The 72,089-nt window shown below is 31.8% G+C and overlaps 2 protein-coding genes across 3 annotated transcripts; one reads left to right on the plus strand and one right to left on the minus strand.

Annotated features, from left to right (window-relative positions):
- Positions 1-9,939: 9,939 nt before the first annotated feature.
- Positions 9,940-18,525, minus strand: LOC133171901 (uncharacterized). The gene is made up of 7 exons (XM_061306696.1): positions 18,372-18,525; positions 17,039-17,225; positions 14,412-15,640; positions 13,989-14,126; positions 13,592-13,690; positions 11,250-11,341; positions 9,940-10,449 (listed from the first exon to the last, which is right to left on the minus strand). Exons 1-7 carry the CDS (start codon positions 18,523-18,525, stop codon positions 10,186-10,188), a joined length of 2,163 nt encoding a protein of 720 aa, XP_061162680.1. The 3' UTR covers positions 9,940-10,185.
- A 2,686-nt stretch (positions 18,526-21,211) lies between these two features.
- Positions 21,212-40,807, plus strand: LOC133205600 (nonsense-mediated mRNA decay factor SMG8-like). Of its 2 annotated transcripts, XM_061341436.1 has the most exons (23): positions 21,212-21,292; positions 21,620-21,740; positions 21,907-21,942; positions 22,201-22,323; positions 23,902-23,985; positions 24,118-24,185; positions 24,291-24,459; positions 26,032-26,120; positions 26,337-26,470; positions 27,723-27,740; positions 29,463-29,665; positions 30,267-30,406; positions 30,515-30,602; positions 33,215-33,370; positions 33,879-34,019; positions 34,958-35,180; positions 35,591-36,007; positions 36,310-36,468; positions 36,695-36,832; positions 38,238-38,359; positions 38,455-38,516; positions 40,068-40,247; positions 40,612-40,807. In XM_061341436.1, exons 1-23 carry the CDS (start codon positions 21,225-21,227, stop codon positions 40,727-40,729), a joined length of 3,057 nt encoding a protein of 1,018 aa, XP_061197420.1. In that variant the 5' UTR covers positions 21,212-21,224; the 3' UTR covers positions 40,730-40,807. The 2 variants fall into 2 exon arrangements, with proteins under 2 accessions (XP_061197420.1, XP_061197421.1); XM_061341437.1 differs by lacking the exon at positions 27,723-27,740.
- The last annotated feature ends 31,282 nt before the right edge of the window (positions 40,808-72,089 follow it).

Raw genomic sequence — 72,089 nt, forward strand, 5'->3', positions numbered from 1 at the left:
AATGGTTGTATACAGAGTTGAAAACTCGTACGTTTTTATGTTATTTTGGTAAAATTTTGTGATTTTAAATTTTTCCAAAAGTACCTTGCAATTTTTTAGTATCCACATCTGATTTACACAACTTCTCAAAAATATTGTTGCACAATACTCCTGAAGTTTCTCCTTCACTGATGTTTATATTTTAGTGAGGAGTAAAGAAAGAGGTTTGGAAGAACTTTTACTGGTACCCGCTAATCGTTAAATATCGTTAAATAAAATGCGAACTTGTGAATTGCGCGGCGTTATATATAGATACTGGAGAACATGAAGAGAACGCAGCGACCCTTTACACAAAAAAAATCTTACGACTAAGAGAAAAATTTTCCCAGTCTCTAACAAGTATGTCAGCTATAGTAGGTCACCAAAAATCGTATATTTTCATTGCATTAGACTAGATGGTAAGTAATATTTTAGAAAAAAAAAATAAAAATCTTTCTTGAACAAAAAAATTACAGAGGTGGCAAATTTTTATCTTAGTCGTAAGTATTTTTGTGAAAAGGATAAGTTGCAACACAATAAACACATTCAAGTTAAGGACCCTCTATACACCAATGAAAAATGTTTTTGGGCTCTGAGAAAATTGTAACATATAAAGATATAAATAAGAAGTTTATCTATTTAATTTTCAGCATAGGGTACCTGCCATTTATCCCCAGGATAAATACTCAAAGACAATGAATTGTTGGTGAACTGAAGTCACTGTTGCTTACTTAAATTGCAAAAATACATGCAAATAAGGCGTTCCATTAATTCAACTAGACCAAATGAAATGTTTAGAATGTTTGAATTGATTACAAATTGAATGATAAATTTAGATTTCAATTTATTCCATTTTATATCTAAGGGCAGATTACTCTAACTGCATAAAAATTCCACGGAATTGGAACTCTTTAGTGTGCAGTGTATAGAGGGTTCTTAAATATCTTGTTTTATACAAGTAGAAGAAACATACAAGTATGATATCAAGCGGGTCAAAATAAGAGTAAATTTTGAAGTACCCATACCAGAAAAGCAAAATTTACAACATCAAAAGTGCAAAAAAAAGTCAGCTCAATTATATACGCAAAAATTACTGATATAACTTTAAAATGAAACTGAGACACTACTCTCTCTCTCCCAACTCTCTCTCCATTCGCTCTCCCCTTCTCCATACTCGCTCTCTCTCCACTCGCTCTCTCTCTCCTCACTGTCTCTCCACTCGCTTTCACTCCAAACTCGTTTCTCTCTCCCCACTCACTCATTCACTCACTCTCCCCTCTCACTCATTCACTCACTCTCCCCTCTCACTCACTCTCTCCCTCCCCACTCACTCTCTCTCCCCACTCACTCACTCTCTCATTCTCTCTGCCTCCCTCCCCACTCTCTCCCTCTCTCTCTATTTATTTCTTGTCTGTCTCAGTAACACTTTGGCCTTGTAAAATAAATTATATATATATATGCCTGATACATATATGTTTCATAGTTTTTACAATAAAAAATAACGGGTAAAATACTTTTTCTATAACAAAGAGAAAATTTTTATCGTTATTTTAAAATAAATTATAAAATGTTTATTCTTGATCTTTTTACTTTAAAATGGATATAGCAGAAATGTTTATTTATACAAAAAATGAATGCAATCTAAAATTATATGGGCGATAACTTCACACAACAGAAAATACTGCTTCCCACTTCACAATTAGATCATTGCATTATTTGTTTGCGTATTTAATGAAAAGGGATTTTATATGGTTGAAGAACAATTCTTATATGTTTACTAACATGCAAGGAATATGATGTGTCAGCTTGAAATCCCAGTTGGATATTATTTATTTTTGTTGTACCGTTATGAAAAGCATCTAAATTATCCACATGCTGAGAGGAGGTATATGAATTATTCTCTATTTGATCAAGTGTGTAATATATATATATATATATATATATATATATATATATATATATATATATATATATATATATATATGGGTTTGACATTCACTTTCCGTTTCCCTTGCATGCATTCAGTTTACTTATATTTCATATTTTTATAATTTTTGTCCAGTTCAGATATCGTGTCGTTGCGTTGAATGTTAACCAAAATGCATTTACATCATGACTCCCTCGTTGTTCTACGCATTACCCGGTATGTCATATTTTCTCATTATATATGAATGTTCGTTTGCTTTATTCAAATGCGTACTGTTAATAAAACCTACATGTAACCTTTACTACTAACCATAGCTTTTGAATGGATAGTGTGAAATGATTTACCGTTGGGCCATCAGTGTAATTTGAGTAAATGTTCACCTTATAACAGGCCTTAGCCATGCCTCTGGGAGAATTACAATCATTCCATTAAGCACTAGAGCCATTCAATAAAAAGAGAGACCAATGCAAAATGTGTGATTAAAAATAGTTACAACGTTGCCTCTGTCGCGCATACCGCCCTCCTCAAGTCATGTAACGTTATAAAGAGATAAAATTTGTAAATCTTAATGAATTTAAAACAACCTGCATTACAATGCACATATGCATTATGTAAATAAAATCCTTGTAAGAGGATTTTCGGTGAAAGGAAAAGATTTCTTTTCACTTTTATCCTAAAGACCTTTTTATATTTTTAAACCTCTAGTAAACTTAGAGTGGGTTACAACTCCGTAACCCCTTCAAAACTTGCCACTATAGATATTAAGGTAGTATGGGATACCTCTACGTTATGACGTATTTCCGTTTGAAGTATTGTTTTGATTTGCATGAGTGCTTATTATCGGGTCAAAATTTGTAGATACACCGTTGAAAAGAACACTCTGAAGCCTATTTCAATGCAAGTTCTCACAAGTCGGCATTTTTAGTAAAAACAGACAAAAAAATCGCAAGTATATAAATTTACTTATAATTGTACAACGGACATTTAAAAAAGCAAACCCCTGTAAAAGGTAGTTTCAACATTGCTGCTTTTGAACACTTTTAAGCAAAAGCTGTATTTCAATTGTTTGAGTAACTGTACAGCACCTTGTGTGCGGTGAGGCATGGATAAGTGCGATTACTTCACATTGTGCTGAATTATCACCAATCAATTATCACGTTAACCAGAGCTGGACTTTTTTGTTATTTAATTCAAGAAGTAACTGTTTGGTCACAAATCAGCTAGCTGTTGTATATAGTCCCAAAACGTTCAGATGAATGCAATTGCTCTGAACAAGACACGTCCTGGAAAGCGATTGTCCATGCATTGTTTTCAAAACTGCTCAAAGTTGAAAACTACAAAGTGCGATTTTTTTATGGTTGGGAAAAAATGCTCATCATTTCTAAGATAGCACCCAGGTTTTTTCAACCCTTGGAAAATAAAGAAGGATAACTCTTCCGCTCGGATCTTTTAATTCAAAAAATTTTAAATGCATTTTATATTTTCCATTTATATATATATTTTCAATTTGTTTATTTCACTTTGCTAACATATTAAGATACATTCTTATTGTAGACTTTCATGAAATGTTATCCGTCTGTTTTCAAGAAATAAAGTTTTCCCAGTTTTTTACGCTTATTTTTTGTTGAAAGTTAAAAAAATACTCAGACATATTTCTTGTCATTTTTGTTTTTATAAATACTTTATATTAGCAAACGCCTGTCTATAATATTAAGCTTATGAAAAAAGAATTATGCAAGAAAAAAAATCTTTTTTGTATTTCTCATTAAAATAATAAAAAAATTATTAAAATTACACTTTAATATACTGAAAGGTGGGGGTATTTCAAATCCTTCTAATTTGGGTACATAAATATGTAGGAGAAGTTTCGTTTGGTATCCCATACCACCTTAAGCTTAATTACGATTCTCGCATGGTACTTGATTCTAACACAATGTGTTACAATACTTTTTTTGTACAGTTCTATAATTTTTGCACACGCAACTTCAAATGTGCTAATATTGCCAATTATATTCAGGAGAAAATTATGCAAATTAGACTGAGAAGCTTTTTTCATAATGCAACATTCTGGGTCTTTTTTATTGGTAATTTTTTTTTACATGTAACAAAAAAGGGGAAAGACGATACTACCTTGTATAAACTTGGTATACCAAACACCTCTTTTTTTAAGCAATCAATTTTTTATGTAATAAAAGACTGTTGACACTAACAAAAGACATTGGCAAAGATTTTGAGCTAATCACTCTTTGTGCCCCTGATATCGAAGGTCAGAGGCATCTTGATTTAGTTCTGTGTTATTTTAATTTTTCACAAATGTAATCTTCCCTATATTTTTATGAGAAGAAGTTTGAGACTTTATTCATAGAAAATCAAAGATATTTATTTGAGATCGAATTTTCTCATCAATCTTCCATTTTTCACGCAAATTTATTTGGGTAGGGTTCCAAAACGTCAACCTTTCTTATAACTTCTAAAGAAAAAAGGAAGACTATATTTTTTATTTGTTGCACATTATTTACCCAGAGTAAAACCAAAGAGGAAGCTATACATTTTTTATTTATATGTGTCTTTCTTACACCGGCTAAGAAAATGATCTTGATTTTTTAATAATAATAACAACTGTGGAAACTTATTTTATTAAATGTGATAAAACAAATCAAAGAATGTACGACCATGTATTCTTGCTCTAATAGTGATAGAACATCATTATAGCCTTGTTAGGCTTTCCTTTATTAATGGGGATAAAACATCTTGTATTATTAATGTATAGTATAACCTTTTAATTTTGTCAGTTAAACTTTAAAGCTTTTAGAAATGAAAACTTCATATCATAAGGCTGTGTGACTTAACCCCTGTGTATTTGCCTAACAAAAATTTTCCTACCAAAAACCATGCAGTTTTTTTTTTCCTGGTATCAAAAAATGACACAGGGTCATTATTCTACAGGGTCATTTTTCTACAATCCACATGGAGAAAAATGACCCTAAGGCCATAATTTCTTTAAAAAAAGTGGGTCATTTTTCTACATAGAATATTGACCAGGGGGACAAATTTCTACGTAGACAAATGATCCCCGGTCAATATTCTACGGGGGTCATTTTTCGTCGTTACACCGTACAGTTGCACATTCAGATAGGGTGAGTAATTCTCATGTACGAGGGCCGTTCAAAAATTACGCGGACTCTGCTATTAATTACTCTTACAGACGTCATATAGAATTGAAATTTCACAGGAACATGTTTCTTAAAGATTCCAATAAATTCTTGGTATTTTTTTTTCTATTTTCTTTATTATCTCATGAAATTATTGCTGTTTTGATACTGCTGATGGTGATGTACGGAGCACGGCAATAATGTTGAAAAACAAACATGCGGTATCAAACATTTTATTCATTTATTTTCCATATTTCACGATATTATTCAACAATTTCCCCTAAAATTTCTTTTTATTGTTCTATTATTAAGTATTTAGATTTCTGACGTAATATTTGAAGTACTAACAGAAATATTGTAATTTTTCTCTGATGTGACCCCTACGAAATCAACTGCAAAAGTGACATCTTGTGTATTGACGGAGTAGCGCAGTTTTATCAAATCATGAATCATGCTGGGAAAACGCTAACAGAGACCCAAAATAATCCTAATGAAACATGTAGAACACCAGCGGAATATCCGACACATCTCTACAAAATGTAAAAAAGAATTTTAGACTGTTAGACCTTAGTCAAAAAGCAATCCGGGAGGGATGGAAGAAGTTCATCGACAAAACACTGATCTGGGCTGTTAAGACTGTGATTGAGATCGACTGAGGTCAAGCTTTACTTCAGAAATATCTGCAGTTTTGGGGTTTAACACAAACTAGAATACACAATACTAGTTTTACAGTTTTTAAACTTGATCAGAAATGGTATATGGATGTTTATTCTGAATGGATAAGGTAAACCAATCTATACAGTATCAAATACTAAGGTAAAATTTTGAGAAAATGAAAGCTCCTATTTTTTAAAATGCCCGTGACGTTGAATGTTTTACTGCGCCATGACTTCATGATATGTCCTGTTAAATCACCTGAAATTGATACCAATTTACAATATTTTGATATGAAATTTTAATGACCATATATGTAAAGATTCTTTTATATTATTTGTGACTTTTTGCTTGATTATGTCGTCAAATATATTTTCTGTGCAACGAGTCCGCGTAATTTTTGGACGGCCCTCGTAGTGTTCATGTTCAGGTATCTTTACACGACGTTTTGACCATCGAGGTTAGTCGTCTACACTTCCGGTTCCATTGAATTTCCAGAGAAACCTTAGTAACGTTATTTGGTCTCTATTAAAAATCTACTTGTTGTAATTGTAATGCATTCAGAAAAGCTCTGTTGGTCTTTCGTGAGATACTTTTACAGTTTGTAAGTAAATTCGCAAATATAGTGAAAGAAAACAAGCCTCTTGTAAACTGCGCCTAGCTTGGACCATGCCAATTTCTCTTGCACTTCTTGTGCAGACATGCGACGCATTTTGCTCGATTTCTATTTTGTTTTTTTTATAAACAGCTAGAGGTACAGAACACGTGGAAACAAAAAAGTTTTGAAAAATACACCCGAAAAACATATCGAATTCGCACTTCATGCTTTTCAACAAAAACGGTCTCGGTAGAGTAATTACACATTCGATTACAATTTTTTTTTTTGGCCTTCACAGTTAAGCATTGTAAATAGCGGGCGATAATGGTTTTTTTTTTTTTTTTTTTTTTTTTTTGGTTTTGGTTTTGTTTTTTGTTTTTTGGTTTTTTTTATTTTGGTTTTGGTTGTTGTTGAACTTCCCTCTCGAGAATTTTTCACTCACATGAAGACGCCACCACTTGCCTGTGGAGCGCTACAAATATACCTGAGCAGCATATCAAGTTGACTCAAAATCTGACAGGTCTTTTTTTTTTTTTTTTTTTTAAATAACTTGATAGGGAGTACACGATTGATTTGGTTGAATGATCACTGTCCTCAGTGCATAAGACTTTAAAACCAAAATCTTTAAATACATTTTTCCCCATTCATTAATTAGAAATGCCCTCTTGAAGAATGTACATTTACAGTGTACGTTACGTGTTCTTTCGTAGTTTTGCATGTGGAAAGAATCGATGAACATTTGAGACTAGTCTAATTAAGGAAAAGCAGATAGAGGAATTATATTATCCACTTTTCCTCTTAAAATCGGATTTTTTGTGAATGATTTCCACTGAAATTGTGAGATTAGTTTCTAAAAAACCCATTTACAATTTTCCTTCAGGATATCTTTGACAAAGAAAGATAACTATAATGTATATATAGAGTTTCCGTAACTTTGTATATATATTTTGATTGACAAAAATACTTGACAGACAATTATATTTTCTTCTTAGCCAAAGTTATGGTAACAAATTTAAAATCACGATCTCATGGGAGAAAATAAATCATGTTACTTGACTTTATTGCAGATTGGCGACCTCGTAAGCCCTAACCATATATGGAGGCAAACAATACGTAAGCACGAGGAAACACACAGGAATTCATACAGGTATAGTACAAGTTAATTTGATGCAAAGCATCAAATCGGCCGCAAAAATATATTTCATTTTGAAAAAAATTCCACAAGAAAGAGTCCAAAGAAAAAATCCAAATAGAAAAAAGTATATGATACATTTTTACACTTGTTTTGCTTTGCTGTGTATTTTTTACATTAGTTTTCATTTTCAGTGATCAATTGTTAAATATTTTATTCAAATAAAAATAAATTCATTAATACGAAAATCGAACTGCAATAAAGGATAGGAATGTATTATCATCAAATTATCAGATCCAAGGACAAATACAACAAATATCTAAAATAATTGATTATGAATGTCTGAATGCTGACAAAAATGACACAAGCTTCACGTGCTGATACCCTGAATTTTTGTCACTTTATAATTCCGATCAGTGTTGTGATAGATATGTATGTGAAGCGCAGAAAAAAAAAATCATTGTGTCACTTGCAACTGCAGTGTAAATTCAAAACAAATTCCGTTCTTATTCCAATTTATTAATTATTATAGGCACTGCAATTCATATCCGGAAACTCAATACGTTTTCTTTTTATATCTTACGCACATCCATGTTAGGGAGCATTTCATGAAAGAACTTTTCGTAAAATCATTTAATAAATATCTGACGAGAAATGAAAAACAACTTGAAACATAATAACAAAATATTTAGACTTAGTTTTAAGCAATTTTTTCAGGCTTTTATTCTTAACTTTTATTTTTTTTATCAATAAGGAATTATTCCAACAAAGCAATAAAAAAATAACGTCTCATTTCCCCATGTGCATATTCAAACTCAACCACAAATAGATCGGCCGCTGCTGCGGCCGATAATGAGAGAAGGTTTCAAATCAGGCAGAAGCGTGTTCATCCATCACGTTTCACCTATTCATTGTTATACATTCGAAGATTTTCGATGCTAAATATTCATATGTCTGTGTACCAATCTGCATCTTAAATGCATTTATAACGACATACCACGTACTTGTTAAATTTAGTTATCATTTTCTTAAGAAAGTAATTTTAAACAAAAACCTCAGCCATATTTTTATTTGCACCACAGAGTCAAAAATATGCAAAATTACGACTATATCACTTAATGTAAATCGTGGGAATTTTTTTTTAAAAAGTGCTGTGTAGTTCTGCACTCAACCTTCATCCATCTGTGTTTTTCTGCCTTGATTTCTCTAAAGAAATAATTTGATTTCCCTTCCCCTTTTCCTTTAAGATGTAACTGGAAATATATCTTATTTCGATATATTGTTTCTCATGAGATTATATCTTTTCGTATTCCAATAAGTTTATAGATTATCACACCATTCTATTTTTCCTTATTTCAAAACGTTACTTCTCAGGCCACTCTATCTTCAGCTTATTCAAGAAGCTGAAAAACGTGACAGCTACAGATGAATGCACTACATCCGCTTGTGTTTCTAAAATACTACACATATGGTAAAAAGTGTTTGCTATTTCATTCTCTGTTGACATGCATCAAAACACGCACACGTTTTATGGTATTCATTTTTAAATTAAATATTTGAGCTTTGCTCAGAATTCAGAAATATTGGATCAAAGTTAACAAGGGCATGTCACGTCTGGGACATATCCCAATCGAGACATATTCTCTTACAAATTTGGTCATACTGCAATAAATACCACTACATGTAGTACTATATTCAGTACATCTCTTAAGTTAATTAACAACAACATGTGAAATGCTAATGCATGCGACGTTTTCTTTGGGCAGAACGCTCCCAAACAATTTGGTATATATTTAAAATTACCCTGATGGAAAAAAAATATCCTAATGAGGGTATTAAACCCCGACAAAGCCCGATAAAAAGATATTCTCAACATAAAAAAAATATTATGCCCACCTTAATCAACAATAATTTGCACTATTAGCAGGTTTGCACATAATCTTGTGAATTAGGTCACGTAAATGTAATCAGTGCAAAATGCTTGAAACCAATCAATACTGAATAAAGATGAAAGTAGTGAAGAAAACATTAGAAGTCATTTTATGATGTATGTGCGTGTCTATGAATGCCCTCACTTAGCTATAATTTATTTTCAAGGAGCATTCCATTCAACTTAGAATGGTCGATTTTTTTTATTTGTATGAAACCTGAATTATATATATATATATATATATATATATATATATATATATATATATATATATATATATATATATATATATATATATATATACGTTCCTTCACATACTTACAAACTTAATGCGAAAAAATAGTTATTATGTCCGTTATTTTGGCACAAAGATCATATTGCTTGGTTTGTTATTTATCACGACAATAGAAGAATTAGACTATGCATGACTTTATCTAATTAAACGGTGCTTGTTGACAAATATTCACTTTTGTGTTAAACTTTCAAGACAATTATTTTAAATGTCATAAATATCAAGGTCTTCCAACTTTCCCTCTCCCACAACATTGCAAGGATAAAAATGTATAATTTCTCATCAACATCCGAACCTGTATTACTGTTATCAGAAATAAAAGTCCTGGTCATTCAACAATGTGAAATCAACAACAAGAACATAAGACAACACAAAAGACAACAAAACTGTTGCTGGTTGTCCAAAACAGTTATACAGTTATCCAAGGTAAAAATTAATTTCCATAAACATTTGCACCAAATTGTTACTTTTTTCCTACAGAGTTAATCATTCCGGATATCTTTTACAGCTGTGGTTGCCGTCTGCTTTTCGTGTGGCATGTCTTTCTTACTTGGAATAATGATTTCCGGCATTTTGATAATAGGCATGGCCAAACCACGTTTGTAATGGTCAATGGGAGCTATTTCCCCTGGCATGTCCTCCGAAATATTGTCCACACAGAAATTGTATTCGTCGTCTTTTCCAGGGGCAGTTTGACCGTCCTCCACCATGCCTACCAACCAATACGCGGTCACGTCCCCTTTATTCTAAATAAAATAGAGACAACAGATCATTTCACTTTTTAATGATGTCCCTCTGTATCTTTAACACGATATAAAATACATCTTCTGCGCTGAATACCTCTTGAGGTTGCGGAAAGCAATGAAGAATCTTGATATCTCGCTTTGTTGGAGCATACATGTATGCTGTATTTGGAGTTGAAATGTAGTCTGTACATAATGATTATCAATTTTTGTCGAACGCCAAACGTTTTGTATGTGTGCCATTCTTATGTAGGAAGAGTTTGCGACCCCTTATAAAATTTTTAAGAATAACGTGCTCTCGAATGAAAGTTGATTTGTATCTTTCTTCACGCCAGGATGTACAGTTATAATTCTCAGTACTGGAAATATCCTATCTCTTTCTTATGCATATGTACAAGCTCTTTATTTTACGACACTTTATTTTACGGCTCTTTATGGCACATTTTGGCTTTACAATCACATGAAGCTCCATCTAATATTATAAACATTCATATGTAGCTAGATTTAAGAAATTCTAACTCCAAAGTGAGTAAATATGAATCATGATTTCGGATTCCTCTAAATATTTATTTGAATCAAGAATTCTTGAGATTATCAGAAAGAAACCTGGTTATGTCGGAATTTAATGATAAATTGTATCTTTAAATGTACTTTCCTGAACAGGTAAAACAAAATTATGGTCGTTAGAATCACAGAAACTGAGTCATTATTAGAATATGCCGAGGAAATTTAGGAATGTTTCACGATGAGGACAAAAAGCTTGATTTTACAAAAAAGGATCAAAATTAATATTCTTTGCTCACCATAGCGCTAATAGTCCCTCGTTTTTTCATAATGAATTTACCCGTTGACTCCAAAGCTTTACATGTTGATTGGGTGATATGAATCTTGTTTGCTGCAAAAGATCAAGGAAAATATGCATTATGACATTGTATTCAAATAGGGATAGAAGTCAACCAGCTTACCCGATACGTGGTGTTTCAACCTTAGTCACAAGTACAATACAGCTTGAAGACTGGATCACCCGCCACTACTGGCAGGAATTGCAAAGTGTGCATATCACACACTAGAAAATTCTTTTACGCACCGGTGGAGCTTGGAGGATAAACACTCCCACCTGAGAGAATTCGAAAGTACCATATGAGGCGCCGTTTTGGTATTTATTGCAATTTAGTGATATCACCTATTCGAGTATGTGATATAACCTATTCGAATAGGTGATATCACTTATTCGAATAGGTGATATCACTTATTTGAATATAGGTGATATCACCTATTGGAAATGAATAGGTGATATCACTTATTCGAATAGGTGATATCACCTATTCGTGCTGAATAGGTGATATCACCTATTCGAATAAGTGATATCACCTATTCGAATAGGTGATATCACCTATTTGCATTTCTTACAACAATAAATAATGAATGCTCCCTTCCTCAAGACTATCTAGATTTCCATTGGAATTAAGCAAATTCGGGCTGCCCCGTTTTCCCCTGTAACTGAGTCCGAGACATTTTAAATACCTTATGTTATCGACCCCTGTAAAGTTACATAAATTTTATAAATTATAAGCTGGGGTACAACAGAGTGGCAATATATACCTTTCTCTCTTTATTATGTAAAGTGGGGCATTTTCCGTATGGAACAGTTATTATGAGTTTTTCACGATTTTTCCTATAGTATACATTATAGATAAGTGTATGAAAATATAATTTGTGAGCAAAACAAACTACAAATTCTACTGGGGTGCTTAGAACTAAATGCGAAGCTGTAATCCATTGTCTCCAAGAACGGTAAGTTAAAAAAACGAAAGTGAAAGTAAATGAGAATTAAAGGCTAGAGTCTTGGGAGCAGTTGTTATTTCATAAATAAATTGAATGTGATATCACTATTTGAATAAGTGATATCACCTATTCAAAATGATTAAGTGATATCACCTATTCGAATAGGTGATATCACCTATTTGAATTGGTGATATCACCTATTTAATTTGAATAGGTGATATCACCTATTGGAATAAGTGATATCACCTATTCAAAAGGAATAAGTGATATCACCTATTCGAATAGGTGATATCACCTATTTGAATTGGTGATATCACCTATTTAATTTGAATAGGTGATATCACCTATTCGAATATGTGATATCACCTATTCAAATCAAATAGGTGATATCACTTATTCAGAAGCTGAATAGGTGATATCACTTATTCAGAAGCTGAATAGGTGATATCACTTATTCGAATAGGTGATATCACTTTTTGGCAGTAAATACCAAAACGGCGCCTCATAGTACCAAGATCTTGAGCTTATATTGGGGCAGATGTGCCTTATTTAAGGTTATATGCAACAAACCTTGCTGTTCTTGAGGAGAAGATTTTTTGTTATATATTCTCCGATAATATTTGACCCCCTATTGTGGTCCACCGTATCACCAGGGGCTAAGCTTTGTAAAATTTAAAATCTACACTTATTCAAAAAACTTAATCCATCTTTGTTCTTTGTTCTTCCTACAAGTCTGAAGCCAAGTCAACTGAGCTAGTTTTTTGTTGGATTAAGAGAAAATAACAGCAGTATTGAAAGTGAAAAAAATGTTATTTATTCAAGTAAACGACGTAAAACAAAAATACACATAGTTAGGGAGTCAGAAGAGACTAGTTCTAAAAACTGTCTTGTGAGTGTTATCTTCTCTGACCTAGGGGTTCTGGGAAAGGTTATTTTTGAAGAAATGTTAATATATATTTATGTAAAACTTTGATCCCTAATGTGACCCCACCCTTTCCACAGGGGCCATGATTTGAACAATTTATAATTTACACTTTGTCAGAAAGCTACAAGGTGAATTTTATCTTTTTGACCAAGTGGTTCTTGTGGAGAAGATTTTTAATGAACCCCACCCTATATCTAACTTTTTTGTGATCAACCCCTCCCTCTTTTGAAGGAAACATGGCCCTTCCACTGAAATTATGAATCCTGTTTACCCAAGGATATACTGTGCCAAGTTTGGTTGAAATTAGTACGGTTGTTCTTGAGAAGGAGTTAAATATGTGTAAGGTTTACAGACGGACGGACAGGGTGACAGACGACAACAGGTGTTCAGAAAAGCTCCTTGAGCTTCCAGCTCAGGTGAGCTATAAAAACTTACGGTGACAACTGGCCTTCATAATGTGAGCGATATCTAGTGTTTCCCCAAATACACCATATCTTGGCAAAATCGATCCAACGATACCAGCCATGCATGGTCCTATATTGAAAAACAAAGAATAATATTAAAGTGTTTACAATTCTTACGACTATGATAAAATATTAATTGGACCAATATAATATACAGAGGATATAACTCAATGATTTTTTGTCAGAATGTGTAGAATCAAAATATCTTTCTCAAACAAGTTGATTCATAAAATTCGGGTGACCTTTCAGGCCTATGGGCCTTCTGTGTTTTGTGAAGAGTTCATAGAGGGGTTTTTGAAAGTGACCATAATTCAAACTTAGTTTACTTGCTATCGGAAACACACCCGGAAACCTTTGCAGGCTTGTACCTGTATTAATTCCTATCCTTAGCTGTATCATCTTGTCATTACAGGTACTAAACCGTGTCTGGTTAATGACAGTCAAAAGATTCAGGGCAAACATGGCGATGTCACGGGCATGCATATCATTCTTCCTGTTGGGCAAACCTGAAATTAGAAATAACGACTTATAATTAAGGTAATTCTTATGCAGTCTGAAATTTTCAATATACTAGTAGGTGTTCTCCGACAAGCAAAATGATGTCAATTCGTGCATGATTACAAACTGGCAAACGAATCAACGATTCTTTTTTTGATCCCATTATTTATAAGATGAAATGAAAGGCATACAACATGTACGTACAGTTTATCGGCAGTTCCACATTGATATTTTAAAGTATGTTTTCAAATGAGTGAATCAAAAAAACATCCAAGATTATTAAAAAGAAATACCTGATGCTACCATATATGCGTCGTTAGTGGCATTGACTTTATAAATATCGTATGTATCGATAATGCTATCGATGATGTAGTAAAGCTCATTTAAAAGTTCCACAACATCACCAGCTTTAAATTCGTCCATGATGTTGTTGAATTTGAACACATCCGAGAAAAGAATGGTAGCCGATTTAAAATACTGTGCCTCTATGGTTTTGTTCTGTTTTAATTGCTCTGCGACAGGTTTTGGTACAAGTTGGTAGAGAAGAGAGTCTATGCGTCTTTTCTCACGAGTCAGTTCTCTGGTTTTGTCTACCAGTGTAAGAGCATATTTTTGGATGCTGCTGGTTAAGTTTTCTGTCGTCCAAATAACAAAAGGACACATAAGAATAACAATCACAAGAAATGCTGCGCTAATTGTTAGGTTACTCGTTACGTTCTCAACGACAGTGTCTAAGATGGCTAAAATTTCGGAGCCGAGATCCTGTTGGATATTCAGGAGAGCGTCCAGGTAAATGGTCATATTGTCAAACCAATGTCTAGCCTTGGCCAAATCAGCAAAGGCGCTGGCATTACTTCCCTCAACATGATGCTGAATGTCAAATCGAAACTGGTCAATGATTTCGGTAAGGTTGTTACCAACTTCCTGTACGGTGCTGGCATAAATCATGTCCACTCGCTCCGAGTAAAGTTTGGCAGTTTTGTAATATGCTCTAAAATTGTGAACTTTTGTATTATACATCTCAAAAAACGAATGAGATTCGAAACCTCCATTGGCATAAAACACGGTTCCAAGCGCTCTTTCCGTACCCACGTCTTCTTTAGCACTTGTCAATTTCTGGTAAGCCACAAGAGGTTTCCACACAACAGCGAACTCGGTTTCATTAATAGAATCGTACATCCATTTAATGACCACTTTAATGATGTCTGTATAAAAGTTAATTTCGTCTTGAATATTGAATCCGTCAGAAGGAGTCAAAGCTTGTCTTCTCCTGGCCAAATATTGAATCATGTTGGTTTTTGTTTCAAAGCGCAATCTGTCCAATTTGTCCAAATTCCCGGGCCAAACTTGCAGACGATTGATTGCTCGATCTGTTTCAATATATTCCGTAAGTAAGAACGTCTTTGTTTCCGGTTTTAAAGCACTAAGGTATAACACACTCATATCCCGTTCTTTCTGTAAATGATGTACAAGTTTTCCTAGCTCTACACTGAATTCTAAAGCTTTCCTCGTCTGGAATAAAAGAAATCACTTTGAAAAGTATTCCTTGGAGTTTACTGTAGAAAACATTTTTTAAATAAAGGTTTTTGAATGTTTTTATAAAATTTGGCAGAATATTCATATACCGGTATGTTGTATATCTTTGCGAATTTGATGATTTTACAAATAATCTTGCAGAGGAAGAAATTCTAAGTAGCAGTTAGAATCTTGAAATCAAGAGAAATGTGTGTTAATTAAAGTTAAATCCTTCTCCGAACCATGAGGTTCATAAGACCGGTGCTTATACCCAGTTTCCGTGGTGCTAAACGGTAGAGTCATCGACTCCCTCCTGGATGGGACACCAGTCCATCACATGTTAACCCCCAGCGTAAGCCGGTACCTATTGCAGCTGGATGGACTGGTACAATGCAGATAAGGTGTTCTGTTTAAGGATCATACCCATAGCGGGGCTTGAACCAGCGAGCGACCTTTGAGTTTCTGCCTAAACACCTAAGACCATGACCTGAGTAATGATGTGTGCTTAGGAAGATACTGAATATCCGAAAGGTGATCTAGACAAGTTTAGTCAGTTCGATTTTGTGATTCCATCATTTTGTATTTCTTTATTTACTGGGTGGAAGTAAATATTACACAATAATAATTCTCATTTTTTCTCCAAAAACCAGATATTCTCAATTTTTATATACATATATATAGTATTTTTATGGCAATATATGTGTCAAGATTAGTGATTTGGTTTGCAAATCAAACTAAGAATCATAAAGTTTTCGGACAAACGCTGGAAGGAGAAATACGACAGCTGTCAGCCTTCGGTCAGACAGCTTTTAAAATGTAGTACATGAGTATGTATAAAAATATATGTATAATAACATACTACTTGTAGTAGATCATCAAGGAAAACATCGATCGTATATCCATTCAGATATTTTTTCTTCTACATGTATTTTGTTATATTTACATTTCCAATGTTTTTGTCCGAGATAAAATTACAAACTGTAAAAATACTTTATTTCTATATAAATCTACTGGTTCATCGAGAGGCGCGGTTAAAAAAAAATCACGTGCGGGGCGGGACAAATAGAGACAGAAGCGGGACTATTAGCACGGGAATTTGCAGAATCAGGAGCATGTAAATATAAGGAATAACTGTCAGATTTTTGGGATTCATGACGATGATCAATCGATCGGCTTGCGTGATAATTTTATGCATAAACGCCTTCGGCGTTTATGCAAATTATCACGCAAGCCACTCGATTGATCACATCATGAATCCAAAAAATTAGACAGTTATTCCTTAAATAATTCATGTATGTACATGTATGTTGCCATCAAAAATACATGTTTTATGTACTTACTAAATAAGGAGACATAGTTTTCTATTCTTGTTTTTTTTTTTTTTTTTTTTTTTTTTTTTTTTTTTTTTTGGATATGGTTGTTGATGATCTCTTGACTTACCATTTCATTTTCGCTTCTGATTGTGATAGTATCAGACAACATATACACACTATAGGACCACACCCCTAACACAGGGAGGACGGTCAAACACAACATTTTCATCAGCTGAAGCTTTTTTCCAGAGTCCGTCAGCGGTTCATCCCGACACAGGCCTGATAAATACACGTAAGCAATTTATGTATGTCTATGGCATTCAGATTGAAAAAGGAATTACATGTTTATGTATCTGAATATCGTTAATACAAGACGTACATCACAGCATGTGTTCATCATTAATCTCTAGGTTACAACGTTGACTCATATGTATATTTCGAAAATTTTCTGCTTAGATTCCTTGTTCACTTAAAAATTGTCTGGAGACGGACTTTGACATGTGCGTATAAGGCCAAAATCAGTAACTGTCAGTTAATTTCAATACAGTGGAATTATATGAAATGTCAAAAATTCCTTTCATTGATATTACAAATTCGAGATTTTGAAAGAAAATAAAGAGATAAAAAAAAGTACAGACATTATTTTCTTCCTCAAAACATATTTTACATCAAAACATAAATTGTTTGATATCACAAATTGATGGGGTTTTTTTTCACAAAATGATGACATTTTTAATTGTTTCACGTTAAACAAACAAATATTTTATATGTTAAATTATTATTACACTGTACCAACGTTGTTTACATTTTATACATCACAATTTAATTTTTTTTCTATATCACAAAATAATAAAATCTGAAATATCAATTGATTTTTTCACCTTAAAAATAGCATTTTTTTGATATAAGAAAATCGGTCTATTTTTGCACCCCCCCCCCAAAAAAAATCAAAAAATTACAATCAACTTTATCTTCTCCTTCATTTTCCAGCTATATATCAGAAAAATTTTAATTTATAGTATTTTGTGCGGAAAATATTTTTTTTTAGGATTCTTGCCTGGCACAATATATTAATTTCTGACAAGGTCATGGGAGAACTTGTTACTTTAAAATTAATACTATTGTTGAATCTTTTTAGATCGATTTTCTGATTTAAACAAAAATCATTTTTGACATCTAAAATTCGAATGTCTTTTGCAAGAAAAAAGAAGGAATCTTTGTAATGGAGTCTGTGGTGTTAAAAAATGATTTTCTTATATTGGGAAAAAACATATGCACTGTAATGATTGTATTTTCTAATATAAAAAAAATCCAACTTTTATCATATCAGAAAACAATTTAACCATTTTAAATCTATAGATAATCAGAGTTTAAAACATTCAGAAATTAACTGGTAAAAATGCCTTTACAAAATTTATTTCACACCTCTTCCAATGGCAGATGGCAAAATAACATCTTGAACATCCGCGCTACTACATTCACTGGCCAAATCCCGCAGCGAAGGCATCCGCCTAAACAGTGCCTCTTTCTTCTCGGTCCGAGAGTCCTGCTTCTCCAATTTTACCTCCAAGTTGCTCATTTTCAATATCTTAAAAAATCTTTGAAATTTTAATTTTATTTACTTACTAGAACTCATGATTAATAAGAGAGAGAGAGAGAGAAAAGATGACTAAAGTTGTACTTGTATCTGGCATTTGAGCATCGTTGCATGCTCAGAGGCTATAAGACCATGTTGATCCCAAACTCAGGTGTATGGATACGAGGGATTTGGGGGCAACACAGGCTTAGCCCCTTTGGTTGCATGGATATGTTAAATGATTCAAAAATTCATTTCACATGATAGTAGAGTCGTTCACATATTTAAATTATATGAAGTACATTGTACATGTAAGCTCACCAAATACATGTATATTATATACTACATAAGTTGTTTTGATAGTACAACTCACTTTCTTTCAAAGTAAGATTTTTTTCGGATGACTTGCACATATTCTTTGTAAAATCGGATGACTTGCACATATTCTTTGTAAACTCGAGTTATAATTATTTCTGAAAATTGATTCCAAATTTGACTACGAATATTTCTTTTAATCCAAAAATGTCTTACCTTGTTTATTGTATGTATTCAGAAACTTTTATGTTTTGTAACTTAAAGAGCGAAACATTGATCTATAAATTACAGTAAAAGCCGCTAACAGTCAGATTAGCCAGTAATGGCTGTAAATGGGTAATTTTGGCCGAAGTTTGTAAATGTTACCATGACAACACGTGTTAATACATGTTCTCGTCCAAAAATTATTGTTATAGAATATACATCATTTCTGACGGTAAACGATGAATCTGCCTTAATTTTAATTCAAAGAGTAAATAACGAAGCAGATGGGCGAACAAGGCGAGCGAAGTGCCTATATAGTGCGACATACATGAAGGTGAAAATTAAATCTCAATTAAAACAAAATTTTCTTTGATATTTCATTTAATATTAGAGTATACTTTATGTAAAATCTCCACAATTTGCAAAAATTTCACAAAGATAGAAATTATTTGGCTATGAAATAGCATATACACACTAAAGAGGGCAAAAAGGATCATTTTCTCATACTAGTACTATAGCACAATTTTTCGATATGAGTGGGTCTTTGCTCCATTTATTTGCAAATTTATCCTCAAAGTTTGCGTGAAAAGATAATTTTTTGGTTAACTAAAAAATGGAGCAGAGACTCACTTTACCTTAAAAACACAACATTCGCATTTTTCCGAGAAATACTTGAAGTCCATTTAGTCAAGGGTCATATCACAAACATGATTTAAAGAGACATAACACAAACAAAATTTTGATGCCTGGATTGATATAGATTTTTTGACTGATTTTGATGAGAAATGACATATATAATAAATCCCTAAAATATAAAGAAATCGTAAGTTTTCTTTGGTGCTTAAATTTGCGACTTTGTTTTGTTATCTATGTAATTCTATACAAAATTTTGCATATATTTTTAACATTGTGACAAAATCTTACAGAGTTCTTCCACTTTTACTGGTAAATATTATTCAGGTTACTTATCTGAATATAAAGCTATGAAAAATATTGCTGATTTCTTAAAAGAAGTTTGTTTGTGTTATTTATCCTTAAATACCACTATTCATCAGGAGCTGTGTAGCTTAGTGGTCAGCGCATTAGTCTCACAGGGAAATGATACTCAGGATTTTTATTGCTATAAAATAGTATTCGAACCCCACGAATACCACATAATTTTTTAATAACAGAATAATTTTTGCAGAGAAAATTTTCCTCAGAAAAGTTTTGTTTATCATAATTTCATAAATTTCAATTATGATAACTTTACTCTAAACACTAAATTCACAAAATGAATATAATTTTTACATATCTGAAGCTGTAGGCATTCTGCACGCCTTCTTCACCCATCTCCTTGTTATTTGGTAACAAATGTAGGCACAGCGGAAGCAATTTCAGTTGGGGAGGGCAAATATTTTCAGTGGAGGGGGGGGGGATACCGAAAAATATAAAATTCTTTTGACAAGCAAAGAAACAAAAAAAAAAGATCCTTAAACGTTATATTATTGAGGGGCACAAGCAAATAGTATAGCTACAGCGTGTACATATACATGTATGTTTCTATAGTATTCTATATATCGGCACAATTATTGATTGGGAGGGACAAGACCCTCTCATGGCCCCGGTTCCTACGGCCATGAAATGCAAGTGTTATATGTCACATCCTGGCACAATCAGTTGTTTTTGAAAGAACTATTATATTAATTATTGTATGTTAACATATCGATAATTTTACATGTACGTGTCATCATGTTATTTTTGTTATCTTGTATGGTAACCTATATACATGAATATGATAGGCAGAAATAAACGTATATACTGTTTTTGTATATTATTTTTGTTTTTTACACTTAGCAACCATGCATATTGCATTGTTTAAGAAAGTGAGGGCAGTCGAAGAAATAAACATGCAGAAACAAAACACTGCAAAAAACGAATATAGGCCGCTACATGTATGAAAAACAGATGGGATAGAGGGTAACCACAAAAAAGGGTTAAGAAGAAAAGTAGTCACAATAGTGGTGGGGGTTAATTTCGACTGAGATTCGGCTAAGCTGGATATTTGGACTGACGATATCATTGTCACGATAGAATTGTCAGAAATGACTGCCAAATGAGATCGGGATCGTAGTCTATAAAATAGTTCGTTACCCCTCAGACCTTTTCACTGTAAATTAACGGAAATGACCAAGAAGTAACGAATGGTGGCAAAAATGTCAGCTTTCAGTTTCACAGACAAGTTTGTATTTCCACCCGATTTTGATGCATTGTAAGTGTTCTCTTATGTATTTTTAAATAAACACTGATTGGATTACCAATAAGTTTGTAACAGCTATGTAATAATAATTATCATACCTCTGTGTTTCTTTTTTTCAACAAAATCTAACGACATCACATAGGTCTCATAAATATACATAATAAAAACCATTTCAAAATCCAGTAGTGAAATATAACGTGTGCATTGATATTTATAGAGTTTGAAATAACCAATCTCGAAGAAGTAAATAAATTTGATTTCATTTAATGTAAATACTGCAGTCATAGTTTACTTTTTATTCTTGCTCAACCTATTGACAGTCGACTTCTTATTTCACAGGAGTGTACCAAATTCGGAAAGTAAGGTTTGTGTAATATCTGTCATTGGCAAGAGTGCGTACCATACTAATGCCTCCAAAGCATCAGCACTCAATCATATTTTGGACAGGGATGTTTTCAAGGTAACTGGGAGGAAATTATTTCAAATGATGAAGGTTTTTTTTTAGATTTAGAGAGAATTAGAGAGCTTTAGAGAGAGTACATGTAGTTTGCCAACAGCAACCTACATAGTATTAAAGTACAATACTTAACTTCTGTTTATTAATGATCAGAGAATTTCATTTTTAGTGTATCCCAAAAGAAGTAGATGATACTATTACTAAGGTACACTTTGAGGTTTCATATTTTTTTTCTAATACTGTATGTCCATTTTAGCCCCATTTTTTTTTTATTTTTGACTTGAACAATTAGAAACATATTATAAAATGCAAGCAATAATTGTTCTGCAATTTAATTTTAATTCATAGTTTTGGTTTTTATCAAAAAGCTTGAATATTGCAAAAAACATGCCTCATGATTTTACATAACTACACTGCCATAATATCACAACATTTACTGCATTCTTTCCTTACTTTTTTCTAGGGAGATGTGGAGTGTTTCTATGATGTAGAGAATCAGGTCATCTTTTTACATCTAAGGTCTCTAAATGATGTTTACAGAGTTGCTTCTCTTTGTCAGAGACTGGTTTCAGAAAAATCATCAAAAGTAAGTACTGCTGCCGAGCTGTCATTTCAATTTCTTGAATCGGATATTTATCACTGTTTATCATTCTAAAAATTTCTTTCTTTTATTAAACTAATTTTGAAAGCAAATTTAATTTCTTCTCTCTCCAAGAAGAAATTATGAATTTTACATAGTTTTTCTGAACTTGTAAAAGCTTTTTATGTCTTAATTCACATTCATCATACATGAGCATGTTAAAGGGTTTTTATCACATATCTAAATTTCTTAAAAATGAAACACTATTATATTCTTGAAACATATAATTATTGTTTAATTGTGAAATAATTTAAAAACGGGCGTAATTATGTGATAAAACACCCGTAATATAGGGTTTTCGATGTAAAGATCTCCACTAATTAGATAGGGGTCACGTGGTACTAGATTTTAACGTTAAATAAATAGACTTCATAGGTGTCAATGGCCGATTAGTACTCGTTAAGCTTATCATAAAAGAAAATAAATTGAATAGATTTTTACGTTCAATAAATAGACTACTCAATATATCCGGTTGAAATTTTGACATCAACCATGTTCCTTTGGTTAGGGACGGTCAATCTTTTATGTATGAACGTCTAGCAGAAAGAAATAACCAGAAAATATGGAGAGGTCACTGAAGACGAAGCCATTTACAACTTGGGACTTCGACTAAATTTAATGAATATTACTTAATAAGTTTAACTTTGTAAATATTTATAAATATGGGAATTTTAAATTCTCCTTCATTTTTAAAATTACTTATATATAAATAAATGCTGCATATTTTCTATCTGTTCCAGCACTGAATATCATGTCAGTACTAGAAATGACACTTCTTCAATGGTGCCATATGTCATTACGAAGTTCACAACATTCCTACTAAGCCTAGATTCTGTGCGACTTTTAAAAATTGCATGTTGGTCATTTACTTTTTTTTTTAAAAAAAGGTATCTTTTCCTTAAAATATTTCATACTACAATTCGTGATAGGGCATAAATGATTTTTCTGAATGGAGTTAAACGCCGTAGTGTTTGCAGAAAAAGGCTCCTGTTTCATCTCTCAACCAAGTCCAGGAAATGTAAAAAAAAATCTTCCTAAAACCTTTCTTTTGCACATTTGTGCATCCTAAAGCCACAAATTATACCTTACTAGCTTTCAACTATCCAATTATCACTTAATTATTTTCTAACAAATGAGCCCTTTTGTATACACAATAAGTACTTCGCTTGACCAGGATTGACACCTATGACGTCAGAGCAATGGCGCGTAACATCGGCAATCTAAATATGCATATTGAGAAATTCAAACTTTGAATTGCTGAAACATCAAAAATATTAATTTTCTAACAAAGAATTTTAAACATATGATTTAAATAACATGTAAGCTTTGTCATATCAAAAAAATTTGAGACGTGATAAAAACCCTTTAATGTCTACATGTATTTCATGTCTGACTTTGAATATATTAGTGTCTTCTTTTAAAATAATTAATAAATACATGTATTTAGTATTTTTTTTTCCATGGAAAATGTCTCTAAAATGGTTTTAATATAATATTACGTACTCTGAAATTTCTTTGTGACAGGATTTTTTCTTCCTGTGGCAGAAAGAAGAATTTAGAATAGCTAAAACACTCTTATGGATGTTTGGAGTTTCTCATCTATTATTGGTATGTTTTGTTCTAATGTCTTTGCACACACTACCATTTTCATAAATATTTTAAAATTCCACAAAGAAATTTAGCTTGTCTTATCTTATACAAAGAATTTGCAGTTTCATGGTAATTTTTAATATGTTTCAGTTATCTCATCCAGGAAGCACATTCGATGTTACTTTTGTGAGACTGTTTAGAACCCTAGACAGTATTAGGTAAAGGTTTTTTTTTAGCACCAGGGAAAGATGGATTTTTGCATGCTTAAGCTGTATTTTACATTCTTTGGTGGAAACAATGGAATTATATCATTAACATTTCAGGCTTAAGTTACAGCACAGTGTTTCTGATCAGCTCCATGGACTGCCAATCTCCAAAGACTGGTCCTACAATGGAAGACCATGTTCCCCCCGAGTACTGTTTATCTTTGAGTCCTGCTGTTTTGAATCCAGTACAGAGGACTCAGAATCTGGAACTAAAGGGAGATTATTGGTATTTATGTCCTTTATTCATGAATTTCACATTACTTTTTAAAATTATGAAATAATTGGGCATGAAATCAGGTAATACATGTACTATACATGTATAAATTTGATCTGATATGAATTTCTATATTATCTGTTACACAAAGAGTTATCAATTTTTTCCTCAACTTTTGAGCAATCTGAATTACATTTTCACTTTCTAAAGAGAGTTTTATTATGTTGTTGTTATCTTTGTCTGTCCATCACTCTTTCTTGTCATTTTTATAATTTTAGAGGTACAGTTGAACTTCGGTATCTCGAACACCGATATCTTGAATACCATTTATATGTCGAAGTGATTTGGAAGTCCCAACCACTTATTCTTTAAGTATTTTACCCTCGATATCTCGAATCATTGGATATCTCGAAGTTTTTCCTCGGTCCCATCGAGTTCAAGATAACGAGATTTGACTGTACTTAAAAATTTATTTAGTAGGGATTTAATCAATAAACCTGTATATTATGATTTTTTATTGCCCAATACACATTGTGATAGTCTAATTAGTATGTATTACTATGTAATAGTAAATTCTGGAAATAATTAATTTTTTGGTTCAAACCTTGAAATACATTTACCAGAATTGTAAAATATGTTGCAAAACGGTAAAACAATGACATCCTAACATTGAAACATGCTTTATTAATGTGTAAATAAAAATGAAAACAATGAAGTTATATTTTTCGCATTAAACATGTATTTGTTTAAAAAAAATTATGGAAATTCATTTGAAATCTAAGCAAAAATTGCTTGTAAAATGATATTATCTTGATATTTTTGGGAAAAAAAATCATGATTTATTATGAAACAAACGTTATGGCAATACCAATCCCTATCATTTAAGCATATGATTGGCATGGTCATGTAATACATGTACTACATGTAGATATGCAATAGGGTTTTGAAATTTAAGTCTTTGGCACCAGGGTCACTTTGAAGGGGTTTCATTTAAAAATTAAGCCTGCACAGTCACTGGAATTTCTTCTACATTACAAAAAATTGGAGAAAAAAAACTCTCTTGCATAATGATTAGCTATGGCCTGAAGCTGTGCAGTAAGATTTCCAAATATTTATATCTGTCTCGGAGCTTGCCTGCAATTAACGTTGAACAAACTTGTCTATACACGTACAATGTATATTGAATCAGGAATTGCATATTAGTAATAATGATTCAGATAATATATAAACATTTTCCAGATGAGTGACCAAATATTAATTTCTGAGAGAGATTCATTATATAAAACATGAAGAAATTATAGACCCTGATTGAGGGATACCATCAACTAAAATTGCAATTCCTTACACACTTATGACCAATGTTTTGGTACTTATGTTACTTATAACTGAAACATAAGGAAGTCTTGCATATCTAAAGTTGAATCTGAACTACATATGGAATCTTTCAAACCCCACATGGATCTAATAAAAGGAACTTTTTTTCCCTAAAATCAAATGGCCTTTCACTATATTCAAACAGCAGGGTAAGTACTGTTATTCCTGTCAGTAATTTCTATTTTAAAGTTATAATTATTACCATTTTAGAAAGGTTCCCCCATCAAAAAATTACAACATGCCATAGAAGACCAAATCTACAGAATACTGAGAAAATCTAGAGTTATTACAAATATCAGGTTAGAATAATTGTTGTTCTGAATAATTCTTAAATCTAAAGTATTTTACAGCTAAATCAAAACTGAAAATAATAAAATATTTATGTTATTTATTCATACAGCCAATTGGCTGGAATGATAAACTTTGAAAGTTAAAAAAAATTACTGATTTCAAATGTCATTAATATTTTTTCTTGAGTAAGTGTGCTCAATTCTCAAGCACATTTTTTTGTACAGCAACAACTCACTATTTGCTGTACCAGCCAATCAGGAGTTTGTGTATGTCCATACTGAAAGGTCAGAGGTTACAGACCCAGTGGCATACTATCTGGAACAGCTGCGTTTGAATAGCACAATCGTCAAGGATTCTGGTAAGATAAATATTACTACTGACATGATAATTAGTGTAAATGTGTATAAATTGTAACCTATTTTTTAAAAAAAATTTTAGATAGTTTTTGAATTGTGTGTCCTTTAAAAGTAAATTATTCCTATTATACAGTAAAACTTGTCTAATCCAAACACCACCTATTCCAAAGAAGTTGGCCGGATTAGACAACATTCCAGATTAGACAAGAATATTAGCAATTAAATTTATTGAAAGGCACTTAAAGATTACATCGTATTTGGCAAGGTTTCGGAATACACAACATCCAGATTAGACAAGTTTCACTGTACATGTACATATTTCTTTTTTACTTTAATTAACTTAATGCAAAACATTTCAGATACATTTGTATTTATTTCTTTTTGTAACATAAAATATGGTGAAAAGATTTCTCAAAGGTGTTAAACTGTTCTTTGAATATTTTTGTGTATATTGTACATATCCCAGTAAGTAATCAGAGCACTCACGGGGTCTCTCTTCAAATTACATTTGTAGCTAACTACTAGATGTCTAAGAGCATGATGTTACTTTTCAAGTTCATGCAGGCTTTTTATTTTAATTGTGTCATGTGGCATGCTAGACAGTTCTTAAAACATACCAAAGAAAACCTCACTGATACATTTAGTAGATTAGTATCCTTTATAAATTTACATGTATTTGAGTGATTGTCATATAATGTACAGGAAATAGAATAATACAGAATCTCACCCTCCTCTTAACACAAGATATAATGGTTCCCCAAATCTGGTAAATTCTCTGATATTTTGAACAATATGTTTAAGATCTACATGTACATCTTCATTAAAGTACATATCTAAAAATGGAATTTTTTGCTAAAGCATTCAGAATTTTTTTCAAAGAGCACAAAAGGGTTTATTTACAGTGCAGTATGTGTGATTTATTTTTTTTCAGTTTTCAGATTCATTCTTTTCAGATAAAAATGTTTGAGTGAGGCCAAAATAAGGAAAGAGTGTTTATTTTGATGAATACAGATTGTATTTCTATGGATCTTCATTTAAAGATTATTTACATTTTAGGAACTTTTTAGAGGCCATTTTATTTTAAATTAAAGGTTTGAAGCATCATTTACACCAGAATGTACTTTTGTACTTTAGATATATTAGAATGCCTACCAATGGGATTTAGACAAAGTTTTATTGCTAATAATTTGAGATCGGGATAATTAACAGACATTTTTGTATATATATTTAAGAAACATTTGTGGTACATTGCAGTTTTCTTACGAGAAACAGGTAATTCTTACACTCATGTAATTTGTTCTTTTAAGTTAAGCAATTAGATGCACTGTAAATTTTAAATAATTTTTTCTATTACATTGTGCATGTGCAGTATATCTTATTTATGTTGTTTGCATGGAAACAGATACATAATTTTTTTTTCAAGTCTCAAGTTAACTTCACTTTTTCATCAAAATTGATTCTTGTTTAAAAGTTTGTATTTGTAATTAACATGACAGAGGGACATTACATTAATTAGAAAATCAACTACTGGTGCAGGCTTTGCCAGTTGATTTGATATTTGGTATCTGGCAAATGTCAACATGCTCAGGAATTTTTTTTTTTTTTCAACTATAGTTAACCTTGCAGATCTTCTTTCACTAACATTAATCCATGTTCATTATATTCAACATTTCAACATGCTATGAAATTTAATTAAGATCATTTTTATGTACTATACTAGATATAATGTTCTATCGTTAAAATGATATTGTCCTACAAACCAGGTTTAATTGTGGTGAGGGCTTGTCCCAAGACACAGTTAGATTATTCTAAGTATATCATTACCCGAGCGTGTTTCTTATCTTTGCTCATTTCTTAACTTCAAGTCATGGGTAGAGAGATATGTCTCCCTAACCAGTAATTCATGATGTGTCATTATTTTTTGAAGATATGAAGTTCATCTGCTCCTTAGTGTTTCAGCTTTTGCATACCTATATTCAGTCGTCCAGAAAAGTAAATTTTCTAGAAATGTATGTGATCCATTATACACTTTCTGTTTCCTTCGTAATATGTAAGAATTTTAATGAGAGCACTTAAATCAATTGTGTAATTTGTAAGGTGGTGATATAAAATTTATAAAGTTGAATTCATGCTGTTGCAAATAGAGTTGCCAATTTTGCATGTATTTTCTCTGCCCAAGCAGCTGTAATTTAATTTGGTACTGCTTGGATGAGTCTGACTGTCAATAGCACAGCACATTGTAAACTTATAATTAGAAAGATGGAAATTTAGAATACATCCAATTGTAAATAGACTCACCTCATACCTCCATTGACTTTTCAAAAATGAAATACATATCTTGATGAACACAGCATTAGGAAAACAAGAGAAGGAAAATGTGTTAAAAAAAAATTACAATTGATATATAATTGTGAATCACTTGAAGAATAATTATGTTCTGTACATGTATCACATTCATATTGTGAAATGTATGGTATAAAAGTTGTAGTTTATTTGCAAATTTTATGTTGTTTTAAATGTATATTTTTTCACCAGGAGGCAAATTTGAAATAATATGAATTTATGTGTAGTTCTAATTGTGAATTTCAAGTGACCTGGTAGCCATGATTTAAAAAAAAAATGCACAATTGAACCTTTGATACAAGAGAAATAACTCTTCCATTTAAGCCAATGATTACCAGATAATTATTTAAACATCTAAGATTCATTTTTTTTGTTGATAGCTAGAAATCTTTTTTTCTTGATTCTTTCAACACCTATAGCTATACATGTATATATTATATACATGCCATTGTATCATATTATGTGTATGATAACTTTGGCAGCTTTTTTGCATTTCTTTTCATGAATGTTTGATAATTTTCATTTTGCCACCAATCTTGAACAATCTGCAGGTAACTTGTAGGTGTGAGTATATACCTTATAAATATTAATGAAATTTTATAAGTAATTTCTTACATTACCTACCAGTATCCTTTTTTTTTTTTATCTCAGATTCACCAAGGAGTCGTAGTTATCAAAGTAATAGAAAGGTCAATCAGGGTAATGGATCGTCAGGGTCAAGGTCATCATCCACAACTGCACATTCAAAAGGAGGCAACAGCTTCAAAGAGTTTCTATGGCAACACATTGAGATGGCCTTAGGGAGGGGTTTTGATGATAATGTTGGGAGAAATCCAGTTCCTTCTTTATTTGAGGTCTGTATGAATTTCCTTCATGAGGGATTTAGATTAAGGTAACTAAGTTGCACTACTAGTGGAGTGCCATGATTTGGTAGAAGAAATGGAATGTTTTGAAAGAAAAAATATGTTGGAAGATGAAAGTTGATTTTGGTTTTATGACACAGTGTCATGTGTTTTACTAGGTGACAGGTATTTTTACTTCTTAAGGACATACGCAACGTACCTTACCTACTGATAATTTTTCAAGATATTCTTAATTTAAGATTATAGTACCATCGGATGTTCGTAGACAAAAAATCAGCAGGCATTACCAGGGGTTTTGAAAAGATATCAATAAATGAAAATTCTTGTATAATTCAAAGAAAAATATACAAAAATTACTAAACATATATTCTAGATGTTTTGTTTATCCAGACTTATTCTAGAAGAAGTGTACAACAGCATATATAGACATTAAATGTAGCACTCGATTCCTTTAAGTATGGGAACTCTTCAACTCCAGGGAAAAAGACAATAAAGTTCAAACTACGTTGCGTATGTCCTTAACAAGATCTGTTCATTCAAGTAATTAAATTATTTCCAATTGAGACTACAGCTGCAGCTCTTTTTCTTTCAGACAGTAACAGCACAGACCTGGTTTATGGTGGCTGACAGGCTCTATCAATTCTATTTTGGAGATTCCATTGATGGAAAAGCCCAGGCTCATTTAAATACCCTTAAATCACTACTGGAGACAGATATAAGATTCTCTGAAAAGTAAGACATTTGTCTCATATTATACATGTACATGGAGGCTAAAGATATTACTATCTGTTTCTCACATTGTTAATTAAGAATTTTTATTATTTGTATAAAATTTTGTAGTCGCTGTAATAAAGTTCTACCCCTTGCTGAAGCTGCATACCAAGAAAGTCTACCAACCCACTATGTAACAAATTTCCATTTATCAAAGGTAAATTGATTCATGTACATAATGTACTTCGCTTCACCACCATTATGCACTACCAATATAGTATGTGATCTCAAAACAACTTTGTAGACATATACCATTTGAAGACATTCATATACTGAAGGATTTATGATATTACCCTGGGATCCAATTGACTTAAATGTATTCTCCCCATAGACCAAAAAACTAGATGGTTATTCATTATACAGTCAAAACTCAATATATCAAAGCCCATGGGTTTGAGAAAAAGAATCATATCAAATGAATTGAGATATCGAGGTTACAGGCCTGTAGGAAGCAATTTCAGTTTGGGGGGGGCACAGCCAAACATTTTTCAGTTGACAGTTGAGGGGGCACTACCAAATTTTTTTCTGACAAGCAAAAAAAAAAAAAAAAAAGTCAACTACCAAATATTCCTTGACAAGCAAAAAAAAAAAAAAAAAAAAAAAAAAAAAAAAAAAAAAAAAAAAAAAGGTCATTAGGCGGTTTTATTGAGAGGGCACAAGCTTATAGTATTTATGTATACTATAGTAATCTATATATCGGCAAAATTATTGGGGGGGCACAGCCCCCCCGTGCCCCCCCCCCCCCGGTTCCTACGGCCATGGGTTATTATACAGATAGGAAAAGTGTTGGGACTTTTAACTCACTTTGACATGTCCATGGTACTCAAGAGTTTAAGATGAAGTTCAAGTATTTTTACACTTTAGTATTCTAATTGAAAATGTTATATTTTATGAAAAGCATATATTTATTTTTCATATTTATTTAGTTTTGATGCATACACATGTACAAAACCACCTACTTCATATCATCACACAATTATTCATGTCAGTAAACAATTTACAATACCTAACTGACTTCAGAAATGACATTAAATCATTGTTGGTCTGTTGAAAAAAGGTCATTCTAATGCAACTGTTTTGTAAAACACATTTTGATTGACCAATGCACAAGTGTTAGAGGCAGTAAAACAATCATTAAGGTATGTCACTCGTGAAATTAATTATATCAAGGATTTTTTGAGAAGTATATTTTAGATAAGTACTCATTTAGGATGACTCAAAATCACAAAGAAAATTAGGGGTCAGTGTGCATCTTACTGAGCAACGGTACAATTAATTTGACCTTTTTGCACTTAAATTTTAATTCTTTGGTTAATCACTTTAATCTTTATCATACATGTATTTTATTAGATGTAATCATGGCAATATATAGAATCTTATTTTACCTAAAATAGTTTAAATAATATATATCATTGAACAAATCATGCAAATTATTGCGCATAAATCATTGTGTGACCTTTTTGCACTAAAAAAGTATCAAATTTAGGGTATTAAAAATCTAAATAGGCAATAAAATATTTTCTTGTATCAAACTTTTTATGACTTTAGTGCTGTTTGGTTTGAAGTACTGCATAGTTTAAAATAATGAAAGAAAAAGTTCGGGTCAGTGATGCAAATTTTGAGATATTGATCCAAATATGCGATTTTCGGGCAAAAAACTGTGTAAATTTTATCTTGACTTCTTTAGTATATTTTCATTTCTTGGCAAAGTCTGTTGAGTGAATTCTAAAATTTCTAAAAATATACATTGAAACCTATATCTAATATTTCTAGCATATAATAATGGAAAATATTCTCTGAGTAAAAATTTTTGGGGATAAAGTTCCAAGCTTGAAGATATTAATTATAACAAATGTGTAGATTTGAAGAATTTTCTTCTAAATATCCTTCCACCACAAAAAATAGTCTCCCATAAATCTTGTTTCTTTCTGACTTTGTGAGCAGTTTTTAAATTGAATATTGTATAATTTGCATTGTTTAATTCAAATATATGTTATAAAAACTGAATTGTAATGAATAGTTTTGAAGTCAAAGGTTCTGACCAAACTTTTCTTAAAAGCTGACGAGTGACATACCTTAAGGAGAGTGAAAGCTTTTGATTGTGACGTCACAATAAATCAATGTAAAAACACAAGGTTCCGTGACATATTTCATATAACAAAACTGAACAAAATAAGATGTAAACATCAAACAAAATCCATAAATTGCATTAGAATGAGAATAACTATCTTCTAATTTGGTATTTGCGACCGTTAATGCTGATTTTCTGCTTACGGGTCGCCGGTAAAACTCAGTTTGCGACCGTTAAATCATTATTAATGGTTGCAAAAACCAAATTAGAAGGTAGTTATTCCCTAATTTTATTACTTTGGATTAACATATATAGTGAATTTTGTAATATCGTATCATAAATAGTGAATTTTAACAAATGTTTCAAGAACAATATAAAGTGTGGCAATCAAATTTTTAGCCTCACACTTGCAACACAGATGTACTGTAAGTTACTTTTTGTTCTTGTGAACTTTATTTTTGTGTGATTATACACTAGACCATCTGCTCATGAAAATTTCATTCTTATGCATATTTTTATTATTTAAGATTATATACCACAAAAATAAAAATCTGTGAGAATTTTTTCTTGCTTAAGAATACCAAATTACTATCTCACAAAAATAAGGTATGACATTTGTGAAAATTTCCTGATCTACAGTGTGTACATGTATCTACACAATATTATTTAGATTGAAGTGTTTCATCTCTTGTTCTCAGTTAGCCCAGGCTCAGAGAGTATTCCACCAATTTGCCAGGGGACCAGCATGTGACAAGTATCTCAAACAACTGGAGCAGTCCTGTGAAAAGTTCTGGAGAAATGGCCGACAGCTGTGTGAGGAAATCAGTATCTTGTCTAACCACTGTGTCAATCCTGTAAGTAGTGGAGTTGTTCTCTTTTTGTTTTTATGTATAATGTAGATATATTTAAAAGAATTTGTACATGAAGGTCATGGGGCATTGACTTTTGAATATTTTTATATGTTTGATGCATTTTCAAACATTACATGTATATTTATAGATCCTAGTTTCGTCACTTACTTATTGAGATGTAATTTTGGAATTTTTTTTAACAAGATATGCTTCTTTGAAAATTTTAAAGGATATACATTGAAGATCTCTATTGAAATAAAAATCATAGTATTTGTTTCCCATATGTATATGTACTGCCTGGACTATAATTTTTCATTCATCTTTATCAGTATATTTTGTACTAAAATTTTAAAAAGTTTAAAGCAACAAATTCTTATTTCTAATGGTTTTCTTTGTCCCAGTAAATAAAAGTGAATATTAATTTTAACAATTTAAAATTCAGTGAATTTTACATCTTGTTTGACTATTAAAATCAAATCAGTGATGAATTGTATGGTGTATGAATTTATAGCTGCACAGACTTCCAGATGACCCAGAAACTGATGAAAATAGACATCTACCCATAATGACTCACTCTAGTCAGCTGAAGACAAAAGCTGCTTGTAACTGTGGCAGAAAGCAAGCAGACAAAGAGGACCCATTTGACCATAAGGTACTATAAAGTATATTTTGGTGATCAGGGTACACAGAATGTATACAATGTCATGCAGATAAACAAGTGATGAAATTTACATAGCAGTGTAAGAAATTCAATTCTTAAGTCTTTCAAGTATTACCAAATTGAACTTGGGTATTTTCAGCTGAAGAGTGGATTTTTGTTTATAAATGATAGTTCAAACAATTCTTTGTATATGTATCAAAGGTGACTTGTACAGGCACATGTAACATTACATGTACAAAAAAGACATATTGTGCAATTATATGTACAAGATTTATGAAAGAGCATCTTCAGCATTATTTTCATGTAAAAAAAAAATTGTAGTTGTACAGGTATGGTTACATATCATGTGAGTAAAATTCTTATTGTATAAATTTTCACAAGCTCAAGACCAGGCATCTTGACCAATTTTTGACAACTGTGACAGAATTTGTCAGTTATATTAGTTGCAAGATACAACTGTACTGAATCTAGTGCAATGTGGTGCAGAGCACATATATCAAATGAAATGAGATGAGATTCTTTTAAATGGAACATATTTATTTCCACTTCAGTATTTTATCATCTCTAATCAAATAATGTACCAGCCTTTAGGATATATCAATAGAATCGTGTTAATATGTACATGTACATACAGATGGTTATACATGTAGCGATCATGCTTATTATGAATTCACACCTATATTTCATTCCTCGTAATTTTTTGTGGCCTTATGTTTCAGCCAGAACCAAAAGGATACATTATGTTGATGATAAATTTTAAAGCATATTTTGAAGTGGTGTTTATTATGAATAAAAAAAATCCATCTCTAGCACCTTGCTATAAACATGCTTTACTTTACACAATCATGAAAAAGGGAAGATAAAACATCAGAAATAGTATGTGTGTAATTTGTTTAAGAATTGATGAATTACATTGTTCTAAATTGTAGTATGCCAATTTTGATTTCTTTGATGCCTTGGAAGCATCTTGTTGTGGAGAGCTGGAGCATATAGACTTACCCATATTTAAACCCAGCACATCTGATGCCAAGGCCAGCCTGGTTAAGCGGGCTCCCAGTCGAGAAGAAAAGAAAGAAAGTGTAATTCAAAAAGACACCCTCAAGCATGATATAGTCACTGGGATGGGTAGTCTTAGTCTGGCACTCAGTTTAGGTAAGAATTCTGTTCAACACAGTTGATTCCTCATGTTATGGTTGTAGAAAAAGTCAGAGTAGTGTTTTCATATGTAATTTTTATGAAAATTTCATGAAAAATAGATTTAGGGGAAATTCTAAAAAGGGTGTTCCTTAGACAATGTGGTTCTTGTGGATTAAGGGCAACTCATCCATTCTTCTGGATTAATGCTTTGTAGGGCACCACTGAGCAGTATAATACAGAATCAGATACCTCAGCATAAGCAGAGGATTAAGGTTTTGAGCAAATGACCTTGCTTTAGAGTTATCATGCACCTTCAGATTGTAAATGAGTAACTCATTGCATGTATCTCTTAGTGAACACTGTAGCTTAGTGAAGAACATTTTTATTCAAGGGACAAACAAGATTTTCAATTTATACTTTGACAGGTCAATCTGGTGGAAGTGAATTTCTCCCTCATCAGGATCATCACAGTGGAATAAGTACCACTGACCATTACACAAGTCACCAGAGTGACCAGGAGGGTGGGACAGATGAACATGAGGAAGGGTCAGGTGGAGCACACAGTGTGGATGTAGTGGAAGAAGAGGATGAGGATCATCTGGAAGATGCTGAACAGAGTCCTGATAAAGAGGAAGGAAGTGGAATAAGACAGGAAGTGGATGAATCTCAAAAGGAGGAAGAAGGGTCACCTAAACAGGAAGTGGATATCATGCCCAGCTCACCCAAGCAGGATCCAAGCTCCCAGAGGACGGAGCCAGAGATAACAATTAATTCTCAAAAAGCAGATTTAGAATCATCACAGAAAGAAGAAGTTCAATTAGGAAAATCCGTTCTTAAGAAAGGTTTGTCAATTATTTAAATGTCTGGTGTTATAACATGTCACTAACAATATGTTGTTTGTCCACCAAAAGAAAACAAAACTTGATTGATGAAGGGAATAAGAATGCAGATTAGATACTTATTAAGTAATGTCCAAGAAAAAAAGAATGTTAATTTATAAATGTTAATTTATAAATTGTTATAACTTTGTATTGAATAGGTGGAAGTGAAACTTTGATTAATATTTATTGTTTAGGGTTTATTGACCCTCTAATAAGAGAGATAACTCTCACTGGGATGAATAATATTTATTTTGTGTTAACAGTTGTAGAGCTCGACGAGGCAGGCACTATGAGGCAGCATTCCACCACAGAGTACCTGTATGGAATGATTCACTCAGATTCTCCCCCACATCTCCTCCCAATGTTTCCCTCCTGGAACATTTGTTGTCTGGGAAAATCCAGCATGTATAATCATAATTCAGGTATTGTAAGAAGGAATTCGAAGTAATAATTGTTGAGGATTTTGAAAGTGAGTTGTAGAATACAACAAGTGAATGAAGTGATAGGATTTTGACATTTTTATTGAGCATTTGATGAAAATCCAAATGTGACTCTTTGTTTTTAGAAGGTATTTTGTGTTAGGGTATCCTTGACCTGAAATTCCAATGTATTTTATCAGTTTTTGAAATCCAGACAATTGATTTTCAGGATTAGATTTGCCAGGATTTTTACATGGAAGTAATTTTCTATTACCATGGGATATTACGGTAAAGGCAGAAAAGGACAAGTGGCCATCAATAGGGGAAACAACGTCAAGGAAAGGAAAACAGAAAAAGAGCAATAAAGGTATTACTGTAATGTATGGATAAGCTGGTGCACTCACATCAGTACACCAGCAGGATTCGAAGCATTTAATAAGCATTTATGCACAATGAACTATAAGTCCATATTTTTTATTTATTAAAGAGCTAGCTTCACTTTATGCATAAAATGGCCCTGTAGATATACCAATTTATTGACTAACAGTTTATCTTCCATTTTAAATATCAAGGTAAAGTAGAGACTTAGTACTTTCATTTCCTATTAAAAATTTTCTTCTTAAAGCCAAGGTCTTGGAAAACAGGCTTCATGGAATTGCAATGTTCTTGAATTTTAAGGAAAACAAGTATATTAGGGTACTTTCACAGAAGAGAAATAATATGAGCGCACCCTCTGATCTAAAAAATAAAACATGTTTTGTAATCCTCAGAAATAGTTCTATCATTTGATAGTTGCATATTTTAGATCAGAGGTTGCGCTCTATATTAAATATCAAAAAATGGCTTTAAAAATTGGCTGTTTTTGTAGAATTTTTCAGGATATGAGGAAAATGACGCATTTCATGACGTCATAATGCATTGACTAGCCAGAAAATTACGTAATTTTTGATAGATACGCAGTCACCAAAGATCTAAATGATATTTAATGTATTGCCAACTAAAACCAAGCAATTTCAGTTTTTCTGAAATTCACAGGGCCAAAAAAGGCCCTAAGTGAACCTTGTTCTTTGATATACAGTGTACAGTGTACATGTATGTGTTCAATTGTGTGTATCACTTGTATGAATGGTTTTGAAATATAAATTGATAAGTATCAAAAAGTCCATTTGTACATATATATATATATATATATATATATATATATATATATATATATATGTATATATATATATTAATATTTCTTCACTTAGGGCAGTTATGTTAGTTTAAGAGTTGTTGTAAATGTGCTGTATAAATAAAAATTAATTTCGTTACAACGTGTATTGGTAACGATCCTCTAATAATACTAATGTCCAAATAACTGTATCTCACTTTCATTCTCATTGACTGTGTAGTGTAGGGTAGCGCCGCGAGAATTCCATCGGCATCAAAAGCAAGTTTTTTGACTTGCCTAGATAGCCGAGCGGTCTAGTGCACTGTTCCTGTACTGCTAGGAGACAGATTCCGTAGGTCGAGAGTTCAATCCCGGGCTGGGGCGGAAGTGGCTATCCTTGTAAAAGTGAATTTCTTTGTGCTTTCTGTATATATATATATATATATATATATATATATATATATATATATATATATATATATATATATATATATATTTATATATATATATATATATATATATATATATATATATATATATATATATATACATATGCACATGTACTATATTTCCTATGAATGTGAAATTTTAATAATCTGTCAATAGATTTATTTTGTAGAGGTTGGAGAAGTCAATTTGAGGATCTACCTAGGAGATGAATATGAGTGTCCTCGAGGACACCGTTTTTTCTGTAGCGGTCCCGAGAAGGTCATTAAGGTTTCCAGTTCCAGCACAGTCAAGGTCAGATGTGATGTCAGCATTCTCATTGGATGTTATAATTGCTATAGAAATATACAATAATATTTTTATAAGTGTTGTGAATTTTATTTTTGCAGGATAATGCCACCAAATTAGTCAGCTTGGATATGCCATTGTATTGTCCATGTCCTCAGTGCAGGTAAGCTTAGGTATATGGAAAAGGGAGTTTAAACTTTGATGTTAACATTTCTCTGGAACTCAGCTGTTGGAAATTGTTTTAGTAGGATGGAACAGTACTACTTTTTAAAACCATCAGCTGTGAAAGACTCATGTACCAAGAAGGTTTAATTTTTTGCTTAATTACGTTGACAAATAGAAAAATAAATATTCAATAGTAAACATCTGTGTAAAGGTTATTTGAGAGCTCTTTAACAGTGTGATTTTAAATATCCCCCTTGATATGTAATACTACTTGTTAAAATGTATTATCATGACATCAAGCTTTAGCTTGCGGAGCATCTAGTATTCATGCAGAAATAATTCCTTTTTACCTCAGCATTCAGTTATTTAGGCAATTTCCTCCGCTAGACTAAAACGTCCTTAACTTTTTCAATAAAACTTTGAAGAAATGCTTATTTCTTAAGATAAAAATTAAAATAATCTATATTTAATAAGAACTTCAAAAGAAAAAATATATTTTGAACTTCCATGATTTAAACTTACTGATGGATCTCAAATGAACTGATGACATATTTATGCTGTTTCCTTTTGTAAGAGCTAAGCTACCATTAATCTCAGCGAGATTCGCCCAGATAAAAATTTTGGACAGACGTCTCTTACGAGAGGCCAAAATTTTTAGTCTCGACGAAACTCGCTGAGATTAAGCTACCATATCATTTTTAAAAAAAAACTTATCTGATCCCATTGTTGAGTACAAGTTGTAAACTTAATACATTCAAGACATGAAGAAACAATGCTTATATATTGATTAATAGAGGCATTTTGATTGAATAATACTGAAATGAAGCCTTTTTAAGATCTTCAGTTCAGAGTTAAGATTTAACACCCTTGAACTTTGTTTACTTTCGGAGGTGTCAGGTAAATTCAGACCCTTTCAAATTCAGACTGGTGTATTCGGTTCCCCACTCCAAATGTTGATATTTTTGCCACAATGTATGCCACAATTTAATCTTATTTGTATATTCACAAGCTTAGACTTTAAGTAAATTTAAAAATTCTTTGGTGAGTTGCTTTTGAAGTCCTTCAGGCTTTTGATTGAAATAAACAAATGTGATATTTTATACACATATAGTTTGGTCAATCAATTATGACAGATTTGAAGACAATTGACAATGTCTTGTTTTCTCGCTCTTTATTCATATTGATTTGTTGTGGTGGTGAAATTTAATTTCTTTTTTTCAACTTCTTAAGAAAAAAAAATTCTCCTTACTCCAGTACAAAAGTTCATCACAGTTGCAGTCCTTTACAAAACAGCTTTGACCTTATTTCCTTTTATGCATTTATATAAAAAAGATAGACACCAACTCATTGATATTAATTGAATTTTTTTTTAACAAAACAGATAAACAAACAGCAAATTAATTATTCTTTTTAAAGACTTTGTCATTGAATTGACAGAACTATCTCTTATAAATGTCATATTTTTGATTTTGTAATTTTCATGAGAGTGGCTGCAGATTGTGTTCAGGGATGGTGTGGCAAAGCTTAAATAATTCCTGTATCTTTTCAGAAGCACAAAGGGATATGTAGCACAACTGATGAGGGTGTATGTATCCACTCCAGAGGGACCAGTAAGAGTAACAGTTGACCCCAATATTCAGCCCTCAGCCCCGCCTTGTCCAGTCTTCACTATGGGAACAGAAAACCCTGTAGAACTGCCTGCTGGAACTCTCTGGGTCGTAAGACTTCCGTATCCTTCATTTGATCAAGATATCTTTATTTGTCTGCAATTTAACATATGTGTATTGAACTTGCAGCTGACAATCTCCTTCTTGGCCTACTTTTCATAAGTTTGATAATTATTTCATTTAATTAAAATCAGTCTTATAATTAAAATAATACATTTAAAAACTCTTAGCCTGTAGGATAGCAAATCCTCATTAAAATGTATAAATAATTTTTATAAGTGTTATATAATTATTATTCTAATTATGTTATTCTAATTGCATAGAAAATGCCTGCTTAGTTGTGGGAGTGACAGTTAATGGTGTTAAGCTTAAAATCTAGGGTAATGTGTTGTGTTACATATTTAATGTTTTCCTTAATGACACCAGACATATTTACATGGGTGACCATGGACCCTATACCATACCAACAGACTCCCAGCACATGCAGTTCTGTCGAATGCTGAAGGGAGTTTTCAGCTTCAGAGACCTGAACAAAAGTCCATGAGTCATTCGTCTTGATTAGTGCTTGATGGATGTGTGCTGTATGACTGTTTCAGGGTGCAATAAATGTGTGTACAAATAATTGTGGTTGATGATTCATTTTTATCCTATAAAGTAATCTTTGATGATGCCTCATTCCAAAGTAGTTAGAACAGAAGTATTTAGATAAGAAACTGGGAAAGAATTTGTTTTTACTGTCACAACTGAGTTATTGCAGTATGGTAGTCTTGGTCTTTGTAAGCAGAAACAAATCTATTGTATCTATGGTGTAATTTATTTGCTTTAGTTTTTGGTATGCTTTCTGTTCTCCAACTTGACTGAATAACAAATCAACAACCTCGCAAAAATAAATGCAATTTTTATACCCCCTCTTCCCCACAAACGAAGTTTTGGAGGGGGGGATATTGGAATCAGCATGTTGTCTGTCCATCCATCTGTAGACGTGATTTTGTCCAGACCTTTTCTAGGAGATTATTTCATGGATTTGTATGAAAATTTGTACATTTCATTCTTCACTATATGAAGGTGTGCACCTGGTATTTTCATTATGATTTGATAATTTTTCGGCATTTTACAGGTGGTTTTTTTTCTTCATTTTTATTGACTAAGTCATTTTGAGTTCGTGTAGGTTTGAGACTTAGAATCTAGAACTGCCAGTTGGTACATCTTTATAAAAATGTGAATTGCAGCTTAAAACTACTCATTAAAACTCAAAAAATCACCAAAAATTAAAAAAAAAGTTTTTTGGTAGATAATCCATACAAATCTAAGAGTTAACAGTAACCTTATTTAAAAAAGTTGCATCAAGATAACACGGTTCTTTCTTCTTTTTTTTTTCATTATATAAAACTTTGTAACAAATTAAAACAAAAGCTTTGTTTTCAACAGAATGACGTATACATGCATTGTCTATTGAACTACATACTCATTACACAGCAGATAGTGTAAATCCATTTGTCCTTTGGGAGTAATGAGTGGACATGCATCCAGTTGAAGATTAATTAATGAGTTCAGAGTGGGAAGCTGTTAGAGCATCTCTAATCTAGCAGGTGTTTTCTATATCTTCTGGGAAATGGGCAGAAGAATTAAAGATCTCTGTTCTCTAACTCTCTTAACTGTTATTTATAGTCTAGCTGTCAAATTTAATTACATACATGTAGTTACTGGATGACCAGTCTTATTTTAAAAATGAATTTGGTATAAAGTTATCGATTAATTTGATATCGTATATGATATTTTTTTTATTCTTTTTCAACAAACAAATTGCAAAGTGTAACGTCTCACAAAGATGACAAATGCAATTTATTTTTTCAATCTAATAAAAACAATATAATTAAACAACAATAATTTAAAAATATAATTTATAATAAACAATAATTATAAATATAATAATTAATTAATTAATAAATGTAATTAAAAACAATGTAACAATAATTTCTATTATTGATCTCTTATTAGGCTTCTCCTTATTTAATCGTTACAAAAATATTATGATCAATTATACATGTAATATTTTGTGACTTGGCATCTTTTCTGGAAAACCCAGTGGGGGGTATTTGTCCATTATGGACAGTTCTAGTTCACACTTGAAAAGTTATAATGCAGATGAAATTTTACCTCAAGTGGACTGTTGTAAAATACAGACCAGGGATGTCTATGTATACATTCTGCATACTCTTTAGCTGAAATCTTGTTTCCAGGAAATTTTAGAACATTATTATGTATAACAGTGAAATGTATTATATCCATGTGCCAAAATTGATATGGCAGGAAATTTCCAAACATCCTTTTTGGGTTTTGTTTCCTGTTTGGATAAAGAAGATATCATTGTAGCAATGATCAATTATTTTAGCGATCAGCAGCCAAAACGTGACTTACTTTGGGCGTACATGTATATCGATTTTGGCTTAATCCTAACATGAACTCCTTAAAACTCAGACTTTTTTGGTCACATTTTTTCATATTCTTTTTGATCCAAAGCAAAGATAGAATAATTTTTATGCATCTAGATGTCTACTCGCAAATAAAAAAGTGTTTAGTTTTTCCGTAATTCTACTCACTAGGTGTTTTCCCACGACTTTTATTGACAGAAAAGGTCGAAATGTGACCCAACTGGCTCTTGTCAAGTCTTATTAGTTTGTTTATTGAAACTGATAAACTACATGTAGCGCATAATTATGATTACCATAAGCATAAACTTCAGAATTTTAAGCCAGTCTATGAAGTCGGACGACGGTTTACTTATTTTCTCTAATAATATGTCACAGAGTAGTCGGTGCAATCATGGATCATTAAGAATAGATACAGATTGGCATAAGCGCTTAAAGACATGTATTAGATCCCAATAATACCAGAAAATGTGACGAAACTGTTAAACTCTTTCAAAGATAAAAGCAGTATCTTACATGTGGGTGAATTCAAAAATAATGACGGCAATTGATTTTTTTTTTCAAAAAAATACAACTTACCATAATATATTCTTCAATTATAACATCATATTAAAATTTCTGAAGCGACAGTATAATAAAAAAAAATGCTTTCTGAAAGTGTAAGAATTTTTATCAGTAGAACTTTATTTGAGAAAGAAAATAATGCTACATCCTAAAAGACTTTCTAAAATACATTATCGAAAGAAAATTTAGGGGGGGGGGGGTTATCTATCAGACATTTGTCAGGGATATAAATGATAAGATCTAAAGATTGATTGAGTTTCTTCTCTTGTTTATATGAAAAAAAATGTCTATTTAATTGTTATTTTGCATTAAATGTGGTTTGAAAACTTTTAACATGAAGGAAATGTGGTATAATAAATTCCCCTAAAATAATTTCTTCGTCCATTTAGTCATTTTTTTTCCAAATCTAAGCCAAAAAGAGATATTTAATATATGTTTTCTTACAAAGAAATAATAGATTTTGAAGTGATCGTATTTTACCTTATTTTGATGCACTCTTGACATCTGATATTTTTTTCATTAAACATCGTTTTAAAAATTTTAACATACAATAACTCAATCAAAATTTGTAAAGCAGGTTGTAGCTTTGATGGGTTTTTTTTTTACATTCGAAGCAAGTTTTTCAGATTTTCTCGGCGTCAAAATATGATTATTTGCTTATGTTGATAGATTTATTGTAAAATATACGTTTAGTGATGAAAATTATTCTGTGAATAGATTGTAAATTGTGCACAAATATCACTCTGTAATTTGTTGATAGACAGTAATCTCAATTTCAAATAGTATCAATTATTTATTGCAAATTATTTTTCAGTAATAATGGAAGAAGTTCATTAATATTTATAAAACGATTTTGTTGCACTCCTGACTTCGGTAAAATTTAAAATTACAACGGTACCAAAGAGTACAAATTTTTTGGCAACAACAAGTTGTAATGAACTTGTGCAACATTTACCGGTAAAGTCTCAATACTTCATTGTTAAAACGCATAAAATTGTTTAAACTTGGCTTTATATATTGAAGTATTCCCTATTAATGACACTAGATAAAAATATATTTAGAAGATAAAAGTAAATTTTATAGGGCATTTTACTTTATATGACAAACATTAAGCAATTGAGGCCAACCAGAAACATTCTACTCATCAATGTTTTCTTTATTCAGAATCATCGATTCTGGTTTGAATAGTTTTAGTCTGAAAGAAATATGATACACAAAAATTCGGCCAAAATAATTTCTTCGTCCATAAAGTCCATTTTATTTCAACATTTTTTTCAAAACATGATTTCTTTATTCATATTTGATCATTGGAAATTCTAACATTTTTATTGCACTCTTGACCAAGAGTATGCGGGTCTTTAAAGTAAAATTGTGAAGCATAAATTACACCTGAATGTGTTTGCTGTTCAGTGAAGTTGTGGTGGAATTATTTGAATTTTTGTAACAATTTTTCAATGTGTATTATTATTATTTATTTATTTTTACATTTTGTTAAGGTCAGACGACACGTTCCTCAAAAATATATAATTTTTCCCAAGAATTTGTCATTGAAGTATTGCTACTTAAACAAGTTTCCTCACCAAAAATTGAGGTACCTTACCAGGCACTTGGGCAAGATACCAGAGGGTGATATTTCTTATATAATCCATATAGGTAATCTTTTGAATTGCCAATGTTACAATTTCTGGTGTACTTATTTTTAAAAACATATTAAAAACAATTAAGAAATCACAAGAGAATGACAATTATGAATAATTTTTGACATAATACCAAGGTATACAAAACGTATAATTGAGTAACATGTCGTCTGACCTTAAAAAAAAAGAAAAGAAAAGATTAAAAAAAAAAAAAATCTAGATTGATTTAATTTAAAAATAGACAGATTTCAGTCATTCAACTGTCAATAATTTAATACTAAATAATTCAAATAGGTCCTTATTGCTAAAAGAATGCATATACTTCTTATTATTATGAATATAAAGTCATTTAATCATTGAACTTTGATCTTTAAAAAATGTGTTGCACTCCTGACTGAGAAAATATGTATCTGAAACACAGATAGATCCTTTAATTGATTAATTTATTTTGTAAAAATGTTCTTTCTGTTTTTATTTTCCAAAAATAGAAAGCAAAGAATCATATACTGATAAAAGTTTTTCAATGTTGGAGAGCAAAACATCAGTTGTTGCACTCCTGACATAAATGGGTATGCACAGATACTTGAATGAAATATATGGAGATAACGAACAGTATTCAAGCTCAAAAGTCCATTATACAATACAAAATAGGAGCAGAGCAAACACGGACCTCCAAACATCAGAGGTGGGATCAGGTGCCATGGAGGAGTGAGCATCCCCTGCCGACCGGTCACACCCGCCGTGTGCTCCTTGTCATGATCGGGAAATAACGGAAAAATCCGTCGGAAAAATCTCATTAGTGCTGCTTGTAGTTTATATAACATTTGTAACTTTTAATGGTATATCAGCTATTGGTTAACAATGAAAAATCTTTTTTGACTAAATTCGTATATAGATGTTTAAAATCAATGCTTTCTTGGCAACATTATATTTTTTCTGCTGCACCCCTGACATGGTATAACATTTTTTTAGCATCTGCCATGACCATAACTTGGTCAAACTAAAGTTAGTACAGTCTAGAATTAAAGTTCAATACATTATATACAAGAAAAGTCTTTATTTTCAACATTAACCATTATTATTTATTTCACAGATCTTCAAAAAATATCAAATTTTCAAAATGTCACAAAAAGGTGTTGTACTCCCGACATTTTAGCATCATTTTTGGACATAATCTTTTTGTAATTTAAGATATCAATGAGATATTTGGCAGTTTTTTTAGACAAAATCAAAATACATATGCTGAATCATAGAATTTGTTTCATCTCGCTTTGTTTTCAGTGCAGGTTGATTTTTTTTTTTACTTTACCCATGTCTTTGTTAGAACTTTGACAGTTAAACCTGAGAAAAGTGGACTTGAACAACTTACCGACCGTCGGCTTCGCCAAGATCAAGTGCGCATATTGGTTGCAGATTAACCAAGAAATGAAGTCAAATGAAATGTATTACAAGTATGTTCTATGTAACACTACGGACATGGGTTAATTTGTTAATCTTGGGTTAATTTGTTAATCTTTACGAGTTTTTCAATTCTTAATATTTGGACATTTGAAGTAAAAATACATTAAGTATGTTCTATGTAACACTACGTCCTTTTGGCAGATTGTCTGAAATTTCTGTCAAGCGGTTAAAAAGATTTCACTCTTACTATAGCAGAGACCCAAGTGGGCTACAGACTATACATATTCAGGCATAACATTTATCTTTATCATATTCAACTGAACAAAAAAGTACAAACTCCTCACAAAATGTTGTCTGAGCAAAAAAAAATTAACTCATTTCCATTGAAATGTTACAGTATATGAAGGACATAGGTTAATCTTTCAGAATTTTTCTACTCTTAATATTTGGACATTTGAAGTAAAAATACATTAAAGTACTCTCAATTTTTATAAAGATACTGTTTAACGGGATGAAAATTTCAAACTTATTTGGTAATACTCAGAGAAAAACTGTGTCAGATATTTTTGATGGACTATTTTGAGACCTTGGGCTACGGACTATACATATAGTATTTTTCATTTGTTGAGAGACCATAGAAAAATAGTTGCTTGTATAAGTAAATATTGTTAAGATTATCATCTTGGAGTTCACACGTGTTTAATAAATCCTTTCATTTGGATATTAATCAATTTATATAAAAATCCTGTGAAATTTAACAAAATAAAACACAAACTTCATGTAAATTCACAATACGAGTAAAATATAAAGTGTCATAACAAAATAATACATGTCAGAATTACATGTAATTGGTGTTTTGATAGCAAAATGTAGTTTAAGACCATCTAAAGACCAATATTGAGCTTTATAATTTAGCATCTAAGAAGGATGAAGTTCATGTGAGCACTGGGGCTACGGACTATACCGTTAAACATCTCTACTGTGGACAATCAACGTAAAGAAAATATAATTGTATAATTAAATTTTGGGCAATTCTTTTTTAATATTTGGTTTTCTATAACAGATCACACCACTTAGTTTGTGTATTTATAATACCATTCTTAAAAATCAGTTGTCTAATGTACTGTGTACTTTCAATGCCAAATGAAATTCCAGTTTAACTAATGAAAGCATTATTGGTGTTCAAACTGTAATGAATAAAAGCAACAGGAGCTGTAATTAAATTTTGGGGAAGGGGGGGGGTTAGTTTCTAATTATATTGCTTCATATTTTTTTTTATTTTATTTTGATGTAATACAGATTTTATTTTAATGTAATATATATAGCTCAAGATGGTCATTCAAAAGGTGTATCAGCTCAGTATATAATTTATCATGATCATATGGTGTAATTCATAAAAAAAAATTACAAATCATGATTGACCATTTGAAGTAAAAAAGAACATAATAGTATATTTATCCATAAAGAATTATTGCCTTTTTTTTTCAAATTAACAATTCAATGACAAGTAGATTTGGTGGCGCAATTTTAAGAGTGAAGGTCTCACTTTGTACTAAATTGCAAAGTAAGGAGTTGATCCTTATGTTTTGGGATCAAATCCCACTGGTTGATGAGAACAAATAAACCGTTGAAGCCCCATTTTGCAGTAGATGCAGGCAGGAAAAAAATCTCTTACTAATACAGTACGGTTATATGGTCTGTAAATATCCTAAACTTATTAGTAGAATCTGTAGCCCTTTTGTAAGTAGGATTTGTGTGGCCAAATATTCTTTAAAAAACATTCCAATGCTAATTATTCCTAATGGATTGTATCACAAGAAGGAAACTTTATCATGTATATCTAGAAATATGTTGTGTCCACAAACATAACAGGGCAGACTACAGAGGCAAGCCTTTAGTTGAAAAATGTTAATTTTCACATATTTTATCTTTAATTACAGTGGTATTTGTATTTAAAAACATTGCATTTGTTCGAATAAACATATTATTACTATACTGTAGTTATTGTATCAATAATGTATATGACTTTTTCTGGAAGTTATTATATTAGGGCTACGGACTATACAGGGCTACGGACCCCAATCATTCTTCTATAACTTCTTTTGGTGTTAGCGCAAAAGCTATTCATTACCGTTTTTTTTTACTTTACTGGTAACTGTGAAAATATTAAACACGAACATGATTAATATTATACATTCTTTTGTTGAGCACAAACTATAATGAAATATGGGGCTACGGACTATACAAAATATTACACCAGTATGGAAAAAAAATACAAATTGAAAATGTGCACACATTTTACCATATATCCACTTTAATTTTTCTAATAGTACTTTTTTTCTTAAGCAAAATAAAAATGTTTAAACACATTATATTTGCCCTTTTTTGCTAGAAATTATGCATTTATTCCAACATTGATAAATCTTAAATTATATAACAAAGGTATATCAACACACATTTATTCATAATTTCCACAGGTTTTATCCTTATTCATGTCTGTAAAAAAACTAATAAACTTAACCAGAATGATTTCTCGATAATAAAGTATATTTATTTTGGAATGTTTCATTCAAAATAATTTTAATGAACCATTTTTTAAAATGTAAAAAATCAAGTGCAACAGCACAACGCTTCAAATATTATGAATCTTCTACGTTATTCTGTTGTTTTTTTTTTAAAAATGCAGATACTATACAAATATGATATTATATACCAATGGAAAGCTTTCATTTTGATCTTTGCAATGCAACAAAATGCATTTAGATTAGATGTAAGCACAATTTATGCACGAAAATAACAGTAACTGCATGTAAATGTAGAAACTTTATAGATATGGAAAGGTTGACAAATTTACTCGTTGTTAAAAAGGAACATTGAAGGAACATTAAATACCAGTCGACCGTAAGTTTCCATTTCCAGTATTTCTAAAATACCAAAATCTTCGAAACTTTCAATCTTTCAATATAAATCATGTTTTACGACAACGAGAAAATTGACAAGTGACTAGTGGAAACAGTGAATTTGTCAATGTTTTCAAAGTCGTAATCTTTACGTTTACAGAATACTGTGGTTTATTTTTACTTTAAAATCTGCTTTTTATGCATATTTTAACATATTTTATGAATTAAAAGTATGTCACTATCCTGCTTGTTTTATATTTGAAGGCCAGGAAAAAAGTTGTCAAGATCTTATGACAGAGAATTGCATTAAGGAAGCAAATATGTCGTTCATCAATAAAAATAACATACTTTTTTCCCCGATTTTTTCTCCATTTTTGTTTGTTTTCACTTTTCATTAATTTTTTACCTATTTTTTTCGTATTTATTTTACCCAGTGATTGCTGAAAATTAATTATAAAACTTGGTATTTTAAAGACCAATCCAATGTTTTCTTATTGCAGAGTGAATAAGAGTGAATAACTTTTTAATGCGAAATATAAAAGAATTTTGAAAATTTTCTCGACTTAAAATATAAGAACGTAAACTATTGATTGTCTTCTTCATAGTTTTTAGCATATTCTTCAGAGGTATATAAATTTCTGCACGTTTCTCATTAGTAGCAACAGAGTTAGAAAAGGGGTCAGATCATATTGTTGGAATAGACTGAAATGTTCACAGAGAAAAAAATTACAGATTTCAATTTCAAAATAATATTTACTAGTTTTATTTATTGTTAAATAATGAAAATGTGTTTAGTGCCTTGTGGAAAATCAAGATTTCATCTCTTTCTATTTAATCAGTTTATTAAGTTCCCTTCATGGAAACTGATTGCACATCAGACCCAAACTTGTCAAAGTTCTTTTTTCCATGTTTTATGAATAACTTGAATGATTATGTTAAACTTTTTCTAGAGAAAACAATGAAGGACTAGTATTTGAAATCGAGAAATATGGTGCAAAATCAATTAATACTCTTTGATTATTTGCAAAATTAAAGCAGAAGAAAAGATTTTTGATGGTACGTTTATTCATGTACTCAATCACTTCTAAAATCACTCATAATGTATTTATATATAATTATTTGTAAATACAACAGCAGCCTATTTCAAGAAGTTATAATATCCAGGTTTGATGAAAGTACACAAATAATCAATAAATGCAGTTTCATTTCATAATATCTGGTGGAAGCAGGGCCATATTTTGTTGACGAGGGGATTATAAAGTAGGTAATTTATAATTTTATTTTTAAGAGTCGCAAAAATACCAGTATCTGGCATATGCCATAATCACGTTGTCTTTTCAGGATATCCTTAACTTATATTACACCTACTTGTTATTGCTAAGTGCCAAAGCCTTTTGCAATTGCTTGCTTCCTAATTAAATGTATAGTATCAATTTATCATAACATCTATATTTTCTTTTTGTAAATGAAGCGTTTCTTATTTTTATGTACTGTCACTTTTATAAAATTTCATTATATCTGGACAAATAATATTTAATGATAAACAATTCAAAACAAGCATTTGACAATAGGCAAGAAATAATTGGCAGTCAGTACAATGTAATTAACAACAAATAATTGCAATTCTCCATAAGTAATACATTATTTCCAGTGAGCAATATAAATCAGAACTGATCATCTAATCTGTCCAGATTTTCATTTTCTTTCATGAAAATTTTTAAAATATTTTATTCATTTTTTATTCATTTATGACATTATATTTTTGTGTTAAATATTCATTTATTTATTTATCAGTTTATTAGAGGTAAAGACCAGACTTAAGTTAATAATAATTTCACCAAGTTGCACATTTCAAACGTGCACTTTCATATCAGTAGAAATTTTAACGTGTCAATAAAGTAGCGATAGAAAATTATGCACAGAAAGCGATGATTTTTTTTAGATAAAGTCAAATTTAAAAAAAAGTACATATCTTGGCTGATTGTCCCATGATCGGCACGCAGTGTTGGTGGGGGGGGGGGGAGATGGGGGAGAGGTTTGCGGGAAAGGGGGAAGAGCTGCGCACCACTTTTTTCCAAACAATATAACCTTTTACTGTTGAAAATGGTCATTGAAAGGCTGGCCCCCTCCCACTCCCCCCACCCCCCCCCCCACTTATTGTTAAGATATTGTTAAATCATGATATTGTGGTAATGTAATAAAATGTTTATTGTATAAAGATATTTGGACTTCTTAAACTTTATAAAAATCCTTGCAAAGATACAAAGCAGGTTCCAGTAAATGTTCTACCAAGCCTCTTTCTTTACTCCTCACTAAAATATTAACAGCAGTGAAGAAAAAACTTCAGGAATACTGCACAACAACATATTTGAGAAGTGGTGTAAATCAGATGTGAATACTTGAAAACTCCAAGGAACTTTTAGAAAATTTGAAATCACAAAATTTTACCAAAATCAATAGCATCAAAACGTATGACTTTTCATCCCTTTATACAACCATTCTATGGTGTTTTTTTTACCAAACTAATTAAGCAAATGACAAAAGACAAGAAAAGTTAATCAAGTTCCATTTTATTGAAAAAGCAGCTGTCTGTGTTGTCAAAAAGCCTGGACTTTAATTTATTATGGAGAGTGGCTGCATAAAGTGTTTAAAAGTTGTACGTTTTGATTTTATTAATTTTGGTAAAATTTCAAATTTTCTAAAAGTTCGTTGGGGGGTTTGGAGTTTTAAGTGTTCATATCTGATTACATATAAAACCTTGTACATGTACGTGTAAAACCACTTCTCGAATATATTGTTATATAGTACTCCTGAAGTTTCTTCCTCACTGCTGATAATATTTTTATTTGGTGAGGAGTAAGGAAAGAGGCTTGGTAGAACACTTATTGGAACCCGCTTTGTATCTTTCTTTGTAAGAAGTTTCATGTAGTTTAGAATTACAGTATAGATATGGTAATTCAAATTCAATTTGATTTTTGTTGAATATTAAGAATATTTAAAACTGACAATTGATTCTGAAGAACTTTCTCCTTAGAAATGCAGAATTAACTGCTTTGTCAGCTGAGACCAGTTCATGTACCCATTGGTTGTGTAATCTGATTCTTTTTTTTTTCACTTCTCAATTATTGAAAACAAAAGGATAAATGGTTTTCATATTGCTCCTGTCACCCGCGTGGCGCAGTGGTTAGAGTGTATTTGTCTGGAGTCGCGGTATAAGGAGTTGTTCTTTACGTCACGGGTTCGAATCCCACTGCTGGACATGGAGACTGGTCATTTGGATGAGACCGTATAAACCAAGGTCCCGTGCCGTAGTAGGGGATGGCACGAAAAAGATCCCATACTGCTCAATGGTCCCGAGTGCCAAGTATAGGTCTAAATTTGCAGTCCTCCACCGGCAAGTGGTGGCGTCTCCACATGAGAGGGACGTTAAACAACAAACAAACATTAATTATATAATGCCCCTCAACCGTTTAATGCGAGATCCCAACATATTCGATATCCGACAAAGTGTCAAGGCAAAGTCAATTCTCTTCCCAAACATCTGTCCAATGAAAACAAAAAGAAGGTGAAAAATGACATTATGTAATAAAGATTCTATGAAAGTCTTATTTAATTTTATTCAGTGGAATAAGAGGAGTTGAGGATAAGAGAAAGGTACCCCCAAAGTTATAGAAAGAATGGCAGTGTCCAGACAATTCTTTTAAAGTGGGGGATATAATAATTTTCAAAAATGTAACACTAATATAGTCATTACCCATAATACAGAATAGTAAGTTTTTCTTGTTTTCTTACTACTAATCATAAGATTATTGTTCTTTCGAAGACTAAAAATTACTGGAAACAGAAATCTGTTTTGCAAAGATCATTTATTGTGTGATTTAAGTTTGGCAATATTCAGTTACTTGTTTATCAATTGGTGTTATTTTTATTTAGAGTTTGATATTATTATCGAATTTCGCGATACATGTACCTGTATCTCTATAATGTCACCTCAGAGATGGTAATATAATTAGTGATAAAAAAAATCAGACAAGTACTACTTCTGCCAAATAGTTTTCTAGCAGCTAGTTGAGTTGAAATGTGGAATCATGAATGAAACTAAAACATAATTACAGAGACAAATTTTCCGAAGTTTTGATTATTTTTAATTAATGTACAGGTAATAATGGAACATCGATGTTTTATACAGGAAATTATCATATACAAATTTAAATTGAAAAATTCTAAATTTTTGTTGAGGACAGTATAGTCAAACATTGAATAACTTTAATTTTGAAATACGGTTCGTCATAAATCAAATAGGTATCGACAAATTGAACAATTTGCGATAGCTTTTTTGTTTGTTTGTTTTGTTTTGTTTTTCTTTTTAATTTTATTTTGAATTGAAGGTAATTATATAATTTTATTCTTTCCGCTAAAATATCTACAAAAGAACCTACTTGACTTTGGATTATAACATGAAATTAAAATTGTTTTAAACTGTACAATGACTTAATTCGAAAACTTACCAGGTATTAACCGTGAACTGAAATTCAATCCATTCCCACCCTACCCCCGAAAAAAAGTTAAATAAATGCCATCTTTAGTTTTTTCTTCATTTTGAAATATTTCATTTAAACACCGGTTAGTAAATTTAAAATCAGGTGTTTTTAATAAGTACATCATATGCATTATCTTTTTGTTTTCGTCCCTCCCCCTTTTTTGGAGGGGAAGTGGGTGATTAATCAAATATTATTAAAAGCAAGATTTTGTTATTTTCAAGATTTTCTGTATACAATTAGTAATTCTTATTTATTTGTGGTATTATCCGTTCGTGATATAATTATCACTCAGACCTTTGACTCTATATCGGCAGCACTAATTGGTATATCACGTTTATCTTTTTGTTGCTTTTCGTACTAAGACCCACGTTTTTTTTGTTGTTTTTTTTTCACAAGTGTATTGTTTTGATTGAGACCAAGATTTCATTTTAAAGTATTATATGATAGAAATTGATTACCCTAAGAGATTTTTCAAACTTTCAATTTTGCAAAACAAATTAAACAAATGGAAACAGCAGAAATTGTGCTTAAAAAAACAAATAAATGAATAAATACAAAAATTAAACAAAGAACAACACAAGGAGATTCAATGCATGGTGCGTATTTTAATTATCAATTGAATTCTTTGAAGAAAATGAAAATTCACCAAGTAAACTATTTTGCAATTTATTTCAACAAGACCAGACAATTTTTAAAGTTTCCTAAACACAGAATATTTTAAGTATTTCTTTCTTTAATTTTCAAAGCAAATGAATCCTATAAATTTTAACTACATGTGTAAATATCGTTATATCTAATTTCTCTATTGTGAGAATTCACTGAAAAAGTAACTGTGGCATTATATACCGGATTCCTCGATCAAATACATTTATTAATAGGGAAAAGAGACTAGTTATGTTAGTTATATTTTCTGACTCAGAGAAGAGAGATTCTGGTTTCTACATTGATTGTAGCTCTGGACTTTTTTTTTTACGTCTCATGTTTTTTTTTTTTATTTTGTGTTCAAAAATACAAAATTCTGGAACCTAATTAAAGATAAATCCTACCTTGGTCTTATTCTGTTTGGGCTATGTTTCATGCATTATAGTGATATATTTTCAACTGAACTCTTCAGAATATTTCATTATGTTATCAATACAGTCTTGTAGACAATCAAATTTTAACACGACCTTTTTTGGGGGGAGTGTTTCAAGATCCATGTTTTTTTTTTATACATTTATAATTATATCAAATAAATCAATAAATTGTAGAAAACTGTGTAGAGAAACAAATGACATTTAAGGGAAGAAAGAATTGAAATCAGAATTGTAGAACATTATGTGAAACCTATAAAATACACAAGTTGTTCAAATTGACACCCCCCCCCCAACCCCCCAACCCCCCCCCCCCCAACCCCCAATATTATATTGTTTCAAATATAGACTTGTAACTGCTTTTCTGCAATTAGTCATATCTTGAATGTCTTTCTTGAATGATTTTTAAAAACAATTTTTTCTATTTTATGTAGAACAAATTACAATCTCAAAAGAATGACATTTGAAATAGTTCGTATTGTTGGTATTCTAAAAAGGGGAACTATACCAGTTAAGATAAACTTTTTTTCATTTTTTTTTCTTTAAATCATTTTATGGAAGATATTAACATTTATGATTTATTTATGATCATATTGCTCAAATTGCAAAACTTAAAAACACAATTAGTAATTAATTTAATGAGATTATTCATTTCTTTTAACTAGTAATGCTGTTAGCGATTTCAAACTGATGTATGTTTAAATCTATATATTGTTATGTCTATGTATCTTGTAAGTTTCTTTGCTATTTTCAAGACCTTAGAAAGTAAAAAAAAACAAACAAACAAAAATAAAAATAAAACCATTTTGGTATACATAAATTAAAAAAAGATAAAGTAATAGAAAAGTGAGAAGAAAAAAACACAACTAAAAAGTCAAAACAAAATAAAACCAACCAAAATGAAATGAAAGAAAAGAAAAAAAATAACCGAAAAAAGAGGGGGAAATGAACAAAAAATTGAATCAAAACTGAAAGAAATTATACTAGAAAAGAAGCTAAATAGTATACCTTCAGATTACATTGTAAGAATGTACATTGAACATCATAAACATTGTTAAAAAAAATAGAGCATGAGGTTGAAACGTAAAAGAATCACATAATTCTTATACTAGTATTCTGCCGAGGAAAAAAAGTCTAAAATAATTGTACATGTATTAAAAAATTATTAAAGAATGATATTCCAGTATTATTTGCAAGATTTTTTTTCTTTTGTCCACTATTGCCTATTTTATTTTGTCGAATAAAGATAAAAATCTGCAACATATATATTCGAAAATAGTCATGTTGGTGACTTTTATCTAACGCTTCTCTTTTTGTTTCTTAGAAATAATTTTTGATTTTATTTGTAAAATTAAAATCACATATTTCAAATAAAACAAATTACTTTTTCGGTTTAAAAACTGTATTTTTTAGGGGAGAAATTTCATTTATTCTCATATTAATGAAACTAATTTTGATATATAATCATCTGTACAATGTATGTTTCTTATTTATTAAAAGATAAGCCCTTAAGGGAAAATTAACATTCTTCATTTGTAACCCACTAGTTAAATTATATTTTTTAGTGTAGAAATTGTTGGCAGCACTAAGTACACAAAAGTAATTTTATCGGAAGCAATAAAGAGTCAAGCACAGTTTAACTTCTCTTGATCGTGTTCGAACTGAATGGTGCTTACGACATTATAAGATGCTTTATCCAAAATTTCTGAACCAAGAAAAAACACCCACATCGTTAGTGGCTAAGTAATTATAATTTTCTAATAAAAAAATATTCAGACGTTTATTTTAATTTTTTAAAAGATTCCTTATGTTAATAACTTAGTCAAAAATTATTCCTCAATATTTTTGGTCCTTTTTTTATCTCCTTGGTAATACCAATCATATTTTTCGTTTGCAGAAATTAGAACATTATTATCAAAACAAACAAAAAATGAATCAATAGATCATCCATTATAATAACAATATGTTTTCTTACGGGAAAGGAAAAAAAAGACTATTCTTACGTATTTCTAGCCTACTTATCCAAACACACACATGAAATGAAATGTATCTCCAAAACCCCTTTTGTGGTCTTTTTTTTTTTTTTTGGTTTGTGTCTGCTTTTTGTACACCAATCCCCTTGGGATTGGCCGTATCTCTATTTATTTATAATTGCTCTCGATCTACCAGCTTTAGAGGAAAAAAAAGTATCAAAAACACGTTGCAAGACGCAGTCAGACAATTAATTATGCAAATTGAAGTATTTGATTTTTCTTTTCTTTTTTTAAATTTAATTTTAAAATACGTTTCATTTTGATACAAAGAAAGTAGAATGACATTAAAACAATCCATGATAAAAATACAAATAGGTGTCCATGCCCCGTACATACTGTTAAAAAATAGATAATCTTGCCGTCCAATATTATATCTTTGAATTAGTTGTTTTCATGGTTAAATTTAAAAGAATAACAAAAAATATAATGAAATTATATATAAGAAAGAAAGGATTTCCTGTTCCTTTCTTCATCATTAATATTAATTTTGAAATGAATTTCTGACTCATTCAAATGGCGCTGTGCCATTCCTATGAAGTGGATGTGATATACAACTGATTGAATTACAGTACCGAGTTATGTACTTTCGAGTGACCTCTGTTGATATTGATAAATTCTTATTTTGTCACAAAATGTTAAGCAGCTTTTCGTACCAACACGAACCCTACTGCGGTCCACGAATATTTATACTTTTTTAACGTTCATTCAAAATAAAAATTCGGTTAATCACAGCGTGTCGAAAGTTCATACAGTTTTACCAAATACGATTGCTCTTATCCTATATCTGTCTGTGGTTTTTGAAGAACGTTTTACCACCGGCTGACCTCAGTGGCGAGTCAGCAAAATACGGTAACCGTTTGGATTAAGAAGAACAATTCATTAAACGTTTAGGACGCTTTGACTGCCTTGTCTAATCAAAGGATTACCATTCAAAGTCCAAAGGTATTAATTTTAATAAATGCATATAATTTGATATTCACTTCCGAAAATAAAAATTCAAATATTTACGCTAAGTCTAGTCTCTTTATCATTTTATTTTTAAAGTTATACATATACACATACACTTTGTTTTTCAAACCTTGCCCCCGAAATCAAACAACCTTTCTTTTTCTCTAAAGAAACAATTTTAGTCGGCCGAGAACCCGATGCACTTTGCCAGAACCAACTCAATTGACATTTCATTCAATTCAGTAAAATGTAGTTACATTAAAGTGAACTTCCCATGTACTTTTAAACGCTATTACACAAAGGATAATGACGTAGGTTGTTCACTGCCTTGGAGTTTCAAAGTTCAAAGTCTCACCGAAGTTCAGAATGAAATTTTATAGTTACAACGTCTATGCTAAATTGTATCGCCAGTACTTTCATAGCATGCTGAGTCCACTAGGTCAACAATAAAGTCACAAATTTAAATTAAAAACAGCTTCTTCTACATAGGTGCTCAGTTTCAAAATGGTGTATTTTGTTTATTGTGTAAAATCAAAATTCCCTGAATTTAGCAGTTTTTAAAATATCGTATTTCTATGTACATAAAAGCCTTTTTTGTACCTACATGTAGAAATGTGTTATTTATAAAACTGCTTATGTTAGCGATTTTCGATTCTTAGTTTGATTAGTTTATATAGACAGATATAGAAAAACACAATACACACCTCCCTGAAACCGGGCATGTATGGATATTACCAGGTGGTTCAGAAATCGTTACGGAATGATATGATGTTCCAGATATGTGCAAGTCGAATTCCAAGTTCTGAAGTGCATATACAATTAAGATCATTATCTCAAGCCACGTGCTTTTGTACCCATTCTATTTCCAGCAAACCCATGACTGCCTGCTGCAAGATTAACTCGTTCTCACAGATGAAATAATTGAATATTTATGAAGTGACACCAGTTTTCATTGGCCAATGAAAAACATTTTTAATTATAACAATTCTGTTTCATGGTGGCGCCAATAAAATATTATTCAGTCTACAAAATGAAATATGGAGATAACGAACAGTATCTCAAAGTCCATTAAAAACAATACAAATCGGGGACAGAGAAAACAGGGACCTCCAAGAACATCAGAGGTGGGATCAGGTGCCATGGAGGAGGGAGCATCCCCTGCCGCTCGGTCACACCCGCAGTGTGCTCCTTGTCATGATCGGTAAATAACGGAAAAATCTGTCGACAATTCAGTGTGTTAATAATGGCCTATCAATTAGTATGAAAAACGTTAGTCAACATATGACTTAATGATAGATTGTATTTGCTGACATATTGTATCGACCATGGAACTTACAAAATGATGACTTTTAACGAGACTGTTGATATTCTTGTTTAATCAACTTGTTTGTCAATAACTTACCTCGTTTTCGAATTGTTCATACGTAGAAAAAACATACATTTCAAAAGGGGAGTATCTATAGCTTTGGGGAGAAAAGATAGCCAGACTTGACCCTAATAGCTAAAGAGATATCGGGATAACTTTAACCTCTGACCTACAAAAGTTATGCAAAAATAAACTGTACTTTAAAAAAGAAAACCATAATTATCAACACATCCCCTTCCGCAGACATTCGATCCGTCCAGGATGTGGAATTTTAATTACCAATAGGACAGGACAAAGAGACTCCGATATCTGAAGTAGCAACAAGGCGTACATGTACCCAACCTGTGACTGCTTTCTGGGATTGCTTTGTTCACGCATGAAAAAGGTCCTGAGTGACAGGAAATCCAATCCCCACCCCTTGTGTGTCCCGAATTTGCAGGTTCCCTCTGTAGTTTTATTTTCAATAGAGTTATCAAAATAAAACACATTTTCCTTGTGAAATTTTCTTAAATATGGATACTTACTGAAAGAAAATGAGATATTCATTTACATGTGTATACTACCGAATCACAAAGGTATTCATGAGATGTAAATCTCTTTACACCATTGCAGTGTTAAATTAATCATAAAAATTGATTTTAATAAGAATAAGAAGTAGAATGGTAGATAAAAAAAAACATGGAAGTCGGAAAATGATTTTTTCAACCCTTACATTTAATGTAAATAAAGTTGTTTGAAACAAAATAATTCATTTATTCAATCAGGGACGTATATTAATAGTATATACGTCCCTGATTCAATAATTAATCAAAACTGTTGAATTATAATTTAATTTACTCAAAGTTTGCACTATTCTATGTCCTAAAGACGAAAACAATCATGTCATTACAGTTAGATATTTACTGAACAGGAAAGTGATCATTTTTAAACTGAAAAAGCTCTTATGACGCTAAAAAAAATACATTCAATGCCGTTTAAATTAATTCGATGTCCAGGAAATAAATTGATCTACCATTCTCCCGTAATATAAAGAAAGAGGTCAATTATTCTTTGATTTTTCATGAATTAATTTTTATCTTATAATAAGTTATAACTAAAAAAAATAATTTTTTAAGTAAATATGGTTGAAAATATCGAAAATTGTGTTATATTTTTTATCTATTTATTTTATACGTTTGTATTGTCTGGCCGATCAAAAAAAGTTAATGGTGTTTTGAAGGTGTCAACACCTAAAGTTATTATCGCTTTTGGGCATGATTACAATTAGTAGAAAGTCAAGGGGACCCCCCACCCTCATCACTTTCTTCTGAGTATAGTAATTTGCTATCATAAATTGTCATTTAGATGCTGGTTGGCTCCCGCACTTTTTGTTGCTGTGAGGTCGAGTATCGAGTAAAGCAGCGTTTTTTTTTATTTCTATTTTTCATTTTGGGAAGTCCTCCCCCTTACTTTTAAAACCGTTGCTACAGGGCTGTCCACACATGTTACGGGCATGTCTACGCAGGAGTCACTTTCTCTAGTTTGTTAGATATGGATGGGCATTAACTACATTTGGAAACGTGGGAAACATTAAATAATGTCCCTGGCATACCCAACAAACTAGACAATGATTCCTTATTTTTATTTATGTGTGAGGCATTCCATCATGTTAATTTCCATAGTACCCGCCCACTGACGTCAGACATAATACATGTAGCAATTGACTTGCATATCAGGCATTCACCTTTCATTTGGCGAAATTTACATTCAGTTGTAAATATCGTTTCGATCTTCAATTTTGAACATACCCGCGTGGCGCAGTGGTTAGAGCGTTTGCTCTAGACTCGCGAAGTAAGGAGTTGATCCTTACGTCGCGGGTTCGAATCCCACTGCGGGATATGGAGACCGGTCCTTCGAATGAGACCGTATAAACCGAGGTCCCGTGTCGTAGTAGATGTTGGCACAGAAAAAGATCCCTCACTGCTCAATGGCCCTAAGTGCCAAGTATTAGTCCAATTTTGCAGTCCTCCATCGGCGGCAAGTGGTGGCGTCTCCATATGAGTAAAAATTCTCGAGAGGGACGTTAAACAAACAAAAATACAATGTACATGTAATCAGTAGCGTGACCTACATAATTATAAAGGTAAACGCTTATGAAACAAACACCTTTTAAAATAATTATAAAGTGTAATTAATTGTTTTACGTTACATAAAGATTCTAATGAAGCAGCAGATATTTATTAAATCTGCAACTCGGTAATTATAAAAAAAAAAATAATAACCAGGATATACTAGTAAGCAAAATTTGATAAAAATTAATTGTGATCAGATTCTTGATATTATTTTTTTTTTCGCAAGCTCCAACATCAATTAAAAAGCATACAGAGTAACATGGGAATCGGGTTAAGTCTTTAATCGTAAGTTCTATTTTAAGCCATTTCACTTTGGTTAGAACATGAGAAATTCAATTTATTGAGCACATGATAAATTTTCCAATTTAAAAAAATCCAGTAACCAATATCAATTCATCACAGTGATTAAACAATTAGGTTTAATTCGGACTGTTATGTTTAAAATTAATATTCAAAGAAGACCTTGACACTGTCAAAATGGATTAAAAGTATCAGATGTATGTGGAAATCTCGCATTAACCGATTGGGGGACAATATGAAAAACATCTATCCTTCTGTCTTCAATAATTCAGAAGTGAAAAGGAATTTATTTTAGATAGATTACACGATCAGTATGTACTGGCCCCAGCTGACAAAGCAGGTAACAATATTGTCTTTGTTTTTAAGGCTCATTATATTAATTGTATTTTAGAGCAACCGAGATTTAATTCTGCAAGTGTAAATCCAACTTATTCCCATATCTCCCTTTCCCTGGGGGGACTCTTCAAAATCACGTGCAAGTTTAAAATATTTTGATATTCCTAACAATCAAAATGAATTTGAATTACCATAACTATACTGGATTCCTAAACTTCATAAAATCTTTACAAACAAAGATACATAGCGGGTTCCAGTAAAAGTTTCACCAAACCAAATCTCTTTCTTTACTCCTCACTTAAATATTAACAGCAATAAAGGAGGAATTTCAGGAGTATTGTACAACAGTATATTCGAGAAGTGGTGTAAATCAGATGTGGATACTCGAAAACTCCAAGGAGCTTTTAGAAAATTTAAAATCACAAAACCTAATCAATAACATCAAAACGTACGGCTTTTCAGCACTATATACAACCATTCTTCACGATTAAGTAAAGTCCAGACTTGTTGACATCATTCACAGCTGATTTTTCAACAAAAACGGAACTCATAAATTTATTTACCTTTCATTGGTCATTTGCAATAATTTTGTTAAAAGAAAACATTCTGATTGTGAACACAAGTACTCTAAAGTAGATATCAAAAAAGATTTTCTGATTGATAATATCTATAAAGCTTTTGGAGATGAGGTGTTCCAACAATCTATTGGAATTTCCATGGGTAACAACTGCGCTCCGTTGTTAGCAGTCCTATTTTTGTATTCATCTGAAGCAGAAATTATTCCAAATCTTATGCATGAGAAAAAAAGACACTTGCAGTGGCCTTCAACTCGACATTTAAATATATCAGTGACTTATTATCAATTAACTATACTTATTTCCATTCATATGTCGACTCGATATATCCAAGTGAACTTGAAATAAAAGATACCACAGAGTTTGGCACATTTGTTTCATATTTAAATATTTTACTAGAAAAAGACGTTAAGAGTAAACTAACAACAAAACTTTATGATAAACGTGATGACTTCCACAATTCAATCGTCAACCTCCATTACTTACATGTAGCAATATATCCTTATCATCTGCATATTGTCTATCCATTTGGGGTAACTCTCCTCAAACTCACATCGATAGAATATACAGACTTCAAAAACGAGCAGCTAGGATTATTTTAAATGAAAAATATGACGCACCTTCAATGCTCTTATTTAATATTTTAGGCTGGTTAACAGTTCGTGAACTTCTATATTTACAGAAAAGCATTCTAATGTTCAAAATATTTCATGGTATGTCTCCTGATTATATGCATGATTATTTCGAATTTCAAAGTTCTGGATCATACATGTTACGCTCAGAAACAAATTCAGAACTTCGTTTACAAAAATATAAAACAAATTTATTTAAAAATTCTTTGCAATATTCAGGGGTTATTATCTGGAATGAGTTGCCTATTACTATCAGAAATTCCCAATCCCATGCAATATTTAAAAGTAGTTTTGAAAAATTTTTACTTGCGAAACGTACTAGCTCTACATGAAAATATGTTCCTTTTTCCCACTTTCCTTTCCACCATATAATGAAAATTTGATGTTTTAATTTATTCTGTTGTAAAATAATGTTTATATCGATTTGTGTTTATTGTATATACGTCATTGTATATGAGTTATAAAGAAGGCCCCGGGTAAGACTAGTCTTGCACTAATCGGGTTACCTTCTATAAATAAAGTACATGTATTATTATTATTATTATTATTATTATTATTATTATTATTATATGGGGTTTATATCTCCCAGTTGATTCGATACGCAAGAGCATGCTCCACGTACGAACTACATGTATGTACGAACTAAAACGAGGCAAGCTTCTGACAAACAAGTTGATGAAACAAGGATATCAACAGTTTCGTTTAAAGGCATCGTTTTGCAAGTTCTTTAGTCGATACATTTACCTTGTCAGCAATTACAATCTATCATAAAGTCGAATGCTGACTGACTTTCGCCTCAAAAAGAGTGCATCATAATTTTCAATGGTCTTTATAATACTGACATTGTTTGTCGATACAATGTGTTATCTCAGATAAGACTAAGCTCCGTCCATTAAATGTATTAACCCAGTCTAATGGGACTGCTTGGACCTCCCTAGGACCAAGAAACAGTCCCAGAGAGTCCAATAAAGCAGTCGCTGGGACTGCTTTCTGTCTGGGTGAGTCTGCCAGGGTTGGCATTGCATGTGGCGTTTTTAGACAAACAAAAGACATTAAACAGCGTGCGGCATAATGGTCTGCCCTACATGCTGTACAAGCATGGGTAAAGGATGACGCTTACTTTCACATTCTTTCTTCAATTCCAACTCCCGAATCTTGTGTGAAGGAATTGACTCTACATCAAGGCGTCGGACAAGGAATAGTATATTTTCTTGGTTCTTCTTACTTATGATTGACGAGTTGATAGAAATTCTGGATGATAGTGCAGCCGGAGCACCTTCACATTCCAAGTGTCATTCTACCTGACGATCCTTTTTTTATGTCAAACAAATCCAATGATCTCCTTAAACATCAATTATGTGAGACGTTGGCATCTAAGTTATAACCCTCAGAAAAGCTGTATTCTCTTCTTCAGCTCCAGTAGTAGTAAACGACAGAAGGAATCTGCTGTCAAAACATGAAAATCTCGTCTGAAGTCATCATTTCGAGAATTCTATGGTCGTTATAATAGCCTTGTAAGTAAATACAACCTATCGTTGTGTCGTATTATTATTGAGGCATTTCATACCCAGTTGTTAGACCTTTGTTTTTGTACTAAATTTGACTATACGAAATATTCCGTCAACCTGATCAATACACAGGGTTCACGGGGGATACCTGGAATGCTTACTCCTCATAGACACTTTATCACCCCCTGGAATTTCGGGAGTCCCTGTTTTATGCCCTGTTCACAGATTTGTATTGTTGTAGGTTTACTGTTCCTTGTCTTCATTGTTTTCATTGTTCTTGGTCATGAAGCTATCAAATTGCATTCATTGAATATTTATGCTGGTGTCGTGCTTATGAAATAGCAATCACATAAGCTTGCAGGAAGGGAAAGTGAACGGGAAGGGAAAATATTGAACTCTCTTATCAGCAAAGGAGTTCATGCTCAGGCTATTCATCCTATGTCCAGTAAAAATTGTGGAAAACTTTTGTCATGCCAGTGGTCTTGAGTGGATGTGAATTAAAGGATGTTATCTCTAAAAGGTCAGTTGAAGAGATGAAATACGCGGCTTGTTGTATGCAAGGAGTTGACCAAAGATGACCAACGCCGTGTACCATCTTTTTTCTTGGACTGGGTGAAATGTAAACTTAATCAACAGAATTAAGGTGATATTCTGGAAAAGGCTATACCGGGCAAGCTTTTTTTTTTTTTTAGCTTCTGATGCATTGCTAGGCTGTGTTCCTTTGGTTCTGTGAAACCCAAAACGAAGCGTGGTTTTTTTTTAAACAGGCAATCCATAATGACACACTTCTCAAACGCGACCTCCAAAACACACCTGGAAGCAACATTGTGATTAAGGCAACGAACATGAATAACTATGAGGATAGTTGTGTTTAGCCAAAAAAAAAAAAAAGCATATATGCAGAAATACATGAAAGACACTTACGTGTCGGTGATTAGACTCTGTCGACATCAAAAATAAAGCAGCGAGCTGCAATCTATGTTCACATGCTACAGGGGATATCATATTGCATTTTCCTATTGAATGTGCGAAGCTATTTGTTAGCTAAGACATTTTAGTGAATACGATCAGCTTCTAATGATACGTTAATATCACAAGCAGTGATGATATTATAATCGTCAATACCATTCTAGGATAAAGGTGCTATTTCCTTATATCTGAAGAGGAGTGTGAAGCGTTTATGCTTGCTGTTAAGTTGCAGTCGGTGCTAATGATGAAAGAAATCACGTAAACATTTACTATAAGCCTTCAGTATCATAACTTGATATATTGTGATGTTTGTTTGTTTACTTGTTTAACGTCCCTTCAAAAAATTTGACTGCAAATATAGACCTGTTCTCGGGACTTACGACCTTGACACTTTGTCAGAATGGATTAAGAGTATCAGATGGATGTTGAAATCTCGCATTAAGCGATTGAGAATCTCGCATTAAGAGGTTGAGGGGCTGTATGAAAACTTCATCTTTCTGTCTTTAATAATTCGGAAGTGAAAAAGGAATTAGATAGAATACACGTTCAGTATGTACTTGTCCCAGCTGACAAAGCTGGTAACAACATAGTTTTTGTTTCTAATGCTTATTATTTGAATTGTAGTTTAGAGGAACTAGGATTTAATTCTGCAGATAGAAATCCAACTTTAATTACACCCATAGCTCCTTTTTTAAGGAGGAAATTGTTCAAAATCATATGTCTGTTTTAGATATTTTTAATATTCCCAACAATCAAAATGAATTTGAATTACCATACCTCTACTGGATTCCTAAACTTCATAAAATCCCTACAAAAAAAAGATACATAGCGGGTTCCAGTAAATGTTCTACCAAGCCTCTTTCTTTACTCCTCACTAAAATATTTACTGTAATGAAGGAGAAACATTAGGAGTACTGTACAACAGTATATTCGAGAAGTAGTGTAAATCAGATGTGGATACTTAAAAACTCCAAAGAACTTTTAGAAAATTTGAAATCACAAAATGTTATTAAAATCAATAACATCAAAACGTATGACTTTTCAACACTTTATACAACCATTCCTCACGATAAATTGAAGTCCAGGCTTTTTGTCATCATATACAGCTGCTTTTTCAATAAAGATGGAACTTGTCATTGGTCATTTGCAAAATTATTTTGTTAAAAACAATCTAATTGTACACACAAGTACTCATTAAGTCAAATGCTGAATGATGTTTTTCATACTAATGGTTAGGCCATTACTTATATACTGAACTGTCTACGGATTTTTCCGGTTTTTTCCCCCGATCATGACAAGAAGCACTCGGCGGGTGTGACCGGTTGGCAGGAGATGCTCGCTCCTCCATGGCACTTGATTCCACCTCTAAATTTTGAGGTCCTTGTTTGCTCTGCTTCAAATTTGTATCGTCTCATTGGACTTTCGTATTTCACTCTAATTACTGCGCCACGCGGGCGACTATATTGTGATAAGATTTGAAAATCTGTTCGGGTTCAGTTATTAGATAAACAATAGTTATTTATATTGAAAGATTTTTAATCTCTGCTGCAGATGGAAGAAAGAATGTCTTTAATTGTAAGGATTATATCGGTCTGCACCCTTTAAGTACTTTTAATGTATATCCTGATATAATTATAAACTGATTTTCTGATATCAAAAAAAAAAAAAAATTGACATCACAAAATCTCCTTTATGATATTAAAAGAACTATTTTCTTATATAAGAAAATGGTTTTTGATACAAAAAAAAAATCGAAAAGCAATTGCTAATATCAGAAATTCTGCTGGATATTTTGATAACAAAAAAATAGTTTTGATTTCTGAAATCAAATAAATACTGCTGTTTGTGTTCAGAAAATAATTTACTTTCCCCTAACCTTGCAAGTTAACAATACCAAAATTATTTTAACCAAAGTAATTTGCTGTTTTCAATGTTACTTTTGTACAGTTACAGCTAGTAATAAAGATAAAAGTTACCAATGTCGTACTTAATTTTCAATATTATACTAGAAAGGAGGACAGCTGGGGTGGAAAATGACGTTTTCTTACATAAACTTTGTTTCTAGAATTCCCCTTACATATTAAGCAGAAGCCAAATGATCTTTTAAATATGATTGGTGGTGTCCTGTAGATGTCCCGAAAGGTTTCAGGATCGATTTTTATTTTCATCCTAGGGGGCAACTGGGGGGGGGGGGGTCGAAAATGACGCTTTCCTATAAAAACCTGATCCCAAGACTCCTCTTACATTTTACACACTTACATGTAGCCAAATCATTCTTTAGAATATGACTGGTGGTGTCTTCAGGAAGTGAAATAAGGTTTCGAAATTTCATCCTGGGTACCAAGAAATGTATTATGAAATATTAACATGAGAGGTCCATGGGCAACATGCTCACCTGAGCATTGAAATATAGAATAGTTATCGTGACCTTTTGGCTAGTTAACCGGGTACGAAGGCGAGTACATGAACATCCAGAGGCAAACACTTAAGTGCGGCTATTACTGTCTTAAGACGGCATCAATTGGCTTTTATTATTTTGTTATTATTATTTTTTTGTTATTTTGTTTGTTTATTTTGCGGGTTTATTTGTTTTGTTTGCTTGTTTTTGTTTGTTTGAATAACCCTATGAAAATTTACATGTAAAGATTATAAGATTATGAACTTCATTAATTTGACATTCTTTCAGGACTGTATCAATACTTTGATTTATTTTAATTTCAACTTATAGTTTGAAGGTTATAAAATTATGAACTTTATCAATTTGAAATTGTCTTTCAGTACTGTATCAGTACTTGGATTTATTTTAATTTCAAAGAAGGCTATTGCAATAGTTACTAATAGAGATTTTCATGAGTTCTTTCGAAATGCTTCTCCACTTAGGTCCTATACATTCAGGTAGATTTCGATAAATATTTGGCATACACCTAGACTTCAATACGGTTTATGCATGTTTCTATGTACATGTACTTGCGATGAGTTCGGTGAATGGTGTTGTAACGAGCAAGGGTATTTTTTCTCTATATTTGTAAAATTCTGCACCACTAGATCAAGTATTCTTGAACAGGACAATTTTTGTTACATCTGTGTTTTATTTACATTTTTCAAAATTAATTTATCGTATGACTTTTTTCATACTAATTTTAAGTCCATGATTTAAACACTCAATTGTCTACGGATTGTTTCTTGTTTCCTGATCACGACAAAGAGCACACGGCGGGTGTGACCGGTCGGCAGGGGATACTCACTTCTCCATGACACCTGATCCCATCTCTGATGTATTGGGATGTCCATGTTTGCTTTACTCCTGATTTGTATTGTTTAAATGGACTTTGAGCTTGAATATTCTTCGTTATCTCCATATTTCATGATATAAGGATTGATATCAAAATCAGTTATGTAATTTAATACAAACAGAGGTAACATATAAGATACAACTATAAATGGTTTTCCTTCACGTTGTATATTAGGCAGAAGTACATGTATTCTAATGAAACATAATGTCAGAATGTAAATAGCTATACTACTGGCAGGAAAATACGAAGTAGGGACTGAAGCGTTGTGCATCAGGCTACATCCCTGTTGATTAACACCTTAAAAGATCTTCCTTCAGATGAGACCTTGAAAACCGAGACCCCATGTCACGGTAGGCGTTGGCACAATAGAGAACCCTCACTTCTCAATGGCCTTTAGTGCAGAGTAAACGTCTAAATGTGAAGCCCTTCACCGGTATATGGTGACGTCTCTATATGAGTAAAAAATTCTCGAATGAGATGTAAAACAACACACAATCAATCAAACGTTACAGATATCTCGAATTTTACTTAGAACAGCTTCGTTGTTCACAGTTGACTCGCCAATGTGTATTTGCATAGATCTGTTACAAAGTGATAGACCCGATTTTCTTTTGTCTGTCATTTCAGACGAGAACCGCATAGATTCTGATTGATACCTCAGAGTGCAAGAGACTTGTACGGATTTACAGCTCTATAGGTACAATAAGTAGAAAATGACAAATTGATATCCTAACTGAACTCAATTCTTTTGTTCAAAGAAGATTTTCTATTATAGCCACATCTCCATTCCGATGCCTTTGGGCCGTTCGGCAACGTTGTGTCGTTCTTCTCCAACTAACGGTCTGGTTTTGTTTTGTTGTTGTAACTAATTCTTAATTTTCTCTCCTTGAAAGAGAGTGTTGCCCTTCATTAGAATTAAATTGAATCCCCTTCATCCAAGGATGCTTTGTAGCAAGTTTTTTTTTTTAAATTAGCCCAATGATTCTTGAGAAGAAGTCGAAAATGTTAAAAGTTTACAGACAGACGGTCGGACGCCGGACAAATGTGTTTAGAAAAGCTCACGAGCTTTAAGCTCAGCCCTCAGGTGAGCTAAAAATCTTTAAAATCTTCTTAAGAATAGTAGGGCCGTGATAAGTCAAATTAATATGGAAACATTCTCAGTTAGTGCAGATTAAGTTTATTCAAATCATACGCCCTAGGATTAGGGTGGGCCTGAATAGGGGATCAAAGTATATACTAGGAAAAATCTCTAAAATCTTTATCTTGAGAACAGCAGGACCATAATTAGTCCTATTAATACGGAAACTTCTTCAGGTAGTGTAGATTCAAACTTGTTCAAATCATGGCCCCGGGGGTAGGGTGGGGCCTAATTTGGGATCAAAGTCTTAACCTTGGAATGATAGAAAATGCATCTTAATTTTTTTTCTCATTAAGACAAGCAGGGCCATAATTGGAAGCATCCTCAGGTGGTGAAGATATGGTTTTTTTTTTCAAATCATGATCCCTCGGGGTAGGGTGGGGCCACAACAGAGGTTCAAAGATTTTTATAATTCATATATATATATATATATATATATATATATATATATATATATAATATATATATATATATATATATATATATATATATATATATATATATATATATATATATATATATATATATATAAAGTCTTCTGCTTATGATCAGCAGGGCCAAGGTAAGCCATACAAAAATGAAAACCTCGTCAGATATATTTATATATATTGGAAATGTTTTAATATAAACTAATAATACTTTTATGAAACTTTTGGTGTAACATGCAAACAAATTGTTTGTTTTACTTCCGGTTAAACCCACAATAAATTATCTACTCTACTGTGATTGGCTGACATATTATTATTTAACTTCAAAAAGCGGAAGAATTTTCTCAAGTGTAGCTTTACTTTTTTTTTATTTCTTTGTTTATTTTTATCCTGTATAGACTACTTAGCTTCTGCTTGAATGCCCGTCGTCAACCATGTGCACACGTGAAATCTTACAGTTTAGGAACATAACGGGTAAAAGATTAAGTTATTTTAGTCCTAGATTGCATAGGAAGTTGCATGTTCCATTAAAACCATAACGGATATGACCCGAACTCTTAAAAATCAACAATACTTAATTAAATTGAAGGCAAAGGAAATGAAGAATTGTCAGTTTTCGACAACAAACATGACTGAAACTTTTAAGACATACATAAATTCAGAATTGATGCGTCTCCGTCTTACATTATGAATGTCATATAAAGAAAATGAATCAAGAAAGTGGGTCAGGTTTTTTCTTTGTAATGATCCACATTTTTTTTAAAAGGATTGTTTTAGAAATTTTGTTTTGTGGTTGATTAACTTAAATATAGCACAAAAAAGATAGGAATATGAATATTCTCTTGTAAAGATTCTATCCAGTACCGTTTTCTGGTGGTTTGGAATTGCAATTCCATCAGTACCGGACAGTAACTTTTTCGTTCCCTAAATAGCCTGGAATACTGCCTTGAGGACTTGAGGCTAACCTCCCAGCTCGGCTGAAATGATCAGCCAAGTAAGACTGGACAAAAGAAAACTCTGCTTTTAAGAGAGATACAACCCCCATCAAACTTGTACACATTTCTTGAACTGTTACATCAAGGAATTACATAATTCGGGGGTCAGCAGGTCAATACCATCAGTATAACCTTTGTCCTCTAGTTACTGGCGTAATTTGTCCCTATAATTAAGCACAAAAGAACTACTAAAGGGATTCCAAAGTTTGCTCATATTTCAGCGAATTATACAATGAATAATTTGAAAAACAAAGAAATATAGGATGAATATATTTTTTGTCAAAAAAGGACACTCTTTTATTAAAAGAATAATTGTGCCATTAATTTTAACATTAATACCCAGAATAAAGTGAATAAAATATACTATAATATAACACCCATCAAAGAAATAAGTAAATATTATGTCTCTACACATATATCCTTGAAGTTAAACGACTAATGCATACAGATTTGATAAATAAGTAAATTTATCACAGAATAAACTTTCATGACTTTTAATTCATGAGATATTATGAATATACACTGCAACAAAGATACTGATACCAAGTATTCCTCTAAATGATCTTTTCCTGTTGATTTTCCATGCCACGGATTTATTAAGAAAATGTAAAATTAACAATGATTAAAAGCAATAATTACATTGTATTCTTGGTTACTGCAACTCATTCAATACGGAGAAAGGAGGCTGTAAGTAAACATTTCCTGCATCGATATCGACATTTGTCTT

This window comes from Saccostrea echinata, unplaced genomic scaffold (assembly GCF_033153115.1).
Source record: "Saccostrea echinata isolate AGI-Se365-2 ecotype Australia unplaced genomic scaffold, CSIRO_AGI_Sech_v1 ptg000054l, whole genome shotgun sequence".
Lineage (NCBI taxonomy): Eukaryota > Metazoa > Mollusca > Bivalvia > Ostreida > Ostreidae > Saccostrea > Saccostrea echinata.

What these genes read in the sequence shown, in the direction of transcription:
- LOC133171901 (XM_061306696.1), bottom strand. Translation starts at nt 18,525, where the DNA reads ATGAGCAACTTGGAGGTAAAATTGGAGAAGCAGGACTCTCGGACCGAG. An exon ending in ATCAACAACCATATCCAAAA is followed by an intron (nt 15,641 to 17,038) that starts AAAAAAAAAAAA and finishes AAAGTGATTTCT; the next exon opens with TTTATTCCAGACGAGGAAAG. An exon ending in AAGGATAGGAATTAATACAG is followed by an intron (nt 13,691 to 13,988) that starts GTACAAGCCTGC and finishes TTTTCAATATAG; the next exon opens with GACCATGCATGGCTGGTATC.
- LOC133205600 (XM_061341436.1), top strand. Translation starts at nt 21,225, where the DNA reads ATGGTGGCAAAAATGTCAGCTTTCAGTTTCACAGACAAGTTTGTATTT. An exon ending in CCACCCGATTTTGATGCATT is followed by an intron (nt 21,293 to 21,619) that starts GTAAGTGTTCTC and finishes CTTATTTCACAG; the next exon opens with GAGTGTACCAAATTCGGAAA. An exon ending in TAGATGATACTATTACTAAG is followed by an intron (nt 21,943 to 22,200) that starts GTACACTTTGAG and finishes ACTTTTTTCTAG; the next exon opens with GGAGATGTGGAGTGTTTCTA.